This window comes from Rhinoderma darwinii, chromosome 4, assembly GCF_050947455.1.
Source record: "Rhinoderma darwinii isolate aRhiDar2 chromosome 4, aRhiDar2.hap1, whole genome shotgun sequence".
In the NCBI taxonomy this organism is placed as follows: Eukaryota; Metazoa; Chordata; class Amphibia; order Anura; family Rhinodermatidae; genus Rhinoderma; species Rhinoderma darwinii.
In genome coordinates this window covers 114,662,159-114,728,206 of record NC_134690.1, presented here as the reverse complement: position 1 = coordinate 114,728,206, position 66,048 = coordinate 114,662,159, and the positions used below count along the sequence as shown (strand labels likewise).

Below are 66,048 nucleotides of genomic sequence, written 5' to 3'. Positions count from 1 at the left end.
ACAGGGCATCCCTGTGATGCGATCGAGGGACATACCATAAATGGGCAGACAGCTCAGCGTCCATTGAAGGAGCCCAGGGCTGTCTGACCATATTTCCTGTTAGGGCATACTTCGGTATGTCCTAACAACTGCCTGTGTATTATCAGTACACAGGCTAATGTACTGGCATATAGATATATGCCAGTACATTAAGGTTTAAAAATGGGTTTCCATTGTAGAGCAGCTGTATACAACCCCAAGATCACCATGCACAATGCACATAGCATTCATCCCTCCAGAGAATACGTCTCCTATTTCACTATATGGCAGTTGAATGAATCTAGTTTTGGTGGATGGCAGGAGAACATTGCCTACCGGAATGCATAGAGCCTACTGTAAAATTTGGTACAGGAGGAATAATGGTAAGAGGCTGTTTTTAGGGTTTGGGCCAGGCTCCTTATTTACAGTGAAGGGTAATGTTAATTCGACAGCATGCAAAGTCATCTCAGACAATTGTATGATTCCAACCTTGTGGAGACCGTATGGGGAAGGCCCTTTCCTGTTCCAGTATGACTGCGCCCCTGTGCAAAAAATTGATCCGTTTAATGTGGAGGAAATTGAGTGGCCTTTGCAGAACCCTGACCTCAACCCTATCAAACACCTTTGGGGTGAATTAACACCGATTGTGAGCCAGACCTTCGTATCCAATATCCGTCCCCCACAAATGCTCTTTTGGCCAAATAGGCACAAATTCCCATAAATACTCTACCTAATCTTGTGAAAAGTCTTCCCAGAAGAATGGAGGCTGTTAAAGCTGCAAAAGGGGGCCCAACTCCATATTAAAGCTAATGATTTTGGAATGGGATGTCCAACAAGCTCATATAGGTATGATGGTCAGGTGTCCACATACTTTTGGCCATATAGTGTAAGTACACAAAAAAAATCTGCCCTCTGCACAGTAATCCCCTCAGATCCGCTCCCATCGAGGCTTGTGCATGCACATTACAATCTATTTGAGAAAAAAACAGTACCTTTCAACAGGATGCAAAAACATGGTGTGAATGGGGCACACCAAATTTTGCATGCATCCTGTTGAAAGGTTCAAGATTAGAAAATAAGGTACCTTCATAACAGGATACAACCAGATGTCTATCCTGTTGCATCCATCTGGATCCTGTTCATAAACAAGACAAAAAAAGAGGAGCTTGCATTATTTTTGTGTCCGGTGGCATCCTGTTTTAATAGTAAATTTGACCAAGCCTAAGTTTGATGTCCTGGTTGTACATGTGAACTGTAATGGGCACCCCAGAGGGTGAGTTCCCAGCGCACAAGTGCCCCAGAATGAACGGCTATAAGCATTAGTCATACTGGTATACGAGTAAGTTGTGACTTTATTGTACGTAATTGTAGTGAGCCTGGAATCCTCTTCAATTAAAAAGCAAATTCTAATATATCAACAGTAGATATTATAGGTATTAGCTCTCTAGTGTTCAGTTTTTTTTTCTTCCATATAAAAGAGGTCTATTTCTAAACCGCTTGATGTCCTTTAAAATGGTGTAATTGTAGGTCTGTAAACATGTAATTGTGTCCAGTCTCCCCCCCCCCCCCCATTTGGTCTTCAGATCTGTTTGCAGAGAGAAAAGCATGCTGTACGTGATCAACTTTGAGACTAGATATTCAAGAGAGGCCCATGCGTGGGGAGCCACATCCGTCAGACCAGGCTGAAAACATGCCGGCAGTAACTAGTGAAATTGTTCCATGTTGTTTTTCCTGCTCCTCAAACCTCGTCCTGATGAATACTGACCATATTATAGTAACAAAGTGCTCATTCATTAAACCCTTCATGAAGTTGATTCTTTCTTTCCTTTACACAGTTCCCATGATAAAATAATGTAAACCATTAAAGACACATATCTTTTCCCCCAATTATTCTCTGATAATTATTCCTACACTACATGTAATTACTGTCATTTATTCCGTTTACGCATTTAGAAATAGATTCAAGAAACTTTGCAGCAGCGAGATATCTGTAAAAAATATTAGTCCCTAAAATCCAGAATTCTCCTGTAAATATAGGGCTATTCAATTTGATAGTTATTCTTTTTCTGGGAAGCTGAGTGACAACCAATCTCCCAAACTCCTAAATGGCAAATATGGCTAGTGGCAATGTGACACATCACCAGCTGGGTAATTATCAAAAGTTGCAATGCAGGAGTCTGGGAAAGCTGGGTGGCAATGTCTATTGGCTTTGTTGTGGCATTCATTAGTAGTCACTGTAGGAAATTGAACATCAGTCTGACCAGTTTAAAGACGTTCTGCTTCCGATTTTTTATTTTATTTTAGCTTTTTGAGATACAGCTGCTCTTTATTCTGTATACAGAGCAGCTGTATTGTGCGCTAAGACCTGAATCAGTCAGGTCTGTGGGACTGACGGGTTCAGTATCAGCAGTCACTGAACTTATGAACTTAGATGTGATAGATTACAGGTGAATCGGAGACATGCAGGACACGCTGAAACTGAACCCATCAGTCCCGCTAACCTGACGGGTACAGGATTCAGCGTTAGATACAGCTGCTCTGTATACAGAATACAAAGCAGCTGTATCTCAAAAAGGAGATGGAATTTTTTATAAAAAAACTAATAAGTTGCACAAAACACACTGATTGACCTTTTTATTAAAAACATTTGCTTTCAGAGATTTACATAGCTTTTAATGTTTTTGAGCAAAGTATTATTGATCTATACACTGCAAGCCAATAACCGCTAAATCACAGTAATATTGTAATTGTAATAGCGTACAGACCCTGTATGCAATATATGAATTAGGCCTCTTGCATACGACCGTAGTTTTTTGTCCATATGATATACAATTTTGCGGATAGCACACAGACCCATTAATTTATATGGACCCACACACATGATGTTCACGGATCAGTGTGGGGGCTGCGAATCTGGGCCGCAACAACTCAGGATAAGTAATTTTATGGTCCAAATTTGCAGGCTTCACAAACTGACGACATTATTTTTTTTGTTTTTGTTTTGGATACGTTCATTCTGATGACACACGTATGCACAACGGAGGTTTTTTTGCAGAAAAATGGACCACAACGAATTTGTGGTTTTGCGGCCCCCAAAACCACTTAGGTCGTGCGCATTAGGCCTTATATTGTAACTGGTTTTTTTAGAGAAATAACATGTAAGAGCTATAAGGCTGCATGCCGATCTGTACGTATAGGAGTGTATGCATCATGAAATGATAGAAGATATGATAGTAATGATATTAGAAACTGACAGGACTGGAGAATGGTGAGTCACACACGTTGCAGGACATCAGAGCCCCAGGCTCTGGTATGACTCCGGCAGAGGCGGGCACAGGGGGTGACGAGCTGTGAGGTGATTGGATGGGAATTTAGCAGCATGCGTCCTGACTACTCAGCACAGCCTGCACACCAATGAGAAAACGCCGCCTCATCCGAGGCACTGCTCTAAGGCCCTGTTCACACAGAGGTTTTTTTACGAGTTTTTTGACGCGGAAACCGCACCGCAAAACTCCTCAAAAACCGCCCGAAAATGCCTCCCATTGATTTCAATGGGAGTTGGACGAGTTTTTTTACCGTGAGCAAAAAAACGCGTCGCGGTAAAAAGAAGCGTCATGACCCATCTTGAGGCGGTTTCCGCCTCCAAAACCCCATTTCAATCAGTCCGAAAGAGGAAAAAAACGCCTCGACGAGTGTTTTGACGAGTTTTTGTCAAACCACTGTGCAAAAACCGACTGGAGCAGTTTTTGCAGGAGGAATTTTCATCTTGCAAAAAAACTCAGTGTGAACACAGCCTAACTGTCACAGCTTTCAGAGGCTGAGCAGCGCCCCAGGGGCGGCGGCGTTACCGCGGCAGTGTGTGCAGGCTGCGCTGAGTAGTCAGGACTCATGCAGCTGAATTACTCCACCAATCAATTGTCATTTTTCATGCAGAGGGGAGAGAGGAGCTTTGCTTGACTTTCTCTCTCTCTCTCTGCCATCCGTCCCGTGCCCTCGCCACATACCAAAAAAAATGCTGGCTTTACTCATTAGTGCAGTGGGAGGAAGGGGAGAGCGTTGTACAAAAAAAAAATTATATATATATACTGTATATATATATATATATATATATATATATATATATATATATATATATATATATATATATATACTGTATATATATATATATATATATATATATATATATATATATTTATGGAATTTTTATTACTAGCCGCTGATGCCGCCCCCACAAGATGCCACCCTAGGCACTGGACTTCCAGTTCCTAGTGCTGTAATCTGTAGTGGAACATTACACAGCTTCTACTGGAGTCAATGGGCAGTCTATGTATTGCAGTGTACAGATATGCCGGATCCTCCAGATGAAAGACGCTCTCTATCTGCTTTCTGTTCTGGCTAAAATATGAGTCCTGAATGAGGGACCTCCATCTAGTAACTCAGAATTCCATAAGCGAATATTCGATAATTGGTATTCTAAACCAGACAACTCCTTTATTATGCTTTAAAATGTGCAAATAAAATGAATGAACAAAACTGACAGAAAAGCTTGTGAAATTAAAATATTCACTAATTTGTACAGAAAATAGCACTATCTTATATTAAAGTGCTTCCTGGGATCTGCACACCAACTTTCTGGGTATTTATCATAGAGTCTGCAATAAAATGTATATTCTTTTCCATCCTCTTCTAATGTGCTGGGCTGCACGGATGTTGCCTCGATTATAAACAGGTACTGTACATAAGGCTTTAGGAGCGCAGGCAATTTTTGGCTGGAGGTACACTTTAATACACATATCTACTACAGAATGATACAGAATTCTCAACAAATATGTTGTCATATTGATTGACAAAATAGTAGTAATTATATTATGGTCCACATCATAATATTAATAATAATAATAATAATAATAACAATAATAATATTAATAATAATAATAACAATAATAATAATAATAATAATAATAATCATAATAATAATAATAATAATTTAAGATCATGTAAAAATACTACAAATTATTTTGTGGTTATCATTTTAGTGGTTGAGATTCTACCAAGCTGAGAGATTTCATAGTTCTTCTGCGCAATAGTAGAGGGAAATTTGCAGGAGAAACAATCGAGAAGGAATGTTGCCATGACTACTATATTAGAAATGTCGTCTGTGGTTCTGTTAAATGGGTATCGTTTAGTTGGTTGTTTTCAGGCCCAGATGTTTATTCTAATAGTTTATAATCTGACACTTTTGAAATATCAATAATTTAAGCTTACGGATATCTAGGGGACAAGAAAGAGAAAATAATATTGCCGGAGAAGTGGCCAATATAAGCTCGATTTGCCAACACTAATGCCTTTAATTCTAAGGCTGGGTTCACACAGAGTTTTTTTGCAGGCGGAAAATCTGCAAAATTCAGTTTGGAAGTTTGAGGCAGATTTTCCTCTGCCTGCACGCCGATTTTCGCTGCGTTTTTCACCCGCGGCCATTGAGGCATAAAACGGTGCGAAATACGCTTTTTCTGCCTCCCATTGATGTAAATGGGAAGTCAGAGGCGTAAACGCCTGAAGATAGGGCATGTCCCTTCATTTTCCCACAAGCCGGTTTTTCCGCTCGCGGGAAAAAAACGCCTCCGCCTCCCATTGAAATCAATGGGAGGCATTTTCGGATGTTTTTCGGCTCGTTTTGTGGCGCGGTTTCCGCGTAAAAAAACTTGTAAAAAAAACTCTGTGTGAACCCAGCCTAAGAGATCACCCGATTTATTTCTGCTAAATTCTATAAAATAAAAAGCAAACATTACAGACAACAATAAATACCCTTTCCTTGCAATGTCCTTGTCTACGGTAGGTATATAAATAAACTCTCATTAGATCCAAAGGTTTTTCTGTAGTTTATTTAATTTCTCTACTAATAATCTAGTATTATACGTAGTTTGTTCGTGTCTTCTGTGTATTGGTAGAGCTTCTCACTGACTTTTGAAAAAGAACCGATCAATCTTTATTTTTTTTCCCCTATGAAATAAATGATGGGGGTTACATGTCCTCCAATGCTTTTGGCTCTTGTCTTTCAATTTTCTAAAGTGTTGTAAAGGGGAGCCCTGCTGCCGATGTCAATTATTATTGCAGAAGTGTCACACAGAGACGATACGTACTCTACTAGTCAGATGCAGCAAACCGCATGATAAATAACAGCTCTACTTGTCATATAAGTTTCTCCAAGTCCCATTTGCTTGATGCTGTCTCCTAGTTTCACCACATGATGTATATTCAACCCTGTCGCTTACACTTCGTGCACACGGTCATATTAGGCTGGATTCACACGAGCATGTTACGTCCGTAATGGACGGAACGTACTTCGGCCGCAAGTCCCGGACTGAACACCGTGCAGGGAGCCGGGCTCCTAGCATCATAGTTATGTACGACGCTAGGAGTCCCTGCCTCGCTGCAGGACAACTGTCCCGTACTGTAATCATGTTTTCAGCACAGGACAGGGGAGGCAGGGACTCCTGGCATCGTACATAACTATGATGCTAGGAGCCCGGCTCCCTGCAGTGTGTTCGGTCCGGGACTTGCGGCCGAAATACATTCCGTCCATTACGGACGTAACATGCTTGTGTGAACCCAGCTGTAACGACGGGGGTAGGGAAACGAACAAGTGAGCCCTAATCTACCCGCAACTCTGTCCCTGCCTACTTGCAACGACCCGCCCTAGGCGACGGGGTACAACTGGGCGGCGGTCCCTACGCTCAGTAAGTGCACGAGACAAACATACAAGGGAATACAAAGCAAAGGGAAAGGGGCAGTTGCCCACGGCAACACCGTGAGCAACCAGAGTGGTGAACGAGCCAAGTCAAACCAGGAGAGCACGAGGTACCAAACGCAGAGCAGGAGAGTAGTCAGTAAGCCAGGGTCAGTATGGAGCAGGATCAAATAGTAGGAGCTGTAGCTGGGCCAGGAAACCACACGGAAAGAATCACAATCAAGGAGGAACAGGAAAGGCAGGTATACATAGACAGAGGGCGGGAGCTAGCTGAGTCTGGCCCGGCTGCGATAGGCTCTCCCACTCCTAAGCCTGCCAGGCTGAGTGGTGGAAGCTGGAGTCAGTCTCAGAGACATAGACTCAGGTGAAGACTGATTATCTATGGGCGTTAACCCCGAAGCTGTGCCTGGCAGATCCTTTACAGTACCCCCCCTTTTATGAGGGGCCACCGGACCCTTTCTAAGTGGACCTGGTTTATTGGGGAAACGAAGGTGGAACTTCCTGACCAATACCCCAGTGTGAACATCCCGGGCAGGTACCCAAGTCCTCTCCTCAGGCCCGTATCCTCTCCAATGGACCAGGTACTGGAGGGAGCCTTGGACCATCTTGCTGTCCACAATCTTGGCCACCTCGAATTCCACCCCCTCAGGGGTGAGAACGGGAACAGGAGGTTTCCTCGAGGGAGCCAAGGACGGGGAGCAGCGTTTAAGGAGGGAGGCATGAAACACGTCGTGTATACGAAAAGATGGGGGTAACTCCAGCCGGAAGGAGACAGGATTGAGGACTTCAATGACCTTATACAGCCCAATAAACCGGGGAGCAAACTTCTTGGACGGGACCTTAAGACGCAAGTTCCTAGACGATAGCCACACCAGATCCCCGACCATAAACAAGGGGTTAGCAGAACGTTTTCTATCAGCCTGAGTTTTTTGTACGCTCTGTGACGCCTCTAGGTTCTTCTGAACCTGGGCCCAGACTGTGCACAGTTCCCGATGAACGACCTCTACCTCGGGATTGTTGGAACTACCAGGTGAAACGGAGGAGAACCGTGGATTAAACCCAAAATTACAGAAAAAGGGGGTGACCCCTGACGAGTTACTGACCCGGTTATTAAGGGAAAATTCAGCGAGGGGAATGAATGAGACCCAATCATATTGACAGTCAGAAATAAAACACCTTAAATATTGTTCTAGAGATTGATTAGTCCTCTCCGTTTGGCCATTGGTTTCAGGATGGAAGGCAGAGGAGAAGGACAGATCAATCTCCAACTTTTTACAGAAGGCTCTCCAAAATAAAGAAACAAATTGTACCCCTCTGTCCGAAACAATATTGACAGGGACCCCATGGAGACGCAGGATGTGTTTGACAAACAAGGTAGCTAACGTCTTGGCGTTGGGTAGTTTCTTGAGGGGCACAAAGTGGCACATCTTACTGAAGCGGTCTACTACCACCCACACCACCGACTTGCCTTGGGATGGAGGCAAATCGGTGATAAAATCCATGGAGATATGTGTCCAGGGTCTCTGGGGAATGGGCAACAAACGTAGTAAGCCCGCTGGTCGGGACCTGGGAGTTTTAGACCTAGCACAAACCTCACAAGCGGCGACGTAGGCCTTAACGTCTTTAGGCAACCCAGGCCACCAATAGTTTCTGGCAATGAGGTGTTTGGTACCCAGGATGCCTGGATGACCAGATAGTGCGGAGTCATGATTTTCCCTAAGTACCCTTAGCCGGTATTGCAGGGGAACAAACAGCTTGTCCTCAGGAAGGTTCCTGGGAGCTGAACCTTGATCAGCCGCAATTTCAGAGACTAAATCAGAATCAATAGAAGAAATGATTATACCGGGAGGCAAAATACAAGCAGGATCTTCCTCAGAAGGAGGGCTGGCCATGAAGCTACGCGACAGTGCATCGGCCTTAATATTTTTAGACCCAGCCCTATAGCTAACCAAAAAGTTGAATCTGGTAAAAAATAGCGCCCATCGAGCTTGTCTCGGGTTTAGCCTCCGGGCAGATTCTAGGAAAACCAGATTCTTGTGGTCGGTAAGGACCGTTACCTGGTGCCTAGCCCCCTCCAGGAAGTGGCGCCACTCTTCAAATGCCCATTTAATGGCTAAGAGTTCGCGGTTGCCAATATCATATTTACTCTCAGTGGGCGAAAACTTCCTGGAGAAGTAGGCACAGGGGCGGAGATGGGTGAGGGACCTGGTACCCTGGGACAAGACAGCCCCCACTCCTACCTCGGATGCGTCAACTTCCACGATAAATGGCTCCATTTGGTTGGGCTGAACCAGCACCGGGGCCGAGATAAAGCACTTCTTAAGGACCTCAAAAGCCTGGACAGCCTCAGGAGGCCAGTGGAGGAGATCAGCACCTTTGCGAGTGAGGTCCGTAAGAGGCTTAGCGATGACCGAGAAGTTAGCAATAAATCTCCTGTAATAATTAGCGAACCCCAAAAAACACTGTAACGCCTTCAGGGAGGCAGGTTGGACCCATTCCACCACAGCCTGAACCTTGGCGGGGTCCATGCGGAATTCATGAGGAGTGAGGATTTGACCCAAAAATGGTATCTCCTGTACCCCAAACACACATTTTCGGTTTTTGCAAACAGTTTGTTTTCCCGAAGGACCTGGAGCACCTTCCTGACATGCTCAATGTGGGAGGACCAGTACTTGGAAAACACCAGTATGTCATCAAGGTACACTACAAGAAATATCCCCAGGTAATCTCTCAAAATCTCATTTATGAAATTCTGGAAGACCGCCGGACAATTACACAACCCAAAGGGCATGACGAGGTATTCGAAATGACCTTCGGGCGTGTTAAACACAGTCTTCCACTCATCCCCCTCTTTGATGCGGATAAGATTATACGCCCCCCGTAGATCAAACTTAGAGAACCATTGGGCCCCCTGAACCTGATTAAAGAGATCAGGAATCAAAGGAAGGGGATACTGGTTCCTTACAGTGACCTTATTCAGGTTACGGTAGTCAATGCATGGCCTAAGACCACCATCCTTCTTCCCTACGAAGAAGAAGCCAGCACCTACCGGAGAAGTAGAGGGGCGAATGTAACCCTTGGCCAGGCATTCCTGGATATACTCTCTCATGGCTTCACGTTCGGGACAAGAAAGATTAAATATCCTACCCTTAGGAAGCTTAGCTCCTGGTACCAATTCGATAGCGCAATCGTATTCTCTATGAGGAGGTAACACTTCGGAGGCCTCCTTAGAGAAAACATCAGCGAAGTCCTGAACAAACTCAGGTAGCGTGTTCACCTCCTCAGGGGGAGAAATAGAATTAACAGAAAAACATGACGTCAAACATTCATTACCCCATTTGGTAAGCTCCCCAGTATTCCAGTCAAACGTGGGATTATGCAACTGCAACCAGGGAAGGCCTAAAACCAAATCGGACGATAATCCCTGCATCAACAGTACAGAGCACTGCTCCAAATGCATGGAGCCAACAAGGAGTTCAAAAACAGGGGTATGCTGTGTAAAATAACCATTAGCAAGAGGAGTGGAGTCGATTCCCACTACCGGGACAGGTTTAAGCAAATCAATCAAAGGCATAGCAAGAGACCTAGCAAATTCCACAGACATAATATTAGCAGAGGACCCTGAATCCACGAAGGCACTGCCGGTAGCAGACCTACCACCAAAAGAGACCTGAAAGGGAAGCAAGATCTTATTACGTTTCATATTTACGGGAAATACCTGTGCGCCCAAGTGACCTCCCCGATGATCACTTAGGCGCGGAAGTTCTCCGGCTGCATTCTTACGCTTAGGACAGTTGTTCACTTGATGCTTGTCATCCCCACAATAGAAGCAGGGACCATTTTTCCTGCGGAACTCTCTACGTTGACGGGGGGACACGGAGGCCCCGAGTTGCATAGGTACCTCTGAGTCTTCCGGGGAGGAACGAAGCAACGGAACCTCGGAAGGCATCATGGGGGAGTCGGAGGAGAAAACACATAAACGTTCACGTTGTCGTTCCCTGAGACGTCGGTCAAGTCGTACCGCTAAAGCCATAACCTGGTCTAGGGAGTCAGAAGAGGGATAGCTAACTAGCAGGTCTTTCAGGGCATTCGACAGACCCAACCTAAACTGGCACCTTAAGGCAGGGTCATTCCACCGAGAAGCTACGCACCACTTCCTAAAGTCAGAACAATACTCCTCAACAGGTCTCTTACCCTGACGTAAGGTCACCAGCTGACTCTCGGCAAAGGCAGTCCTGTCGGTCTCGTCATAAATGAGTCCGAGAGCAGAAAAGAAACAATCAACGGAGGAAAGTTCAGGGGCGTCAGGAGCCAAGGAGAAGGCCCACTCTTGGGGCCCTTCCTGGAGCCGGGACATAATTATACCCACCCGCTGGTTCTCAGAACCTGAGGAATGAGGCTTTAAGCGAAAGTAAAGCCTACCACTCTCCCGAAAGGAGAGAAAAGCCCCCCGGTCCCCTGAGAACCGGTCGGGCAACTTGAGGTGGGGTTCAAGAGGTGAGGTGAGGGGGACTACCATGGTAGCATCAGGCTGGTTGACCCTCTGAGCCAGGGCCTGGACCTGTAGGGAGAGACCCTGCATTTGCTGAGCCAGGGTCTCAAGGGGGTCCATAATAGTGACAGGGACCAGGGTAGACTAGGTATTGGCTTGTGATTATGTAACGACGGGGTTAGGGAAACGAACAATTGAGCCCTAATCTACCCGCCACTCTGTTCCTGCCTACTTGCAACGACCCGCCCTAGGCGACGGGGTACAACTGGGCGGCGGTCCCTACGCTCAGTAAGTGCACGAGACAAACATACAAGGGAATACAAAGCAAAGGGAAAGGGGCAGTTGCCCACGGCAACACCGTGAGCAACCAGAGTGGTGAACGAGCCAAGTCAAACCAGGAGAGCACGAGGTACCAAACGCAGAGCAGGAGAGTAGTCAGTAAGCCAGGGTCAGTATGGAGCAGGATCAAATAGTAGGAGCTGTAGCTGGGCCAGGAAACCACACGGAAAGAATCACAAGCAAGGAGGAACAGGAAAGGCAGGTATAAATAGACAGAGGGCGGGAGCTAGCTGAGTCTGGCCCGGCTGCGATAGGCTCTCCCACTCCTAAGCCTGCCAGCCTGAGTGGCGGAAGCTGGAGTCAGTCTCAGAGACATAGACTCAGGTGAAGACTGATTATCTATGGGCGTTAACCCCGAAGCTGTGCCTGGCAGATCCTTTACACCAGCCTTACAGCTCAGTAATATGCATGTAGCCTTGAGGCCCCATGCACACGTTCATAGTTTTTATCTTCAATTACTGATCCGAAATTGCTGATAAAATATTGACTAATTTATCGGCCACAGACACCTTCCTGTATATTTATGGGTGTGTGTCTGGGCCGTAGAAATTAACCGCAAAAAATAGGACATGTCCTATTTTCCGCATTTACGAACTGTTCTCCTATACTTATTACTGTGAGCACGGTCCGCAAATGATACTCCGCCATAAATACTACACGGACATGTGCATGGGGCCTACTGTACAACAGTATGCCTCCCAATAAATAATAAAAAATGCTGTACCGTATATGAATTGCTTTTCTCCCCTAGAATTACTTACATTGTTACATAATTACTTTATAAAGAGCAGCCTATAAAATTGCAGAATACATTAACAGTATCAGCTAAAGGTGGGCATAGACTTGTTGCTGGACCTTGCCATTTTTGTTGGGTCATAGTTACATAGTTATTACGGTTGAAAAAAGACACATGTCCATCAAGTTCAACCAAGGGGTGGGAAAAGGGAAGGGAAAAATTTACATATAACAGAATCTTATCTATGGGCAACACTTTTTTGGGTCTTACATTGCTTTCATACTTTATCCTACTCTTTTCTCCCCAATGACTCTATAGACAAAACGAAAACCGAACACGCACCCTGTGTCTGTGTTGTCAGCGATATGTCACGACAGTGAGTCTGCTCATTCTATACATGGCTTGAATAGTGCCTTAAAGAGGCTCTGTCACCACATTATAAGTGCCCTATCTCCTACATAATGGGATCAGCGCTGTAATGTAGGTGACAGCAGTGCTTTTTATTTAGAAAAATTATCTATTTTCACCAAGTTATGACCTATTTTAGATTTATTCTAATGACTTTCTTAATGCCCAACTGGGCGTGTTTTTACTTTTGACCAAATGGGCGTTGTACAGAGGAGTGTATGACGCTGACCAATCAGTGACCAATCAGCGTCATACACTTCTCTCCATTCATGTAATCAGCACATAGTGATCCTGCGTTGTTCACTATGTGCAGTCACATACACCCACATTAACGTTACTGAAGTGTCCTGACAGTGAATAGACATCACCTCCAGCCAGGACGCGACGTCTATTCACAATCCCGAAACTTCACTAACGTTTGTGTGGGACTTACAACACAGCACATCGAGATCACGCTGTGCTGTCATTTACAGCGTAGTCTCGCGAGATTACGCTTGCTGTGCTGTAAGTCCCACACAAATGTTACCAAAGGGTCGGGATTGTGAATAGACATCCCGTCCTGGCTGGAGGTGATGTCTATTCACTGTCAAGACACTTCAGTAACGTTAATGTGGGTGTATGTGACTGCACATAGTGAACAATGCAGGATCACTGTGTGCGGATTACATGAATGGAGAGAAGTGCATGACGCTGATTGGTCGGCGTCATACACGTCTCTCCACAATGGCATTAAGAAAATCATTAGCATAAAGCTAAAATCGCTAATAACTTGGTGAAAATAGAACGTTTTCTAAATAAAAACCACTGCTGTTACCTACATTACAGTGCCAATCACATTATGTACGAGATAGGGCACTTCTAATCTGGTGACAGAGCCTTATTAACACTATGGATACAGGTTCGCAGCACAATATATTGCTTTATATTTGGTACAAATTTGACAAGACTCTCAAAATTATACAATACGTTCCCCAGAACTTATAGAAGTCAATATTTTTCTGGTGTTGGTTTGGGACATATGCATGGCAAAGCTGGAGATTAGGGAGATGTCACTGTGTTATTCCAACAGCTCAGCTGTTAATATCTTCATTGATCTCATTATAAGTGAGCCAAGCAAACCATTGCTCTAAATTTACACAGTGGTTTAGCAATCTGTGTTAGGGTATGTTCACACGGCCAAATTTCAGACGTATACGAGGCGTATTATGCCTCGTTTTACGTCTGAAAATACGGCTCCAATACGTCTGCAAACATCTGCCCATTCATTTGAATGGGTTTGCCGACGTACTGTGCAGACGACCTGTTATTTACGCATCGTCGTTTGACAGCTGTCAAACGACGACGCGTAAAAATACAGCCTCGTCAAAAGAAGTGCAGGACACTTCTTTGGACGTTTTTGGAGCTGTTTTCTCATAGACTCCAATGAAAACAGCTCCAAAAACGGACGTAAAAAACGCCGCGAAAACGGCATGAAAACGCCGCGAAAAATGCGAGTTGGTAAAAAAACGTCTGAAAAGCAGGGTCTGTTTTCCCTTGAAAACAGCTCTGGATTTTCAGACGTTTTTGTTGACTACGTGTGAACATACCCTTATATGACGACTTGGACACACCATGTGCATTGAGGACAGCTGGGCTGTCAAGATAATACATGTGCACTCCAATCTCCCACTACCACTCTTTAGTAATGTTTCACCCTGTGCCTATGCAGAGGTTTCAAGTACGCTGGCCTTGGCATGCTGGCGTAACTATATAGACATTATGGTGTACGATCCTGCTTGTCACAAATAATGTGTCCCTACCAATTCTCACCAGAGCGGGAGTCATATCACATAATGAAATTCTCTGATCAAATATGATCTGTAATATCTGCAGGATTTGACTAAAACAAGACCTTCCGTTAAACATAATTTACTGCTACAGGAAACTGTAAATGTAGCCAAGGGCTGAGATATTTTACAGTATCAATCTTAGCAGCTGCCGCCTTCACAGCCTGGGAACAGTTGCAAAATAAATTGTAAAGACTTGTGCATTCTTGATATCGGAAGTTTTTTATATTAGTAATCCTTCGCATCAGCGGGCTACATGCTTTGTACTACTGTCAGAACAAGAACTATTATTCCACAAGTAGAACCAGCTTCCGAACCCTTTTTTGCTTACATCTCAACTCGTATATAGAAAATACTGCATCTTTTTCAACTTGGCATTCAAGAAACTAAGGCTTCACACAAAGTGGTTTCAGGCGTAATTCGGGCGTTTTACGCCTAGAGTTACGCCTGAAAAGGAGGCTCCATTACGCCTACAAACATCTGCCCATTGCTTGCAATGGGATTTACGATGTTCTGTTCCCACGAGCCTTTATTTTACGCGTCGCTGTCAAAATACGGCACGTAAAATGACGGCTCGTCAAAAGAAGTGCAGGACACTTTGTGGGACGTTTTTGGAGGCATTTTTCATTGACTCCATTGAAAAACAGCTCCAAAACCGGAAAAACACCGCGAAAAACGCGAATTGTTCTAAAAAAAAAAAAAAGTCAATCAGGAGCTGTTTTCACCTGAAAACTCCTCCGTATTTTCAGACGTTTTTGGTCACTACGTGTGAACACACCCTAACTGGAACTAAGTCGATCAGTCATCTTCATGTATGAAGTCCTTTAACCCTTTTTCTTCCGGAATAATTCTCACACTTTTGACGTACACAAATAAAATCTGAGTGATAAAATAATCAAAATGATTATACCCACATACCCGTACATGTTCTGAAAGTACACACCTGGCACAATGTTAAAATTCCACCCAGCATTTTACACCCATGCTGTGCCCCGAATATAAAGCTTTGATCCTGATATTATTTTAAAGCTAAAGGTTTTAATATCTTAAAATCTGGGCTTAATGTGATGCTAAGTTCTATCTCTTATGTTCTAGCCATGCCAAGTGTCTAAAGACATGAGGTATTACATGCGTCCTTGGCAAATATCTTTACCTCCTATACATGCAATAGATGTAACCTTTACAGCACCTGTTGCCACCCAGCTTTCTGCAGCTCCAGCATGGCATATGAATTTGCATTGCTAGGAAATATAACTCTGCATGACAATGCAGAGTTCTACACAATTTAGTGTCAGTGGAAAGTGCGTGTTTACACCTGTTTGTCTTCCATCCTTGTTTCGTCTAGGAACGAATGACAAATGAGTAAAAGACTGATGACCAGTGTCATATGTTGCATTAGTTTTTCCACCCATAGTCCCATTCATTTCAATGGATGGAAAAACACTAGTTTTTCCACCATTTAAGTCAAAGGGAGAGCGCTAGTTTTTCTGTTTGTTGTTTTTTACATTGAAATTATTGGATGGAAAAAAACTGATATCCTCCATATCCATTGTTTAAAGGGGAAATCCAGCCAAGAATGATCTGCTGACATGTCATAGATACGTGTCAGAAGAAGTCATTGGTGGAATTTGTGAGCTCAGACCCACAATGTTTTCCAGAACAAATGGACTTCAGCTCTCTACAAAGTGCCTGAACCCTGGTGCTCTGATGTTTAAAGTTAATGGAAATCTCTGACGCATTTAGAATTCCAGGTCAGAGGCCTCCAGCGAGGAAAATGTATGAGCAGTGCTAAATGGATTTGGTGCGCTATAGTTTTAGAAATTGGTGGCGGTCCAAACTCACAGACTTCAAATATTTATGACAGGTCAGGAGATGACTTTTGGGTGGATGTGCCCTTTAAATCAGTTGTACTCGCTATAACCATCATGCACACGATCGTAGCCATGTGCACGGCCGTGATTTTTGGGTCGGCCGGGGGTGGAGTGTCACATGGTCACGGCCATTATTTGCTATGAGCCTGGTCTATGAGCAGAACACGGCTGTAATAAGACTTGCCCGTTCTTTCTGCGGTCCAGGCTCCTGGGCCATGCACGGACAGTGGAAACCACGGTCGTGTGCATGAGCCCATAGGAATGAATGGGGCCGCAATTCTCCCGTGGATTTTTGGGGGAATTGCGGCCGCAAAAGCACGTTCGGGTGCATGGGGTCTAACTTCATTCAAATAAAAAAAAGAAAGGGGTGATAGATTGAACGATGGGCGTTGCTTTTGCCAGACTGGAAAATACTGCTTGTAATGTTTTCCTTTCCATTGTAAATGATGTCCATCACCATCAACAACTAGAAAATTGCTTCCCTAAAGTATCAATCTCCCAACAAGATACACCATTACCAGTTTCACCAGACTGGGGATACAATTTGTGCTGCACGTTTTGCTTCTCCTACGCATGTTAAAGAGTATGAAAATAAAAAAAGCAAAATGACGAAAAATCCTCAAGGCAATAACGTCATCTGTGTCATCTCCTGCCCCTCTGTACAATGCACCAGTACTGGAAATAGCTCTGCATTACCTCTAGCAAGTGTTTAGTAAGACTGAAGTCCGAATGTATCTTATTACTTTATAGAATTGTTAACACGTGTAGTCATTACTTCAGAGTCCGCAGAGCTGTCACGTTGGATTTCATACATTATTGATGGGGAACACTGTTCTAAGATAATGAAAACTGATGATATAGTTACATGTCGTTATCATGGTGGGATTTGTTCCAGGTTTTTTCTTTTTTGCTGTGAATTATCAGTGTCCTTGCCACATTTCTTCGCATGTTCCCTCCTTAGGTTAAATTAATGTGACATAAAATAGAAATATACAACACGAGGTTTCCTAAATGAACAGTCTCACAAATATTCCCGGTAGGAAGCCTCACTTATAATCCACAGACTGCTAAATCTTACCTATCTATTGATGTAGCAGAGCTGATTGTGGCTACAGACAATCCTACTATGTTATCTTAAATTAGATCATTATTACAAACAATGCAGCCTAAACGCTATACTACACCTGTATTTCTCTGTCTCTCTATCTATCTATCTATCTATCTATCTATCTATCTATCTATCTATCTATCTATCTATCTATCTATCTATCTATCTATCTATCTATCTATCTGTCTGTCTATCTATCTATCTATCTATCTATCTATCTATCTATCTATCTATCTATCTATCTATCTATCTATCTATCTATCTATCTATCTATCTATCTATCTATCTGTCTGTCTATCTCATATCTATCTATCTATCTATCTATCTATCTATCTATCTATCTATCTATCTATCTATCTATCTATCTATCTATCTATCTATCTATCTATCTATCTTCTATCTATCATCTATCTATCTATCTATCTATCTATCTATCTATCTATCTATCTATCTATCTATCTATCTATCTATCTATCTATCTATCTATCATCTATCATTACCGATCATTTCTCTATCACCTATAATCTATCTATCTATCTATCTATCTATCTATCTATCTATCTATCTATCTATCTATCTATCTATCTATCTATCTATCTATCTATCTATCTATCTATCTATCTATCTATCATCTATCATTACCGATCATTTCTCTATCACCTATATTCTATCTATCTATCTATCTATCTATCTATCTATCTATCTATCTATCTATCTATCTATCTATCTATCTATCTATCTATCTATCTATCTATCTATCTATCTATCTATCTATCTATCGCATATCTATCTATCTATCTATCTATCTATCTATCTATCTATCTATCTATCTATCTATCTATCTATCTATCTATCTATCTATCTATCTATCTATCTATCTATCTATCTATCTATCTAGCTATCATCTATCTCATGTTCTATCTATCTATCTATCTATCTATCTATCTATCTATCTATCTATCTATCTATCTATCTATCTATCTATCTATCTATCTATCTATCTATCTATCTATTTTTTTGATCAATCAATCTTTCTGTCTAATGTGGATGTCTATATATCTATTATATACTAGGTAAATGCATAAATAAATATGCATATATCTATATATTTGTACTTCACCCTTTGTATCCACTGTTTACTTAGAACATTACGCAGAACAGAGAGTGAGTCATTTTCTTAGAAATGTTACATGGTTTAAACCTAGACAGTTTTACGATAGTTGTGGGGCTGTATAGATGTTATGGAAGGCAGTATATATTTTTTTTCATAGCACTTATGAAACATTGCTTCCTGGAAAAATTCCAGTCTTGTCATTACTTGTATCGATGATGAAAACGTTACTCACTTTAGAGCTACCTAATGTTTGTGGAGTCGAAGGGCAAAACCATTGACACACCAAAGTAGAGACTTTACACCTTAAATTACGGTTCATGAGGAGGAAAGTAAAGCTCATCCATGATGCAGATACGTGTATCATATAGATATTGATATTCGTTGCTCTCTTATTTTGTAAACAATGCCAACATTGTCGTGGTAAGGGCCTGTTCACATCACCGTCGGGTTCCGTTTGGGGTTTCCGTTCATCCATTCCGCCATGGGAACAGATGAAAGGAAAGCCGAATGGAAACTATAGCTTCTGTTTGCATTACCATTGATTTCAATGGTAAAGTTTCTGTTTCAGTTGGTTTCCGTTTGTTTATGTTCTGTAAAGTTTCTGGTTTTTTAACGGAAAGAATAGCGTAGTCGACTACGCTATTGTTGCCGTGAAAAAAACTGAAACTTTACAGAACGGAAACAAACAGAAACCAACTGCAAGTCAACCTTGCAGTCTAAAGGGTCCAAGGCAACCAAAACTTCAATTCACCCTTTATGAGGAGAACTTTTCTGAAATCCTTTCTTATCATACAACTTCTCTCCTTCAGGACTTCTGGAGACATTCCGCTTACCATGGAAAACTTCCTTATGTTTTTTGGTTAAACCTTTATGACCTTAAGTGAAATCCCTTCTCTGCAGTGTCATCAATATTGATCTCCGCTACATACACAGTGTCACAAACCACGCTGTTACTCACCTCTTTACCCTTAAGCGGTCACGTCATGACGCTAGGCAGTCAGTGCACACCGATGCTGTCATAATTTAAATGGGTTGTCCGTGATGTGAATTTTTTTTTAGTAGGGGCTGCAAATTAAATAAATAAACCAAAAAAGCAATACTTACCTATCCTTTCTCCCGGTGATCCAGCGCTAAGGCTCCAGCGGCACTCCCGGTGCTTGTTTACATGTAACGTAGCATGTAACCGCTGCAGCCAATCACAGGACTCAGCGGAGCTCTGTGGTGACGAATCATATTTCTTGCCTAATGCCATTTTCAGTCTCTAAGAAAAAATGTTTCACTTCCCAGATAACCCCTGACATCCTTAATCAGTGCTATATCCTTGGGCTTGACCACACCCTAATTGCTACAGCTCAGATATAGTTAAACCTTGCTCCACCTTTATAACTCATCCTTCAGGCTACTTAAGGTACCCTTATCTACAGAGGGCACTGTGGCATTATCTACAGAGGGCACTGTGACACCATCTACAGAAGGCACTGTGGCACCATCTACAGAGGCTTCAGGGCCTCCTCCAGCAGAGAATTTCCCGGTACGAGCGTTGGCAAAGCTCTGGCCGGGAATGTGGTCCAGGGGGATCCCCTGATGCCACTGTACATATATGGACAGTGACTTCACTGCCTCCTCCAGCAGAGGAATCCCCGGGCAGAGCGTCGGCAATGTTTTGGCTGGGGATTCCACTCCTAGAGGGAGCCCCAATGGAGCTATCTACATGTGGGTGGGTGTGGCACTGTTTACATGTAGGTGTGTGTGGCACTATCTATGTGTGGGTGTGTGTGGCACCATCTTCAGAGAGCACTGTGTCAACATATACAGAGGACACTTTGGCACATCTACAGAGGGCAATGTGGCACCATCTACAGAGGGCACTGTGGCACCAGCTACAGAGGGCACTGAGGCACCACCTACAGATGGCACTGTGGCACCATTTACGGAGGGCACTGTGGCACCATCTACAGAGTGCACTGTGGCATTCTCTACAGAGGGCACTGTGGCATTATCTACAGAGGGCACTCTGACACCATCTACAGAGGGCACTGTGGCACCATCTACAGAGGGCACTGTGGTAGCATTTACAGAGGACACTGTGGCACTATCTACAGAGGGCACAGGCATTATCTACAGAGGGCATTGGCATTATCTACAGAGGGCACTGTGACACCTACAGAGGGCACTGTGGCACTGTCTACTGAGGGCACTGTAACACTATCTACAGGGTGTGTGGCACTATCTACAGAGGGCACTGTGGCATTATCTACAGAGTGCACTGTGGCATTATCTACAGAGGGCACTGTGGCATTATCTACGGGGCGTGTGGCACTGTCTGCAGAGGGTACTGTGGCAGTATCTAAAAATTGGCTGCCCAAACGTAACTGTTAAGGATCTGCCAGGCACAGCTTCTGTATCCACGCCCATAGGTAATCAGTCTGCACCTGCTTCTATGTCTGTGAGACTGACTCCATCTTCCACCACTCAGGATGGCAGGCTTAGGAGTGGGAGAGCCTATCACAGCCTGGCCAGACGGAGCTAGCTCCCGCCCTCTGTCTATTTATACCTGCCTTTCCTGTTCCTCCTTTACTTGTGATTCTTCTCTGCTGGTTTCCTGGCCCTGCTGCAGCTTCTGTACTATTTGACCCTGCTTCATATGACCCTGGCTTACTGACTACTCTTCTGCTCTGCGTTTGGCACCTCGTACTCTCCTGGTTTGACTCGGCTCGTTTACTACTCTTGTTGCTAACGGTGTTGCCGTGGCAACTGCCCTGTTTCCCTTTGTTCCTTGTCTGGTTGTCTGTCGTGCACTTACTGAGTGTAGGGACCGTCGCCCAGTTGTACCCTGTCGCCTAGGGCGGGTCGTTGCAAGTAGGCAGGGACTGAGTGGCGGGTAGATTAGGGCTCACTTGTCTGTTTCCCTATCCCTGTCATTACATAATCACAAGCCCATATACCTACTCTACCCTGGTCCCTCGCACCACTATGGACCCCCTTGAGACCCTGGTTCAGCAAATGCAGGGTCTCTCCCTACAGGTCCAGGCCCTGGCTCAGAGGGTCAACCAGCCTGATGCTACCATGGTAGTGCCCCTCACCTCACCTCTTGAACCCCACCTCAAGTTGCCTGACCGGTTCTCAGGGGACCGGAAGACTTTTCTCTCCTTTCTGGAGAGTTGTAGGCTCTATTTTCGTTTAAAGCCCCACTCCTCAGGTTATGAGAGCCAGCGGGTGGGTATAATTATGTCCCGGCTCCAGGAAGGGCCCCAAGAATGGGCCTTCTCCTTGGCTCCTGACGCCCCTGAACTTTCCTCCGTTGATCTTTTCTTTTCTGCTCTCGGACTCATTTATGATGAGACTGACAGGACTGCCTTTGCCGAGAGTCAGCTGGTGACCTTACGTCAGGGTAAGAGACCTGTTGAGGAGTATTGCTCTGACTTTAGGAAGTGGTGCGTAGCTTCTCGGTGGAATGACCCTGCCTTAAGGTGCCAGTTTAGGTTGGGTCTGTCGAACGCCCTGAAAGACCTGCTAGTTAGCTATCCCTCTACTGACTCCCTAGACCAGGTTATGGCTTTAGCGGTACGACTTGACCGACGTCTCAGGGAACGACAACGTGAACGTTTATGTGTTTTCTCCTCTGACTCCCCCATGATGCCTCCCGAGGTTCCGTTGCTTCGTTCTTCCACGGAAGACTCGGAGGTACCCATGCAACTCGGGGCCTCCCTGTCCCCCCAACAACGTAGAGAGTTTCGCAGGAAGAATGGTCTCTGCTTCTATTGTGGGGATGACAAGCATCAAGTGAACACCTGTCCTAGGCGTAAGAATAAGCAGCTGGAAAACTTCCGCGCCTAAGTGATCATCGGGGAGGTCACTTGGGCGCACAGGTATTTCCCGTAAATATGAAACGTAATAAAATCTTGCTTCCCTTTCAGGTCTCTTTTGGTGGTAGGTCTGCTACCGGCAGTGCCTTCGTGGATTCAGGGTCGTCTGCTAATATCATGTCTGTGGAATTTGCTATTTCTCTAGCTATGCCTTTGATTGATTTGCCTAAACCTGTCCCGGTAGTGGGTATCGACTCCACTCCTCTTGCTAATGGTTATTTTACACAGCATACCCCTGTTTTTGAACTCCTTGTTGGCTCCATGCATTTGGAGCAGTGCTCTGTACTGGTGATGCAGGGATTATCGTCCGATTTGGTTTTAGGCCTTCCCTGGTTGCAGTTGCATAATCCCACGTTTGACTGGAATACTGGGGATCTTACCAAATGGGGTAATGAATGCTTGACGTCATGTTTTTCTGTTAATTCTATTTCTCCCCCTGAGGAGGTGAACACACTACCTGAGTTTGTTCAGGACTTCGCTGATGTTTTCTCTAAGGAGGCCTCCGAAGTGTTACCTCCTCATAGAGAATACGATTGCGCTATCGATTTGGTACCAGGAGCTAAGCTCCCTAAGGGTAGGATATTTAATCTCTCTTGTCCCGAACGTGAAGCCATGAGAGAGTATATCCAGGAATGCCTGGCCAAGGGTTACATTCGCCCCTCTACTTCTCCGGTAGGTGCTGGCTTCTTCTTCGTAGGGAAGAAGGATGGTGGTCTTAGGCCATGCATTGACTACCGTAACTTGAATAAGGTCACTGTAAGGAACCAGTATCCCCTTCCTTTGACTCCTGATCTCTTTAATCAGGTTCAGGGGGCCCAATGGTTCTCTAAGTTTGATCTACGGGGGGCATATAACCTTATCCGCATCAAAAAGGGGGATGAGTGGAAGACTGCGTTTAACACGCCCGAAGGTCATTTCGAATACCTCGTCATGCCCTTTGGGTTGTGTAATGCTCCCGCGGTCTTCCAGAATTTCATAAATGAGATTTTAAGAGATTACCTGGGGGTATTTCTTGTAGTGTACCTTGATGACATACTTGTGTTTTCCAAGGACTGGTCCTCCCACATTGAGCATGTCAGGAAGGTGCTCCAGGTCCTTCGGGAAAACAAACTGTTTGCGAAGACCGAAAAATGTGTGTTTGGGGTGCAGGAGATACCATTTTTGGGTCAAATCCTCACTCCTCATGAATTCCGCATGGACCCCGCCAAGGTTCAGGCTGTGGCGGAATGGGTCCAACCTGCCTCCCTGAAGGCGTTACAGTGCTTCTTGGGGTTCGCTAATTATTACAGGAGATTTATTGCTAACTTCTCGGTCATCGCTAAGCCTCTTACGGACCTCACTCGCAAGGGTGCTGATCTCCTCCACTGGCCTCCTGAGGCTGTCCAGGCTTTTGGGGCCCTTAAGAAGTGCTTTATTTCGGCCCCAATGTTGGTTCAGACCAACCAAATGGAGCCATTTATCGTGGAGGTTGACGCGTCCGAGGTGGGAGTGGGGGCTGTCTTGTCCCAGGGTACCAGGTCCCTCACCCATCTCCGTCCCTGTGCCTACTTCTCCAGGAAGTTTTCGCCCACTGAGAGTGACTATGATATTGGCAACCGCGAACTCTTAGCCATTAAATGGGCATTTGAAGAGTGGCACCACTTCCTGGAGGGGGCTAGGCACCAGGTAGTGGTCCTTACCGACCACAAGAATCTGGTTTTCCTAGAATCTGCCCGGAGGCTAAACCCGAGACAAGCTCGATGGGCGTATTTTTTACCAGATTAAATTTTTTGGTTACCTATAGGGCTGGGTCTAAAAATATTAAGGCGATGCACTGTCGCGTAGCTTTATGGCCAGCCCTCCTTCTGAGGAAGATCCTGCTTGTATTTTGCCTCTAGGTATAATCATTTCCTCTATTGATTCTGATTTAGTTTCTGAAATTGCTGCTGATCAAGGTTCAGCTCCCGGGAACCTTCCTGAGAACAAGCTGTTTGTTCCCCTGCAATTCCGGCTAAGGGTACTTAGGGAAAATCATGTCTCCGCACTATCTGGTCATCCAGGCATCCTGGGTACCAAGCACCTCATTGCCAGAAACTATTGGTGGCCTGGGTTGCCTAAAGACGTTAAGGCCTACGTCGCCGCTTGTGAGGTTTGTGCTAGGTCCAAGACTCCCAGGTCCCGACCAGCAGGCTTACTACGTTCTTTGCCCATTCCCCAGAGACCTTGGACCCATATCTCCATGGATTTTATCACCGATTTGCCTCCATCTCAAGGCAAGTCGGTGGTGTGGGTTGTAGTAGACCGCTTCAGTAAGATGTGCCACTTTGTGCCCCTCAAAAAACTACCCAATGCTAAGACGTTAGCTACCTTGTTTGTCAAACACATCCTGCGTCTCCATGGGGTCCCTGTCAATATTGTTTCTGACAGAGGGGTACAATTTGTTTCTTTGTTTTGGAGAGCCTTCTGTAAAAAGTTGGAGATTGATCTGTCCTTCTCCTCTGCCTTCCATCCTGAAACTAATGGCCAAACCGAGACGACTAATCAGTCTCTAGAACAATATTTAAGGTGTTTTATCTCTGACTGTCAATATGATTGGGTCTCATTCATTGCCCTCGCCGAATTTTCCCTTAATAACCGGGTCAGTAACTCGTCAGGGGTCTCCCCCTTTTTCTGTAATTTTGGGTTTAATCCACGGTTCTCCTCCGTTTCACCTGGTAGTTCCAACAATCCCGAGGTAGAGGTCGTTCATCGGGAACTGTGCACAGTCTGGGCCCAGGTTCAGAGAACCTAGAGGCGTCCCAGAGCATACAAAAAACTCAGGCAGATAGAAGACGTTCTGCTAACCCCTTGTTTATGGTCGGGGATCTGGTGTGGCTATCGTCAAAGAACTTGCGCCTTAAAGTCCCGTCCAAGAAGTTTGCTCCCCGGTTTCATGCCTCCCTCCTTAAACGCTGCTCCCCGTCCTTGACTCCCTCGAGGAAACCTCCTGTCCCCGTTCTCACCCCTGAGGGGGTAGAATTCGAGGTGGCCAAGATTGTGGACAGCAAGATGGTCCAAGGCTCCCTCCAGTACCTGGTCCATTGGAGAGGATACGGGCCTGAGGAGAGGACTTGGGTACCCGCCCGGGATGTTCACGCTGGGGTATTGGTCAGGAGGTTCCACCTTCGTTTCCCCAATAAACCAGGTCCATCTAGAAAGGGTCCGGTGGCCCCTCATAAAAGGGGGGGGTACTGTTAAGGATCTGCCATTCACAGCTTCTGTATCCATGCCCATAGGTAATCAGTCTGCACCTGCTTCTATGTCTGTGAGAGTGACTCCATCTTCCACCACTCAGGATGGCAGGCTTAGGAGTGGGAGAGCCTATCACAGCCTTTCCAGACGGAGCTAGCTCCCGCCCTCTGTCTATTTATACCTGCCTTTCCTGTTCCTCCTTTGCTTGTGATTCTTCTCTGCTGGTTTCCTGGCCCTGCTGCAGCTTCTGTAATATTTGACCCTGCTTCATATGACCCTGGCTTACTGACTACTCTTCTGCTCTGCGTTTGGTACCTCGTACACTCCGGGTTTGACTCGGCTTGTTCACTACTCTCCTGCTCTGCGTTTGGCACCTCTTACTCTCCTGGTTTGACTCGGCTCGTTTACTTCTCTTGTTGCTCACGGTGTTGCCGTGGCAACTGCCCTGTTTCCCTTTGTTCTGTGTTTCCTTGTCTGGTTGTCTGTCGTGCACTTACTGAGTGTAGGGACCGTCGCCCAGTTGTACCCCGTCACCTAGGGCGGGTCGTTGCAAGTAGGCAGGGACTGAGTGGCGGGTAGATTAGGGCTCACTTGTCTGTTTCCCTATCCCTGTCATTACAGTAACATTCTTGTATCTGCCAAACGCTGCCAACTGAGCAGCCAGTCTGCATTTAGTGAGACTTAAACTAGAAAACTGGATTGTTAAAATAAGCACGTGGAGTAAACTTGCAAATTTCTGGTAAGTATAAACCGAACGGTATTATTATAGTAATGTATTATTATTATTATTATTATTATTATAATAATGTAGTATTGTTATAGTAATGTAGTATTATTATAGTAATATAGTATTGTTATAGTAATGTAGTATTATTATAGTAATATAGTATTATAGTAATGTATTATTGTTATAGTAGTGTAGCATTGTTATAGTAATATAGTATTATTATAGTAATATAGTATTGTTATAGTAATGTAGTATTATTATAGTAAAGTAGCATTATTATACTAATGTAGTATTATAGTAATGTAGTATTGTTATAGTAAGGTATTATTATTATAGTAATGTAGTATTGTTATAGTAAGGTATTATTATTATAATAGTAATGTAGTATTATTATAGTAATGTAGTATTGTTATAGTAGTTTAAATTACTAATTCATTAACAATATTTTGCATTGTATTAAATTTTAATGTAATGAGGCCAATCAGCTTCACATTTTTTGTATGTGCGGCCCATTTACCCAGCCGAGTTTGAGACCCCTGACCTAGACCCTAACTGAAGTAGCAGGAAAAGTGTGTTATGGTGTATAGGTGAATAGTGTGATCCAATTTAATTCTCTCTTTGGGATTTTGGGAACCAGGTTCATTACAAGTGTATGCTTTCTACTGCTTCTATGGGGAATACAGTGCCATATAAAGACAACATGTGGTGGAATACGGCGTGCCTATGCTCCATAATACAAGGCCTAAGCGATCAGATAACATTCAAGAGTTCAAAAGGGCTACACCTCTGACAGATGACAACAAGGTACATTTTCTCTATTTAACCCTTTCACGACCAAGGACGAAAGTGAACGTCCTGGTCGGCTGCTAGTTCCCGCACGAGGACGTTCATTTTCGTCAGTATTTAAAACTGTCACTCTGTGTAAACACAGAGTGATAGGAGCGCGCTGACAGCTGTTCTAGACAGCTGACATATCAGTCTCGCCGGACAGTGGACCATCGCTGCTGCTTTCGACAATTAACCCCTTAAGTGCGGCGACGGATTGCCGTCGCCGCATTTAAGTGGTTTGAAGCACATCTGCAGCCCCCACGAAGTGATCGTGGGGGCTACCGATGCTTGTCGAGGCAATCGGAGGTCAGATAATGACCTCCGGGTTGCCATGTACGGAAGCCTCGGAGGAGCAGCCTCCGGCCGGTCCTCCTCGGCTTCCTGTCAGAGTGACAGTTACGTCACAATGACAGTTGGAGTACATTACACTACGTGTGTAGTGTAATGTACTCTAGCAGCGATCAAAGCTGCAAGTCTAAGTGTCCCCTAGTGGGACAAGTGAAAAAAGTAAAAAAAACTAATAAAAATGTTTTAACCCTTTCAAGACCGAGTTCATTTTGACCTTCATGACCAGCCCCATTTTCTCAAATCTGACATGTGTCAATTTATGTGTTAATAACTCTGGAATGCTTTTGCCTATCCAAGCGATTCTGAGATTGTTTTCTCGTGACATATTGTTCTTTATGTTAGTGGAAAAATTTGGTCAATAAATTAATTGCTTATTTGTGAAAAACACCAAAATTTAGAGAAAATTTGCAAAAATTATGATTTTTCTCATTTTAAATGTATCTGCTTGTAAAACAGATAGTAATACCACACAAAATAGTTACTATTTTATATATTCCATATGTCTACTTTATATTTGCATAGTTTTTTGAAAATTACTTTATTTTTCTAGGACTTTACAACGTTTAGAACTTTAGCAGCAATTTCTCAAATTTCAAGAAAATGTCAAAAGGCTATTTTTACAGGGACCAGTTCAGTTCTGAAGTGGCTTTGAGGGCCTTATGTACTAGATAGACCCCATAAATCACCCCATATTAAAAACTGCACCCCTCAAAGTATTCAAAATAGCATTCAGAAAGTTTCTTAACCCATTAGGCGCTCCACAGGAATTAAAGCAATGTAGAGGTGAAATTTACAAATTTTATTTTTTTTGCTGAAATTCATTTGTAATACATTTTTTTCTGTAACACAGAACGTTTTACCCGAGAAATGCAACTCAATATTTACTGCCCAGATTCTGCAGTTTTTAGAAATATCCCACACGTGGCTCTAGTGTGATAATGAAACACAGGCCTCAGAAGCAAAGTAGCACCTGGTGGATTTTGGGGCCTCCTTTTTTTGGAATATATTTTAGGCACCATGTCAGGTTTGAAGAGGTCTTGTGGTACCTAAACAGTGGAAATCCCCCAAAAGTGAGACGGTTTTGGAAACTACACACCTCAAGGAATTTATCTAGGGGTACAGTTAGCATCTTGACCCCACAGGTATTTTGCTATATTTATTGGAGTTTGTCTGTGAAAGTGAAAATCTACTTTTTTTCTGAAAAAATATTTAAAAAAAATAATAATAAAAGGCTTATTATAGGAAAAAAAGCATTATTTTTTTTTTAACTTTTATAACTTGTTTTTACACTTTTATAAAACTTTTTTATTACTTTATTTTTTACTTTTTACTTGTTTTACTTGAAGACTGGCAGTAATGATCGCTGCTATAATACGTTACACTACCTAGGTAGTGTAACGTATTATAAACTGTCAGTGTGACGCTGAGAGTCACACTGACAGGAAGCTAATGAGAACCAGCATCCGGCTGGTTCTCATAGGCTGCTGTGCATAGCAGACCCGGGGGCTGTTATATGGCACCCGGTTCTGCCTTATAACCGACTGCAGCACCTGCAATCGGTCCCCGGGAAAGTTTGTTGTAGCAACAAACTTTCCAGTTTGTTATAGCAACAAACTTTCCAGTTCGTTGCTACAACACACTTTCCCTGCGATCACATGACCGGGACCTGAACTAATCAGGTCCCGATCATATCTCCGGGAACAGAGGCAGGGGTTAACAGCGCGATCCGGGTGTCAGCACTACTCTGAGACACCCGGATCTCGCTTTTAACACCCACCGTGAATTCACGTCGGCACTGCACAGATCCCAGCAAGTGCCGACGTGAATATACAGTGGGCGGTCGGGAAGCGGTTAAAAAAAGTGTAAAAATAAAAGTTATAAGTGATATAAACATGAACTGCTTTTTTTTCCTATAATAAGACTTTTATTATAGAAAAAAAATGAACACGTTAAAAAAGTACACATATTTTGTATCACCGCGTTCGTAACGAACCCAACTATAAAACTGTAATGTTATTTTTCCCGCACAATGAACACCCCAAAAAAAATCAATAAAAAACGACGACAGAATCACAATTTTTTTGGTCACCACTGCTCCCTAAATAAAGAATAAAAAGTGATCAAAAAGTCGCATGTACCCAAAAATAGTACCAATAAAAACAAGCCCTTACACCGCTTTTTTGACTAAAAAATAAAAAAATGATGTCTCTCAGAATATGGTGACACAGAATTTTTTTTTATTTTTATAAATAAGTCATTTTATTGTGCAAACGCTAAAAAAAAGGACCAAACCTATATACATATGGTATCGCCGTAATCGTACAAACACGCAGAATAAAGTAAAAATTTAATTTATAGCATACGGTGAGTGCCACAAAAAGAAAACCTAAAAAACTGTGTCAGAATTCCTGTATTTTGCTCAGGATTGCAAAAAAATTGAATAAAAAGTGATCAAAAAAAATCACACGTACCCCAAAATGGTACCAATGAAAACGACAGATTGTCCCGCAACAAATAAGCCCTCACAGGGCTCCGGTGGTGAAAAAATAAAAAAGTTCTGGCCTTCAGAATATAACGATGCAAAATGTGCAGAGTGTCCAAAAGTGGATAAGATCGGGCGCCATTTATCAGTGCGACACCGGGCACATATCTATGAAATATTATTTATTTACTCCATTATTATACCCTCTTATTATGTCCTGATGTACTCCGCACAGTTTACATATGCCCCCAAATTATAAACTGAAATACCAGCAAAACCCCAAACAAAACTACTACCAAGCAAAATCTGCGCTCCAAAAGCAAAATGGCGTCCCTCCTTTCTGATCCCTACAGTGTGCCCAAGCAGCAGTTTGCGCCCACACATATGGCATCGCCATACCCGAGAGAACCCGCTTAACGTTTTATGAGGTATTTGTCTTCTGTGGCACAAACTGGGCACAAAATATTATGCACTAAAATGGCATATCAGTGGAAAATTGCAATTTTCACTTTAAACCATCCGCTGTGCATTAACCCCTTTGCGCACTATGACTTAATTGCCCGTCATGGTGCGGCGGTTGATGTATGGAGCCGGCTCACGTGCTGAGCCCGCTCCATACGCTGCGGGTGTCGGCTGTGTATTACAGCAGGCCCCCTCGGTACTAAAGGACAGGTACAGCGATCGCTCTGTTACAGAAGCCTGTAAGAATAACAATATACTGCAATACATTAGTATTGCAGTGTATTGTACCAGTGATCCAATGATCGCTGGCTCAAGTCCCCTAAGGGGATTGATTAATAAAATGTGTAGAAGAATTATAGTTATTAGTAGTGAGAATTTTTTTTTTTTAAAGTTAAAAAAAAACCACCTTTTCGCATTTTTCTTCTAAAGTAATGTAAAAAAATGAACAAAATTGGTATCGCTACGTTCGTAAAAGTCAGAACTATTACAATATACCATTATTTAATTTGATAGGAGATAGGAAAAAAGAGACCAATGAAGGCGCTGCTAAACCAATGTAGGTTTTTATTGAAGTGTAGATAATAGGCTACGCGTTTCGACGCAGAAATTGCGTCTTCATCAGGCCATGACTTTTTTTCTCCCTATCTATTATTTAATTTGCACAGTGCACACCTTAAAAAAATGTACTAATTGAAACCGCCAAAATCGTTGTTTTTTTTTTTTGTCACCTTCGCTCTAAAAAAAAAATGTAATACAACTTTTGAATCACTTTTTATGTACCAAAAAATGGTACCAATAAAAACTGCAGCTCCTCCCGCAAGAAATAAGCCCTCACACCGCTCTATTGATGGAAAAATAAAAAAGTTATGGCTCTTGGAAAGCGGGGAGCGAAAATCTAAAATATGAAAGCAAAAAATGGATCAGTCCTGAAAGGGTTAATTCATTTCTAATGAAAAAACTTATGACCACATGTGGGGTATTTCCGTACTCGGTAGAAATTGCTTTATAAAAAATGGTTGTTTTTTTCCTCCTTTATCCCTTGTGAAAATGAGAAAATTCAACATTTTAGTGGAAAAAATTTTGATATTAATTTTGGCGCCCTAATTCTAATAAACTCTGCAAAAGACCCATGGGGTGTAAATACTCACTATACCCCTAGGAAAATTCCTTGAAGGTTTTTCCAAAATGGGGTCACTTTTGGTGGGTTTCCACTGTTTTGGTCCCTCCAGTGCATTGCAATTGCGACATGGCACCGAAAACCATTCCAGCAAAATCATAAATCCAAATGGCGCTCCTTCCCTTCTGAGCCCTGCTGTGGGTCCAAACAGCAGTTTATTACCACATATGGGCTATTGTCGTAATCGGGGAGACATTGCTTTACAAATGTTGGGGTGCATTTTCTTCGTTATTCCTTGTAAATAATAAAAATTTCTATGTTGTTTCAGAAAAAAAGTACATTTTAATTTTTACAGACTAATTCCAATATATTTAGCGAAAACCCTGTGTGCTCAAAATGCTAACTATACCCCTAGATAAATACCTTAAGGGGTCTAGTTTTCGAAATGGGGTCGTTTATGGGGAGTTTCTATCGTACTGGCAGCTCAAAGCTTCTCCAAATGTACAGTCAGGCCTAAAACATTTTCAAGCAAAATATGAGTGTACTTTTGAAAACAGGAGAAAGAGGGTGATAGATTTTGGGGTGTGTTTCTTCATTTTCATGTTCGCTTTACAAAGAAATCGGTCTTCAAACGAATACTTTTATGAAAAAAGTGAAATTATTATTTTTTTCACCTGATATGCATTAAATTTAGCAAAGAACTGTGGGGTCAAAATACTTACTATACACCTAAATAATTACGTTATGGGGTCTAGTTTTCTAAATGGGGTCGTTTATGGGGAGTTTCTTTCGTTCTGGCAGCTCAAAGCCTCTCCAAATGTACAGTGGGGCCTAAAACATTTTCAAGCAAAATATGAGTCCTGAAAGCCTCCGGGTGCTCCCTTCCTTTTGGGTCCTGCCATGTGTCCAGGCAGCGCATTAGGGCCACAATGTTGGTATTTTTGAAAACAGGAGAAACAGGGTGATAGATTTTGTGGTGTGTTTCTTCATTCTCATGATCGCTTTACACAGAAATTGGTCTTCAAACTGATACTTTTATGAATAAAAGGGAATTTTTTTTTTTTTTCACCTGCTATGTATTAAATTTAGCAAAAAACTGTGGGGTCAAAATACGTACTATACCCCTAGGTAAATACCTTAAGGGGTCTAGTTTTCTAAATGGGGTCATTTGTGGGGGTTTCCATCACTCTGAGACCTATGAGCCTCTGAAAACCTGGCTTGGTGCAGGAAAACAAAATGTACTTCAAAATTTATAAAATTATTATTCAATTTGTAAGTCCTCTAAATTGCTGAAAATGTATTTTATTTTTTCAAAAGTGCTGCCAAAATAGATTAAAGAGATAGAAATATATATTTAATTAAAAAAATTGTACAGTATGTGTGTACATATCTGACATATTGCAGTTAAAAATAGGGAAAAATGGTTATTTTTACAAAATTTCTTCCATTTTTCTATTTTTTAATTAATTTCCGCAAATTGTATCAGTCTACTTTTACCACTAAAATAAAGTACAACATGTGACGAAAAAACAATGTCAGAATTACTTGGATATTCAAAACTTTCACAGAGTTATTCTCTGATAAAGTCAGACATACCAGATTTGACAAATCTGGCTTGGTCATTAAAGGGAATGTGTTGCCAGCAAAACATTATTTTTTTTTTTTTAGTTAAACAATTAGTGTATAGGTGATTAAACATTGTTCTAATTTTTTTTTTTTTCACGAGTCAGGAAATATTATAAATTGGATTCAATTGGATTCTAATTTATAATATTTCCCATTGCTGGTCACTAGATGTAGCCATTCCCAAAATTGCAGCATTGCATGTGGTAAAGCAACCACATTGCTTTATGCTGCAAAATTGGGTAAAAAGCCCTCACTCTAGTGAGCTCTCAGCATCCCCCCCTCCTTTATCCTGGCTAGTGCCGGGATAAACGAGGGGATTGAACGGTCTAACCTCCTACACTGTGTGTCGCCATTTTTTGAGCTAACACACAGTGTAGTAGGTTTACATACAGTAGTAAACACACACAAACACGAACATACATAGAAATCTCTTACCTGCTCCTGCCGCCGTGGCTCCCTCCGGCCCGTCCGCTCCGTCTGCTGCCGCTGGTCTAAGTGCACAAGTCCGGAAGCCGCGACCGGAAGTAGTAATCTTACTGTCCGGCCGCGACTTCCGGTCCACAGGAAAATGGCGCCGGACGGCGCGCATTTCAAATTGGACTGTGTGGGAGCAGCGCATGCGCCGTTCCCACACAGACGGCGTACACAGAAGTGGATGGAACGGGCCTCGTTCGCAGTCCCTATGGGACTGTAGCTGCCGTATTCCATGTCTGTATGTGTCGTTAATCGACACATACAGAAATGGAAAAAAAAATGGCAGCCCCCATAGGGAAGAAAAAGTGTAAAAATAAGAAAAAATAACACACAAACACACAAATTAATCCAAACGTTTTTAATAAAGCACTAACATCTTTAACATATTAAAAAAATTTTTGTGGTAACACTGTTCCTTTAAAGAGGCTCTGTCACCAGATTTTGCAACCCCTATCTGCTATTGCAGCAGATAGGCGCTGCAATGTAGATAAGAGTAACGTTTTTATTTTAAAAAAACGAGCATTTTTGGCCAAGTTATGACCATTTTTGTATTTATGCAAATGAGGCTTGCTAAAGTCCAGCTGGACGTGTTTAAAGTAAAAGTCCAACTGGGCGTGTATTATGTGTGTACATCGGGGTGTGTTTACTTCTTTTACTAGCTGGGCGTTCTGACGAGAAGTATCATCCACTTCTCTTCAGAACGCCCAGCTTCTGGCAGTGCAGACACACAGCGTGTTCTCGAGAGATCACGCTGTGTCGTCACTCACTTCCTGCCCCAGGTCCTGCATCGTGTCAGACGAGCGAGGACACATCGGCACCAGAGGCTACATTTGATTCTGCAGCAGCATCGGCGTTTGCAGGTAAGTCGATGTAGCTACTTACCTGCAAACGCTGATGCTGCTGCAGAATCAACTATAGCCTCTGGTGCCGATGTGGCCGACACGATGCAGGACCTGGGGCAGGAAGTGAGTGACGTCACAGCGTGATCTCTCGAGAACACGATGTGTGTCTGTGCACTGCCAGAAGCTGGGTGTTAACGAACAGAAGTGGATGATGCTGATTCGTCAGCATCATACACTCCCATTCCTAACGCCCAGCTAGTAAAAGAAGTAAAAACGCCCCGATGTACACACATAATACACGCCCAGTTGTACTTTTACTGTAAACACGCCCAGTTGTACTTTTGCAAGCCTCATTTGCATAAATACAAAAATGGTCATAACTTGGCCAAAAATGCTCGTTTTTTAAAAATAAAACCATTACTGTAATCTACATTGCAGCGCCGATCTGCTGCAATAGCAGATAGGGGTTGCAAAATCTGGTGACAGAGCCTCTTTAAGGTACAAACATGCCCGGTCATTAAGGGGTTAATTGAATGCATCCTTATCCATCTATTTAACACTTACAGCTAGGATACATTTTATTTTTGTTCTACAATGTCCTTCTCTATCCCCAGTACGATATATCTTCTGAATGGCTAACTAACCATGGAACTCACATTGTTCAATTTGCTCAGAAATTTTCTTCCTTGCCTTTTTATTTTGCATGTAACCATTCTTCTGCATAGCAACATTGTCTACCCCATAATTTCTTTTTTCTTTGTATTAAAAAGAAAAAGTTGAATAAAAATCACAGTCAACAAATCCAAATATAGTAGAGGGCGTATAATATATACATGTTTTATAAAATTGGGAACATTTTATTAGTGATTCCATAAATACATGACATACTTGACCTGGACTATTGTAAAAAATAGAAACCGTTGAAAAATGAGAAGTAATGAAACTCTTTTACACTACTGAATATCCTTAGAATTACAGTAATACATTGAAATATTTGACATTCTTATTTGAACTATCTCTCCTAGAAGTAATTTTCAAACGCGGAATGGAAAAGAAACCTCTGTTTACGGGACTTCATAACTCCATTTTTCCAGATGTGAGTGAGGTACATAGGTTTATACCCTTGTGTAAGCTAAATATTTGCCGTAAACAGCTGTATCCAAAAGCAGGTATTTGTTTTAGGTGGGATTAACTGTTCCTGCAGCTGATCCTCTTCCAGGTAGTGCCAGAGGCTGGTTGCTGGGGCACGAGCAGTTGTTGCTGGGTAAATCTATTTTGGTAGTAATATGTCAGCAGTCACACACAAGCAAGTACCCTACATGCAGTAAATAACTGCCTCACCTGCACTTCTCCTGATTTCTAAGGGCGGGTTCACACGTGGCGGAATTTCACTTAAATTCCGCTGCGGACACTCCGCAGCGTTAATCCGCAGCGGTGCCGTTTGTCCATTGACTTACACTTTAATTTAGCAGTGTTCGTTTAGACGAGGCGTAAAATTCCGCTGCGGAGCATAGGCTGCGGAGCGGAATTTGGTGTCCGCAGCATGCTCTGTCTGTTGCGGAGCAGTGGCGGACTCATGGCGGAATTTCTCCATTGACTTCAATGGAGAGTCAAAATTCCGCAATGAAGTCCGCAGATCTTATGTGTGCTGCGGAGCGTATTGTTTTTACTACCATGACATTTCTTCATTCTGGCTGGACCTATGTATTTCTAGGTCTACAGCCAGACTGAGGAAGTCAATGGGGCTCCCGTAATGACGGGAGCGTTGCTAGGAGACGTCTGTAAATAGTCACTGTCCAGGGTGCTGAAAGAGTTAAGCGATCGGCAGTAACTGTTTCTGCACCCGGGACAGTGACTACCGATCTCAATATACATGTATCTGTAAAAAACATATAAGTTCATACTTACCGAGAACTCCCTGCTTCTGTCTCCAGTCCAGCCTCCCAGGATGACGTTTCAGTCTAAGTGACGGCTGCAGCCAATCACAGGCCAAGCACAGGCTGCAGCGGTCACATGGACTGGTGCGTCATCCAGGGAGGTCGGGCTGGATGCCGAAAGAAGGACGCGTCACCAAGACAACGGCCGGTAAGTATGAAATTCTTTTACTTTCCCTAGGGAAAGTGCTGTCCCTTCTCTCTATCCTGCACTGATAGGGAGAAGGGAAGCACTTTTCCCGCAGTCCGCAGCAGCTAGTCCGCATCAATTTTCTGCACATTTTGTGCAGATCCGCAGCAGAATCTGCAACGCAGATTCTGTGCGGCATTGATGCGGACAGTTGCGGAGGAAATCCGCCACGTGTGGTCATGCCCTAACTGTAAAGCAAGGATAGTTTACATAGAAGCATGTTCAGACAATGCTTAGTGTATTGGATGTTTGAGAGTCCTCGTCCTAATGGTAAGGGTATGTGCACACGTAGTGACCAAAAACGTCTGAAAATACAGAGCTGTTTTCAAGGGAAAACAGCCCCTGCTTTTCAGACGTTTTTTGAGCAACTCGCGTTTTTCGCTGCATTTTTCGCGGCGTTTTCGCAGCGTTTTTTACGTCCGTTTTTGGAGCTGTTTTCATTGGAGTCTATGAGAAAACAGCTCCAAAAAGTCCAAAGAAGTGTCCTGCACTTCTTTTTACGAGGCGTAATTTTACGCGTCGTAATTGCCGTACGACGCGTAAAATTACGCGTCGTGGGAACAATACAGCGTTATACCCATAGAAAGTAATGGGCAGATGTTTGACAACGTATTTGAGACGTATTTTCAGACGTAAAACGAGGCAAAAAACGCCTCGTATACGTCTGAAAATAGGTCGTGTGAACCCAGCCTAACCGTTATGGCATTGTTTGCCAGGGTTGTTTTAGTAGGCATGTAAATAAACAGACAGCTTCTCCGAACAGTAAGTTTATATTGAAGAAGTTTACACAACGCGCAGGGTAAATATAAGCTACTCCATGGAGTCTATAGCATACAGGAAGTTTATTCTTTTAGATTGGCTTATCTTTCCTAGTATTATCTGTAGCTTCCATAAGAGATTCAAGAAGAGAGAATGTTTCATTTTCTAGCTTAAAAGAAAAACATCAGCACTGGCATAACAATAAAAGAGCACAAAAATGAAAGCTTCCCAAGTAGATGCTGATGGAGCCTTGTCTATGTCTTGTTTAATATACAGTAACTCCTGTTTGTGTTGTTATTATTATATGGGCCAAAATTATAATACTGAAAGATGGTTCAAAGATGACAACAACCATGGGTAGCCATCACATCTCCTGCTGGGGTTGTCACCTGTACACATTGTCTTATTTCTGTTTAGAATGCAGCTTAGCCAGGCAGCAGAGCTCTTACCTTACTTTCCGTACTCCTGAACTCTCTGCTTTACTTTAAACGGGATGTTCATGAGCGGACAACTGATGACCTATCCACAGGATAGGTCATCGGTATATGATCGATGGGGGTCCGGCACCCGGACCCAGCACCAATCAGCTGCTCTGGCTGCCTCCGGGCACCACACGTCCATGCCGGATGCAGATGGCTCCGGTCACGGAATAGCAGCCGAGCTGCAGTATTGCAACTCTGCTCCTATTCAAGTGAAGAGGAGCAGAGCTGCAGAATTGCTTCTATGTAGTAGTCGGAGCCATCTGCTTCTGACTCAAACTACTGCATACCCTTCAAAACATCCAGCGCCCAAAGGCAGTCGGAGCAGCTGCTCGGTTATGGGTCCGGGTGTCGGACCCGCACAGATTATATACTGATGACCTATCTTGTGGATAGGTCATCAGTTGTCTGGTCGTGGACAACTCCTTTAAGGGTACGTTCACACGCTGCAGTTTTGTTGGAGAAATTTCTGCAACTGAAAATCAGTTCCATCCAATTGAATGAGGTTATCTTCTGCAGCAGTTATATGGATTTTTGCAAGTCCCATTCAGATGGATGAAAATGCTTTTCAGTCGCAGAAATTTATGTGTATCTGACGGCTGGGACCCTTACCGATCACCAGTACAGGGGTCCGTTTCCCCAGCACAAAACCTGCTGCTATGAATGGACCGCAGGTTGGGCATACACCCTTCCGCTCCATTCAAAGTCTATGGTACTGACCTGGAAACTGCCGGCTTACCTTCTTCCCATAGTACCTCCTGCTGCCATCTCTATCACAAGTAAGCGACGCACCCAGCCATCCACATGACATAACATAGAACGTGATTCATTAGACAAGGCCACTTTCTTCCATTGCTTTATCGTCCAGTTCCGACAGGGTTGCCAACCGTCCGCAAAAATGGGTGTAGCGTCCGGCAGAAAAAAGCACCGTCCGAGATTTTTCTGCAGTCTCCCGGAACTTTGCACTGCGCATCTGCCAAAATGTCAAAAGTGATCCTCCGCAGCACCGCTTCGCATTATGACCACCTTCTACTCCTGACGGTGAGTCATGTCAGGCATAGTGGAGAGTGGTAGCGATTGGCTACCGCTCTCCGCACTAAGTACAAGGGAAGGGTGGAGAAGGTTGTGCGGCGCTACTTATAAGGGAAGGGGGGCTGTGTGTGGCTATCTACAAGGGGGCTGTGTGTGGCTATCTACAAGGTGGGGCTGTGTGTGGCTATCTACAAGGGTGGGCTGTGTGTGGCTATTTGCAAAGGGGGCTGTATGTGGCTATCTACAAGGGGGCTGTGTGTGGTGCTATCTACAAGGGGGGAGCTGTGTGGCTATCTACAAGGCGGGCTGTGTGTGGTGTTATCTGCAGGGGGCACAGTTACTGAGGGGGCACTTTTATTGTGTCGAGCACTGAGGGATCATTATTACCATCTGGGGCACTGTGGATTACGAGTTTGTTTAGAGGATGGGGTATAGGTGGGGAGGGTGCTGGAAAAGTGAGAAACCAACATGTCTGTGTGTCAAATTCTGCAGAGATAAGTGATGGCTGGAATATGTCGTCACAGTGGTCTGGGCTGGATTGAGTAAAAAAGAGAAAGTGAACGACTCTAATCAGAGAAAACATCAAGCGGGGCTGTGATTTGTGAGTCACTCTTAGCACACTGCACACTGAACAGGCAACGATTTTATAATGTGTCCGTAAAAATTTTGGTCTGTCCGTGAATTTTAGCTCAGGTGTCCAGAAATTTCTGAAGTGGAGGTTGGCAACCCTGAGTTCAGATGCTCACATGCCCATTGTAGATTTTTTTGGCAGTTGCAGGGGTCACCTGGGGGCACTCAGATATGATGAACCAAATGTAACTGTGTTCTGGTACCTTTCCATCATAGCCAGTGTTAACTTTTTCAGCAGTTTGTGCTACAGTATCTCTTCTGTGGGATTGGACCAGAGGGGATAGCCTTCGCTCCAATGAGTGCATCAAGGAGCCTTGGCCATCCATGACCCTGTTGGTGTTTTGCCAGTTGTCATTCTTTGGACTACTTCTGGTAGATACTAACCAATGAATACCGGGAACACCCCACAAGATCTGCTATTTGGGATATGATCTGACCCAGTCATCTAGTTGTCACAATATGACCCTTGTTTAAAGTTGCTCAGATCCTTACGCTTATCTATTTTCAACCTATCAGCTTTAAGAATTGACTGTTCAGTTGCTGCCTAATATATCCCACCCCTTGATAGGTGACATTGTAATGAGATAATCAATGTTAATCACTTCACCTGTCAGTGCTTTTAATGTTATAGCTGAGCAGTGTAATTTGTACACGTAGCCTCTATGGAGAACACAGTGGTTAAGTACTACAGAGCTGTAGGCATTCCCTGTGCTGCTGTATTGGGGTTACCATACAGCAACATATTATGGAAATCATTTTTTTTTCTAAAGGAGAACACCTCCATAATACGACATTCAATAGAACACGACACAGAAAAAGCTTCTTATGTCTCTGTATGAAATCGGTGGTATCAGAGGTACAGTAAGGCCCTAAGACTTCTATGGGTACCACTTTTCAGTTCTGTACAATTTGGAGATTGTAATGAGGCATAATATGGCCGTATGATTAAGGCCTTAAAAATACAACAGGGCTACTGAAAAAAATCGGTAGTATGCTAATAATAATAGCCACAAGATATCTACCACCAATAATGTCCAGAACAAGATCTTATAATACATTCCTGCCTAAATATATTGAAATAAAAGTAAAAATTAAGTGGATAGTAGGCAGGGTCGTAGCGAAAGACTCATGGGTCCCGGTGCAAAACTTCTTCATGGCCCCCCCAACTTCTCTTCACAGTCATTGGCCGTGGCCCACCCATAACTTTCAGCTGCATCACTGGGTCTAAGTGATGCATCGATGCAGCACTAACAGCCAGGGACTTTGCTAGGGTCTTAAAACATCAGGTGCACAAACCCCAACACATATGTTTGTCCCCCCCAAATCTTTATCTATCTATCTATCTATCTATCTATCTATCTATCTATCTATCTATCTATCTATCTATCTATCTATCTATCTATCTGTATATCTATCTATCTGTAATGACGGGGGTGGGGAGACAGACAAGTGAGCCCTAATCTACCCGCCACTCAGTCCCTGCCTACTTGCAACGACCCGCCCTAGGCGACGGGGTACAACTGGGCGGCGGTCCCTACGCTCAATAAGTGCACGACAGACAAACAGACAAGGGGAGAAAGGGGCAGTTGCCCACGGCAACACTGTGAGCAACAAGAGAAGTGAACAAGCCAAGTCAAACCAGGAGAGTACGAGGTGCCAAACGCAGAGCAGGAGAGTAGTGAACAAGCCGAGTCAAACCAGGAGTGTACGAGGTACCAAACGCAGAGCAGGAGAGTAGTCAGCAAGCCGGGGTCAATATGAAGCAGGGTCAATAGTACAAGAAGCTGCAGCAGGGCCAGGAAACCAAATTAGAAGAAATCACAAGCAAGGAGGAACAGGAAAGGCAGGTATAAATAGACAGAGGGCGGGAGCTAGCTCCGTCTGGCCAGGCTGTGATAGGTTCTCCCACTCCTAAGCCTGCCACCCTGAGTGGTGGAAGATGGAGTCAGTCTCACAGACATAGAAGCAGGTGCAGACTGATTATCTATGGGCGTTAAATATTTGGATGGGTATTACCCCCGTACAATTTATATATAATATATGTCGGAGTAACTCACACTAGGTGTACACCACCGATTGTCAATGTATGATTGAAGGAACAGGGGGAGTAGGAAAAGTAGTGTTTTTCATAGATATAAAAAATAAAAATACTTTATTATTAAATTGTTATTAAAAACAATGTTGGATGTAATTTACGTTGCGCCAAAGTCCCCTAGATTGGCACAATATGACAAATTATGTCTAAATTAAATTGCTCCAATTCTATAGTAGTATATTGATTTATATAGACGACTGACCTCTCAGTGTTGGTGAGAAAACAGTCAATTGCAAGCAAAAAATTATTAATAAGGTTCCTCCAACGGGCTGTAGATAAAGCCCAGCGATGGGGAAACCCCTACATCAATCTTGCTGCAATGGGTTCCATTTACATGCATATAACTGCATAAATTGCATGCACAAATATCCTGTGAGCAGACACGACACAGCAGAGTCGAAACTGCTGCGTGCCAGCAACTACACAGGAGTAGGAAAGGAACAAGCCACAACAAGTGACAGCACTGTTGAATTGCCTAGATAGTGACCTGTGAATGATGTATCAGCAAATACTCTGCCCTGTCAGGCAGTCAATGACTTGCGAATCACAGCTTGTGTGTTATCATGTATGTGTATCTCGGCATAGCAGAGTTGAAACTGCTATGCTGTGACAGCTCTGCAAGGGGGAGTAACAGATCGGCCGTGCTCCCGGACGGGCGGCCACACAGGCAGTGTGCCTGAACAACGAGCTCCAGTGCCTTGCAGGGGTGAGTACTCTGCCTGTCAGGCAGTTAGTATACTGAAGCACAGTTTCTTTATTATTTATTATGTAAGTTGAGCTACCAGGTCATTCACACACACGTGGTGAGGGCTGGGGGAAGGAGAGCCGCTATCAGCTGTCTGTGTACGGACTTTACTCAGACACAGCTCGGCTCCGTTCCCCTGTGCAGAGCAAACTAAGTCAGCTGCCCAGCGTGCAGCCTCGGCAGGCCATTGTCCCTATCCCTAACTAAAGCAGATATTCTGCAGGGTAGATGGTGAATAGAACTGCTAGTAGGCAGTACGGAGCAATATTAAGCATCCAACATTGACAGTGGTATTTAAAAGAACACCCTATGGGCGTTAACCCCGAAGCTGTGCCTGGCAGATCCTTTACAGTACCCCCCTTTTATGAGGGGCCACCAGACCCTTTCTAAGTGGACCTGGTTTACTGGGGAAACGAAGGTGAAACCTCCTGACCAATATCCCAGCGTGAACATCCCGAGCAGGTACCCAAGTCCTCTCCTCAGGCCCTTATCCTCTCCAATGGGCCAGGTACTGGAGGGAGCCTTGGACCATCCTGCTGTCCACAATCTTGGCCACCTCGAATTCTGCCCCCTCAGGGGTGAGAACAGGGACCGGAGGTTTCCTCGAGGGAGCCAAGGACGTGGAGCAGCGTTTAAGGAGGGAGGCATGGAACACGTCGTGTACTCGAAAAGATGGGGCAACTCCAGTCGGAAGGAGACAGGATTGAGGACTTCAATTACCTTGTACGGCCCTATAAACCGGGGAGCAAACTTCTTGGACGGGACCTTAAGGTGTAAATTTTTAGACGATAGCCACACCAGATCCCCGACCATAAACAAGGGGTTAGCAGAACGTTTTCAATCTGCCTGAGTTTTTTGTATGCTCTGGGACACCTCTAGGTTCTTCTGAACCTGAGCACAGACTGTGCACAGTTCCCGATGAACGACCTCTACCTCGGGATTGTTGGAACTACCAGGTGAAACGGAAGAGGACCGTGGATTAAACCCAAAATTACAGAAAAAGGGGGAGACCCCTGACGAGTTACTGACCCGGTTATTAAGGGAGAATTCGGCGAGGGGAATGAATGAGACCCAATCATATTGACAGTCAGAGATAAAACACCTTAAATATTGTTCTAGAGACTGATTAGTCCTCTCAGTTTGGCCATTAGTTTCAGGATGGAAGGCAGAGGAGAAGGACAGATCAATCTCCAACTTTTTACAGAAGGCACTCCAAAACAATGAAACAAATTGTACCCCTCTATCAGAAACAATATTGACAGTGACCCCATGGAGACGCAGCATGTGTTTGACAAACAAGGTAGCTAACGTCTTAGCATTGGGTAGTTTCTTGAGGGGCACAAAATGGCACATCTTACTGAAGCGGTCTACTACAACCCACACCACTGACTTGCCTTGAGATGGAGGCAAATCGGTGATAAAATCCATGGAGATATGGGTCCAAGGTCTCTGGGGAATGGACAAAGAACATAGCAAGCCCGCTGGTCGGGACCTGGGAGTCTTGGACCTAGAACAAACTTCACAAGCGGCGACGTAGGCCTTAACGTCTTTAGGCAACCCAGGCCACAAATATTTTCTGGCAATGAGGTGCTTGGTACCCAGGATGCCTGGATGGCCAGATAGTGCAGAGTCATGATTTTCCCTAAGTACCCTTAGCCGGAATTGCAGGGGAACAAACAGCTTGTCCTCAGGAAGGTTCCCGGGAGCTGAACCTTGATCAGCCGCAATTTCAGAGACTAAATCAGAATCAATAGCGGAAATGATTATACCTGGAGGCAAAATACAAGCAGGATCTTCCTCCGAAGGAGGGCTGGCCATGAAGCTACGTGACAGTGCATCAGCCTTAACATTTTTAGACCCAGCCCTATAAATAACCACAAAGTTGAATCTGGTAAAAAATAACGCCCAACGAGCTTGTCTCGGGTTTAGCCTCCGGGCAGATTCTAGGAAAACCAGATTCTTGTGGTCGGTAAGGACCGTTACCTGGTGCCAAGCCCCCTCCAGGAAGTGGTGCCACTCTTCAAATGCCTATTTAATGGCTAAGAGTTCGCGGTTGCCAATATCATAGTTACTCTCAGTGGGTGAAAACTTCCTGGAGAAGTAGGCACAGAGACGGAGATGGGTGAGGGACCTGGTACCCTGGGACAAGACAGCCCCCACTCCCACCTCGGACGCATCAACCTCCACGATAAATGGCTCCATTTAGTTGGGCTGAACCAGCACCGGGGCCGAGATAAAGCACTTCTTAAGGACCTCAAAAGCCTGGACAGCCTCAGGAGGCCAGTGGAGGAGATCAGCACCTTTGCGAGTGAGATCCGTAAGAGGCTTAGCAATGACCGAGAAGTTATCAATAAACCTCCTGTAATAATTAGCGAACCCCAGGAAGCACTGTAACGCCTTCAGGGAGGCAGGTTGGACCCATTCCGCCACAGCCTGGACCTTGGCAGGGTTCATGCGGAATTCATGAGGAGTGAGGATTTGGCCCAAAAATGGTATCTCCTGCACCCCAAACACACATTTTTCGGTCTTCGCAAACAGTTTGTTTTCTCGAAGGACCTGGAGCACCTTCCTGACATGCTCAATGTGGAAGGACCAGTCCTTGGAAAACACAAGTATGTCATCAAGGTACACTACAAGAAATACCCCCAGGTAGTCTCTTAAAATCTCATTTATGAAATTCTGGAAGACCGCGGGAGCATTACACAACCCAAAGGGCATGACGAGGTATTCAAAATGACCTTCAGGCATGTTAAATGCAGTCTTCCACTCATCCCCCTCTTTGATGCGGAGACGGTTATAAGCCCCCCGTAGATCAAACTTAGAGAACCATTGGGCCCCCTGAACCTGATTAAAGAGATCAGGAGTCAGAGGAAGTGGATACTGGTTCCTTACAGTGACCTTATTCAAGCTTCGGTAGTCAATGCATGGCCTAAGACCACCATCCTTCTTCCCTACGAAGAAGAAGCCAGCACCTACCGGAGAAGTAGAGGGGCGAATGTAACCCTTGGCCAGGCATTCCTGGATATACTCTCTCATGGCTTCACGTTCGGGACAAGAGAGATTAAATATCCTACCCTTAGGGAGCTTAGCTCCTGGTACCAAATTGATTGCGCAATCATATTCTCTATGAGGAGGTAACACTTCGGAGGCCTCCTTAGAGAAAACATCGGCGAACTCCTGAACAAACTCAGGTAGCGTGTTCACCTCCTCAGGGGGAGAAATAGAATTAACAGAAAAACATGACGTCAAGCATTCATTACCCCACTTGGTAAGGTCCCCAGAATTCCAGTCAAACGTGGGATTATGCAACTGCAACCAGGGAAGGCCTAAAACCAAATCGGACGATAATCCCTGCATTAACAGTACAGAGCACTGCTCCAAATGCATGGAGCCAACAAGGAGTTCAAAAACAGGGGTATGCTGTGTAAAATAACCATTAGCAAGAGGAGTGGAGTCGATACCCACTACCGGGACAGGTTTAGGCAAATTAATCAAAGGCATAGCTAGAGACATAGCAAATTCCACAGACATGATATTAGCAGAAGACCCTGAATCCACGAAGGCACTGCCGGTAGCAGACCTATCACCAAAAGAGACCTGAAAGTGAAGCAAGATTTTATTACGTTTCATATTTACGGGAAATACCTGTGCGCCCAAGTGACCTCCCCGATGATCACTTAGGCGCGGAAGTTCTCCGGCTGCATTCTTACGCTTAGGACAGTTGTTCACTTGATGCTTGTCTTCCCCACAGTAGAAGCAGAGACCCTTCTTCCTGCGGAAATCTCTACGTTGTTGGGGGGACACGGAGGCCCTGAGTTGCTTAGGTACCTCTGAGTCTTCCGGGGAGGAACGAAGCAACGGAACCTCGGGAGGCATCATGGGGGAGTCAGAGGAGAAAACATCAAGACGTTCAAGTCGTCGTTCCCTGAGACGTCGGTCAAGTCGTACCGCTAAAGCCATAACCTGGTCTAGGGAGTCAGAACAGGGATAACTAACTAGCAGGTCTTTCAGGGCGTTCGACAGACCCAACCTAAACTGGCACCTTAAGGCAGGGTCATTCCACCGAGAAGCTACGCACCACTTCCTAAAGTCAGAGCAATACTCCTCAACAGGTCTCTTACCCTGACGTAAGGTCACCAGCTGACTCTCGGCAAAAGCATTCTTGTCAGTCTCGTCATAGATGAGTCCGAGAGCAGAAAAGAAAAGATCAACGGAGGAAAGTTCAGGGGCGTCAGGAGCCAAGGAGAAGGCCCATTCTTGGGGCCCTTCCTGGAGCCGGGACATAATTATACCCACCCGCTGGCTCTCAGAACCTGAGGAGTGGGGCTTTAAACGAAAATAGAGCCTACAACTCTCCCGAAAGGAGATAAAAGTCTTCCGGTCCCCTGAGAACCGGTCGGCCAACTTGATGTGGGGTTCAAGAGGTGAGGTGAGGGGGACTACCATGGTAGCATCAGGCTGGTTGACCCTCTGAGCCAGGGCCTGGACCTGTAGGGAGAGACCCTGGATTTGCTGAGCCAGGGTCTCAAGGGGGTCCATAGTGGTGTCAGGGACCAGGGTAGACTAGGTATGGGCTTGTGATTATGTAATGACGGGGGTGGGGAGACAGACAAGTGAGCCCTAATCTACCCGCCACTCAGTCCCTGCCTACTTGCAACGACCCGCCCTAGGCGACGGGGTGCAACTGGGCAACGGTCCCTACGCTCAATAAGTGCACGACAGACAAACATACAAGGGTACACAGAGCTAGGGGGAGAAAGGGGCAGTTGCCCACGGCAACACCGTGAGCAACAAGAGAAGTGAACAAGCCGAGTCAAACCAGGAGAGTACGAGGTGCTAAACGCAGAGCAGGAGAGTAGTGAACAAGCCGAGTCAAACCAGGAGTGTACGAGGTACCAAACGCAGAGCAGGAGAGTAGTCAGCAAGCGGGGGTCAATATGAAGCAAGGACAATAGTACAAGAAGCTGCAGCAGGGCCAGGAAACCAAATGAGAAGAAATCACAAGCAAGGAGGAAAAGGAAAGGCAGGTATAAATAGACAGAGGGCGGGAGCCAGCTCCGTCTGGCCAGGCTGTGATAGGTTCTCTCACTCCTAAGCCTGCCACCCTGAGTGGTGGAAGATGGAGTCAGTCTCACAGACATAGAAGCAGGTGCAGAGTGATTATCTATGGGCGTTAACCCCGAAGCTGTGCCTGGCAGATCCTTTACACTATCTATCTATCTATCTATCTATCTATCTATCTATCTATCTATCTATCTATCTATCTATCTATCTATCTATCTATCTATCTATCTATCTATCTATCTATCTATGACTCCTATAGTGACGTCACTGAATCAGATTAAACACATTGGCTCAGCAGACATTATCACACCTGATAGTATTAGATACACTAGCTCAGCAGACAGTAGTACACAATAGGCTTAGATACATCGACTCAGCAGACAGTATTACACATGATAGGTTTAGAAACATTAGCTCAGCAGACAGTATTACACATGATAGGCTTTGATACAGGGCCTTAGCAAGCAGTATCAAACATGATAGGCCTATACACCAGGTCCCCAGCAGTCAGTAACACACATAGATATATTGCCCCAGCAAAAAGTTAAACAAATGATAGGCTTAGATACATGGCCACAGTTTACTACGTAGGCCCCAGTTACTACAGTAACTTTGGGCAGGTGTTGTGCAAGGGGACCTTGGGCACACTTGGCTTCAGGGCCCGGGCGCAACAGCAACTGCTGCGACCCCTATAGTTACTGAGGGGACTGTACGCCACTGATAGTAGGATATATTAGTGATAGTCCTCAGTAATGTGTAATATATTTGTAGGAATCCTCTGAACAATGTAATATTCTAGTGATAATGCCCAGGTTTATAGACAGTAATAAATTTATATGAAATGGGATTTTGTCAATTTGTACTGATTATAAATATATTGATAATAATGTATAACACATAACCTGCTCTATATTTCTCATTATTTTTACCATGTTTCCACTGATACAGCTGCAATATTTACTTTTCTTGATGCACTTGTTAAATTGTAAATGAACACAGACAGATTCAGTAGAAATTTGACATACTGGAAATATTTAGAAAGCCAATTTATCTTTACCACTGTTTCCGGGGCTGCCCCTTTATCCCCCAGTTCTGGAATATAGTTGAAACCTTTTCACTACAACACTTAGTAATTTTGTAAAGCTCTCTCCTGCTTGGACATTTTTTGGTATTTTGGATACAGACGCTCCTCCATGCGCTTCCAATGCAAAAAAAAATGCATTTTATCATTTCTAGTGCAGCCAGTAAGATCATCCTACAAGACTGGCTTTCGCCTCAGGCCCCACCCTTAAAATTGTTTTTGGAAAAACTTTCCCATATTTTCAGGATGGACTGGGTATAAAGAAATAAAAGTTAAAAAAATGATTTTCCTTATGGGAAACATTTATTGACACGCTCCCGCCCAGGATCAAACAAAAACGACTTTCAATATACCACATGGTATCTTGACCAATCAGTAGCTGGCGCTCCACCAATCACCTTATGATAAACGGTTTTGTAATCACCTAAACTACGCTACTCTGATGAATGAGCCTTTTCGCTCACCTGTAAGTGCCTCGCGTGTCTTCCTTCATGTGCTAAACCTTCTTTCCCTCGCTCCCCTATGGTTGATATACAGTATATCTAAATGGTACACAGTACTCTTCTCTGTACTGTTTATATTGTGAGTATACATACATTATTCTGATTTACCATTGTACCGCTCATGTTTGGACTTATCCGTTATGATGCTCTTACTGTTTGAGATATTTTGACTGAGTATCTGATGTGTAAGTGTTCGACATCAATATCGATTTATGTCTTACCTACCCTTTCTGCTCCCCTTCCCTTCCCTCTTCCGTACCCTCGTTATATTAAAAGCTTTGTTAAAATTAAATAAAAACATTTTGGAAAAAAAAATCAAAAATAAAGCCAATTTTGTAGGTGTTATAAATTATAATGTACTGTCCCGCAGACCAACGGCTTCTCGAATCCCTTAACTGACCTGTGACTTGCTGTTGAGATTCTACTGGAAATTAAGGGATTACCGACTGAAATGATCTTACACCATGTGTCTCATTGACATCAACGGTCACTAAGCCTGTCATGTGTATCTAGCCTTTCACTATATGTCTCTGCCTATATCCCAGAACTACTCATTATAGTATCTTTCATTTCTTCTACTGATTATTTGTTAGGTTTACTTTTATGCTTGATTTATATGAATCGTCATACTCAGTACATCATTTACTGAAATATACTTTTAGGCAGCCCTTCAGAAGTAGGGTAGTATGAAATTCATGTACAAGATAGTTACATACATACATAGTTAGTACGGCTGAAAAAAGACACATGTCCATCAAGTTCAACCAAGGGAAGGGAAAAGGGAAGGAAACATTTCTACACATAGGAGCTAATATTTTTTTGTTCTAGGAAATTATCTAACCCTTTTTTAAAGCCATCTACTGTCCCTGCTGTGACCAGCTCCTGCGGTAGGCTATTCCATAGATTCACAGTTCTCACGGTAAAGAAGCCTTGTCGCCTCTGCAGCTTGAACCTTTTTTTCTCCACACGGAGGGAGTGCCCCCTTGTTTTTTGAGGGGGTTTTACAAAGATCAGGATTTCACCATATTTTTTGTATGTGCCATTAATATATTTATATAAGTTAATCATGTCCCCCCTTAGTCGTCTTTTTTCAAGGCTAAATAGGTTTAATTCTTTCAATCTTTCCTCATAACTTAAATTCTCCATGCCCCTAATTAGATTCGTTGCTCTTCTTTGTATTTTTTCCAACTCCAGGGCATCCTTTCTATGAACTGGAGCCCAGAACTGAACTGCATATTCTAGATGAGGCCTCACTAATGCTTTGTAAAGTGGTAATATTACATCCCTGTCCCGTGAGTCCATGCCTCTTTTAATACACGACAATATCCTGCTGGCCTTTGAAGCAGCTGATTGACACTGCATGCTGTTATTGAGTTTATGATTTACAAGTACACCCAGATCCTTCTCAACAAGTGAATCCACCAGTGTAGCTCCCCCTAGGACATATGATGCATGCAGGTTGTTGGTACCCAGATGCATAACTTTACATTTATCTACATTAAACTTCATTTGCCAAGTGGACGCCCAAACACTTAGTTTGTTTAAATCTGCCTGCAATTCATGAACATCTTCCATAGACTGAACTATATTACATAGCTTGGTGTCATCTGCAAAAATAGAAATAGTGCTATTAATCCCATCTTCTATATCATTAATAAATAAGTTGAATAATAGTGGTCCCAGCACTGAACCCTGGGGTACACCACTTATAACTGGGGACCATTCAGAGTAGGAATCATTGACCACAACCCTCTGGATACGGTCCTTGAGCCAATTCTCAATCCGATTACAAACTATATTTTCTAAACCTATAGTCCTTAATTTACCCATTAGGCATCTATGAGGGACAGTGTCAAATGCCTTTGCAAAGTCCAAAAACACTAAATCCACAGCGGCCCCTCTGTCTAGACTTCTGCTCACCGCTTCATAAAAACAGATTAGGTTAGTTTGACAACTTCTGTCCTTAGTAAAACCGTGCTGGCTGTCACTTATAATGCTATTTATTGTCACATAATCCTGTATATAGTCCCTCAATAGCCCCTCAAACATTTTCCCCACGATGGCTGTTAAGCTTACTGGTCTATAATTACCCGGGGAAGACCTAGCGCCCTTTTTGAAAATAGGCACCACATTTGCGCTGCGCCAGTCCCTTGGCACTATACCAGTCACTAGAGATTCTCTGAATATTATGAAAAGGGGGACAGAAATAACTGAACTAAGCTCTTTAAGAATTCTAGGGTGTAACCCATCTGGTCCCGGGGCCTTGTGCACATTTATTTTATTTAATTTAGCTTGGACCATATCTACATTCATCCAATTCAGTATATCAACTGATATATTAACAGCACTGTCACCGGCTACATCAGCTGCTCTTTCTTCTGTTGTATATACAGAGCTAAAGAACCCATTTAGTAACTCTGCCTTCTCTTGATCCCCTGTGATCAACTCCCCATTACCATTATCTAGGGGTCCTACATGTTCAGACCTTGGCTTTTTAGGATTTATATACTTGAAGAATTTTTTTGGATTTGTTTTACTATCCTTGGCCACCTGCCTTTCAGGTGGCCAAATATAAATAATTTTATAAGTTATTATACTTTTATATGTTCACACAAAATTGTATTCATTAAATGGATATTTTTCTCTAACTTTTCCCTAAAACAGTTCTCCATTTTAATACATTGATTAAATAATGCTGCCTTATTCTTTTTCTGTTCTCAGCGTCCAGCAATACATGAACTGGTCTCATTGGCCAGTTGTTGAGTGATCAATATCACAGGGAGATTTTCAACCACCTACCAATAAATTTGCCAAAGGACGGACCACTCCATAAGACAGAACTCAGGTGAATCATCCAGTGTATTACCCTATCCAAAGTGGTTTTCCGAAACGTTTACATTGGTTGCCTATCCTTACAATGTTTGATTGTTGTGAGTGCGACCTCCAGTATCTCTTAGCACAATGAAGGGGTAACATCGCTCCAGAGATTGCCACGTCCCTGGTACTGCAGCTTTTCCTATTCTGTTCAATTCCATTGAATTCAAGTTGCAGTACCCTGTACTACTTCCGTAACACAGCATCAGATACAGCATGCCATGATTTATTTTCTGTTAGAATCTGACAGATAAAACCTCTGCAATCCTTCATATGAAATCGGAGGCAAACAAAAAACAGCCTCTGAATGCAGGCGTTTTTGGAGCTGAATTCAAAAGCGTTTTTGGTGTTTGCATACAATGTGTATTTGATATATATGGATTTTGAAGCGTATTTTTGTTGTGGGAATAGAAAATCGCCTCAAGAAGTGACATGCTATTTACTAGAGAAACGCAACTCAATATTTATTGCCCAGATTCTGCAGTTTTTAGAAATATTCCACACGTTGCTCTAGTGTGCTAATGGACTGAAGCACTGGCCTCAGAAGCAAAGGAGCCCCTAGTGGATTTTGGGTCCTTTTTTATTAGATTAGATTTTAGGCACCATGTCAGGTTTGAAGAGGTCTTGTGATGCCAAAACAAACGAAACACCCCAAAAAAGTCCCTATTTTGGAAACTATACCCCTCAAGGAATTTAACTAGGGGTGTAATGAGCATTTTGACCCCACAGGTGTTTCATAGATTTTATTAGAATTTGGACGTGAAAATATATTTTTTTTAATTTTTCCAATAAGACGTTTTAGCTAAAAAAAAACAATTTCCACAAGGAATAAAGAAGAAAAAGCCCGCCAACATTTGTAAAGCAACTTCTCCAGAGTATGTAAATACCCCAGATGTGGTCATAAACTGCTGTTTCGGCACACGGCAGGGCTTAAAATAGAAAGCGCCACATTTGGCTTTTGGAGTGCATATTTTGCTGTTTTGGTTTCTTGGCACCATGTCGCTTTTACAAAGCCCCTGTGGGACCAAAACAGTGAAAACTCCTCAAAAGTGACCCCATTTGGAAAACTACACCCATTAGGCCCGGGTGGGTACACCTATTACCCACCCGGGCAGGGCCTAATGGGCAGAGAGCAAGAGGCCATTGTTAGGCTTCCTGTAGCCATAGTAGCCGTTGGCAGCCCTGTGATGGCATCACAGGGCTGTCAATTTCCTACAAACCACCAAGATACAGCTATCGCTTTCGATCGCTGCATCTAAGGATTTAATGGCAGGGATCGAAGCTAGCTCTGGTCCCTGCCAGTACAGCAGGGTGCCAGCTGTAACATATTTTTAGGTCCCGCCTCCGGCTCAGCTCCTGAGACCGCACTATCACCGTAACATAAATGTACTGCGCTTTGCAGGAACACCTTATATATACGGCGGATGTAGGGAATGGGTTAATGAACAATTGTGTAACTGTGCATGTAACATTTAAACTAACAGTATGATGTAAACATGTTTATACAGTTAGGTCCAGAATTATTTGGACAGTGACACAAGTTTTGGCATTTTAGCTGTTTTCCAAAACATATTGAATATACAGTTATATAATCAATATGGGCTTAAAGTGCAAACTTTTAGCTTTAATTTGATGGTATTCACATCCTAATTTGAGGAAGGGTTTAGGAATTACAGCTCTTTAATATGTAGCTGCCTCTTTTTCAAGGGACCAAAGGTAATTGGACAATTATCTCAAAAGCTATTTAATGGGCTGCATGGGCTATTCCCTTGTTAATCCATTATCAATTAATCTGGTAAAAGTTTAGGAGTTGATTCCAGGTGTGGCATTTGCATTTGGAAGCTGTTGCTGTGAACCCACAACATGAGGTCAAAGGAGATCTCAATGCAAGTGAAACGGACCATCGTTAGGCTTAAAGAGGCTCTGTCACCAGATTTTGCAGCCCCTATCTGCTATTGCAGCAGATAGGCGCTGCAATGTAGATTACAGTAACGTTTTTATTTTTAAAAAACGAGCATTTTTGGCCAAGTTATGACAATTTTCGTATTTATGCAAATGAGGCTTGCAAAAGTACAACTGGGCGTGTTGAAAAGTAAAAGTACAACTGGGCGTGTATTATGTGCGTACATCGGGGCGTGTTTACTACTATTACTAGCTGGGCGTTGTGTATAGAAGTGTCATCCACTTCTCTTCACAACGCCCAGCTTCTGGCAGTGCAGCACTGTGACGTCACTCACAGGTCCTGCATCGTGTCGGCACCAGAGGCTACACTTGATTCTGCAGCAGCATCAGCATTTGCAGGTAAGTAGCTACATCGACTTACCTGCAAACACCGATGCTGCTGCAGAATCATCTGTAGCCTCTGGTGCCGACACGATGCAGGACCTGTGAGTGACGTCACAGATCTGCACTGCCAGAAGCTGGGCGTTGTGAAGAGAAGTGGATGATACTTCTATACACAACGCCCAGCTAGTAAAAGTAGTAAACACGCCCCGATGTACGCACATAATACACGCCCAGTTGTACGTTTACTTTTCAACACGCCCAGTTGTACTTTTGCAAGCCTCATTTGCATAAATACGAAAATGGTCATAACTTGGCCAAAAATGCTCGTTTTTTAAAAATAAAAACGTTACTGTAATCTACATTGCAGCGCCGATCTGCTGCAATAGCAGATAGGGGTTGCAAAATCTGGTGACAGAGCCTCTTTAAATAAAAAATGAAGAAATCCATTAGAGAGATAGCACAAATGTTAGGAGTGGCCAAATCAACAGTTTGGTACATTCTTGAAAAAAAAGAGCGCACTAGTGATCTTGTGATCTCCAAAAGGCCTGGACGTCCACGGAAGACAACAGTGGTGGATGATTGCAGAATTCTTTCCATGGTGAAGAAAACCCCTTCACAACATCTACCCAAGTGAAGAACACTCTCCTGGAAGTAGGTGTATCTGTATCTAAGTCTATTATAAAGAGAAGACTTCATGGGAGCAAATATAGAGGCTTCACCACAAGATGCAAACCATTAATCAGCCTCAAAAATAGAAAGGCCAGATTAGACTTTGCCAAACAACATCTAAAGAAGCCAGCCCAGTTCTGGAACAGCATTCTTTGGACATATGAAACTAAGATAAACCTGTACCAGAATGATGGGAGGAAGAAAGTATGGAGAAGGCTTGGAATGGCTCATGATACAAAGCCCACCACATCCTCTGTAAAACATGGTGGAAGTAGTGTGATGGCATGGGCATGCATGGCTCCCAAAGGCACTGGGTCACTAGTTCTTATTGATGATGTGACTGAAGACAGAAGCATCCGGATGAATTATGAAGTGTTCAGGGATATACTTTCTGCTCAAATTCAACCAAATGCATCAAGGTTGATTGGACGTCGCCTCACAGTACAGATGGACAATGACCCAAAACATACTGTGAAAGCAACCCAGGAGTTTATTAAGGCAAAGAAGTGGAATATTCTGCAATGGCCAAGTCAATCTCAACCCGATCAAGCATGCATTTCACTTGCTTAAGACAAAACTTAAGGCAGAAAGACCCACAAACAAGCAACAACTGAAGACAACTGTTAGGAAAACACCTGTTCCCTTAAGGTCGCTATGACAACCTTTCTATCTTCTGGGCAGTTCTTCTTTTACCTTGAACCTATCTCTCTTCTCTGTCCTTCTGCCAATCAGCTGTGGGGTTGTAGTTATACCTGTATTTTCCCACCTGCCTTTGCTTGTGAATTTTCCTATCTCCCGATTCCTGATCAAGCTCCTGATTGCTCCTGCACTTCTGTTTTCTGGACCTGGTGTATACTGACCTCGGCTTGTGTCTCGTTAAACCTCTGCTTACCGATTTTGATTATCCGCTGCCTACTGGTTTTGACCGTGGCTTGTCTGATTACCCCTACTCTGTTTCTGGACTTTCAGTTAACCTATTGTCTGTCTGGTTTCCAGCTCAGGTTTCCCTGCATTTCACCTCTTTTCCTAAACTACACTCTGTTCTGGGAGTTCTAAGCAGCAAAGTGCATCCCACCTTGCGGTCGGCTCTGGCGAACACCTTAGAGTGATTACAGATTTGAGGTTGCAGGTTTACGTGCATGCTCTTTCCCGGCAGACTCCAGCAGCCTTGAGGTATCGCTCCACTTGCAATTCCATAACAACAGCTGCCGTAAAGGCCTGGTAAAGCATCACAAAGGAGGAAACCCAGCGTTTGGTGATGTCCATAGGTTCCAGACTTCAGGCAATCATTATTTATGGTAATGTAGATTTGTCCAATTACTTTTGAGCCCCTGAAATGAGGAGGTTGTGTCGAAAAATGGTTGCAATTCCTAAACGTTTCACAGGATATTTTTGTTCAACCTCTTGAATTAAACCTGATATTCTACACTTCAATTGCATCTCAGTTGTTTAATTTCAAATCCAATGTGGTGGCAGCAGAGCCCGAATCATGAAGATTGTGTCACTGTCCAAATAATTCTGGACCTAACTGTATGTCCATTGTGTCTGTAATTTTACTTAATAATAACATTAAAAATTATAAACAGTGGAGCCTTACAGATTTCTATGTGTTCTGTATTACAACTTTGTGCAAATCGGATCTTATATGGAGCTGTAATATAGCTGTGCGCATGAGCCCGAACAGTCACACCCAAGTCAGTCCAACTAACAACAAGGCTTTCAGACAATTCTAACATTGAACCCGGCTCTAGTGTTACTCCTTCTAGCCTTTATTGGACAGTATGAACTTTAATGTTTGATCTTTACTTTTCACAGACCCTTGAACTTGCTAGAGTACAGTGATGTAGCTGCATTGTACTTCTCCCTTCAAAGATTTACTTCATCTTGGAAAATGTTTACCCAGTGCCACTTTGCTGCAAGAAAACGAAATCCTCAGTCACATCCCATTCACTTGAGTGAGCTATAAGGTGATTTATGGAGGCATAAAGTATGTCTTACAATCTAAAGCTGCTTAGCAACATGGCCCCAAGCCTTCTGTCACAAGACTTTACCTTAGAGTGTTTAAAGGGGACTCATATTTTAGATAGAATGGAAAAACTTTTTTGCATATAGTAATTTAATTATTAGATGTGTAAGGCTAAGTAACACTATATATTCGTATTATGATCCACCATCTTTGGTGTGTCAAGCAACAGCTGCCATTTAGAATACCACCATCCTTGACAGTAGCCATTGCTTGATCCTTACTAATCACAGTGTTATATATCTGAAAATGAGCTAATGATCAGTGGCCGAGTGTTCACCAGGGCTCTTTCTTCACATCTCTAGGCCTGGCTCCAGGTTGGAAATAAATGAATGGATTCAGAAGTACTACGGGTTGTATTTTCAAAGACTGGATAAATAGCTGGCGTATCTCATTTCAGAGCACACTAAAGAGGCTGGAGCTGCTTCAAAGGACTTTTAAGCATCTATGACTTTATTGCACAATGCTAATGATCCAAGGAGTGGCACCTCTTGTTTTATGTCTATTTTACAGCAGTATTAGGTAGCCTTCTCCTCATGATTCTCTGCTAATCTTCTCCATATGATTATTAATTAACAAGTATATGTTGACAGGACAGAGGCTTATCATTTCATTATCTATAAATCAACAACATACTGAAGATCATGTCATGTTAACCTATGTGTGCATCTGCCATGTTAAATGTGTTGATGTGTGTTTCATAGTCATACCTTAACACGATAGAGTCACAGTGTTAATAGGGATGCCACACTCTAATAAAAAAGAGGTGAAGCTTATATGGGATCTTATGTATGTGAAGTATAGGACTACATCAGGAAGAAAGCTTCTGTCCTGTTTTTTGCTGAGGGTCAATAGATTATATCATAATCATATGGACACATTGGAGCAGATTTACAACTCCAAATTGACCAGAAATTCGCACTCATCGAGGGGGAGTGGTTTAGAAGAAAAGAGGGCATGGTCTAACAGAAAGGGGTTGTGGTTTAAAATGAACCAATGTGCTCAATTTCAGCAAAAAAAAACTGGCATAAACTAAGCCAACCAAAAGGTGGTATAAGGAAAAGAAAAATGTCTAAACTGTCTGGCAGGATGCGCCAAATTTTCATGCAGCATTAGTAAAGAGAAGTGTATAACGCTGACCAATCAGCATCATACACTGCGATTCATTTATGTTCAGCTGTACTCACAGCACAGTGTGATCTTGCGAGATCACGCTGTGCTGTTACTTACTCTCACATTAACTTTACCGGAGTGTCGGGAGAATGAAAAGACATCGCCTCCTGGCTGGAGGCGATGTCTTTTTATTCCACCGACACTTTGGTAAAGTTACTGTGGGAGTAAGTGACAGCAAAACGTCATCTTACGAGATCACGCTGTACTGTGGATTAAGCTGGACATGAATGAATCGAAGTGTATGACTCTGATTGGTCAGCATCATACACTTCTCCTTACTACGCCCACTTGGTGAAAAGTAAAAAAACGCCCACTTGGGCATTTAGAACAAATTTGCATAACATTTAAAATGCTCATAACTTTGTCAAAAATAAACGTTTATTTAAAAAAAACAACACATTACTTATCTACATTAAAGCGGCTATTAGATTAGGTAGAAGATAGGGCAGTTATAAACTGGTGACAGAGCCTCTTTAAGTTATCCGAGTGGATATCAGAGAATAATGAACTCTAGCACTCTAGCTCTTGTAGACTTGGGCTCCCAAAGCCTCAATATCCTTCAATTAGATTGAAACTTAAATTACCCTGGACTGTGACAAGGGTGGCACACATTTTCTGGTTAAGTATATGTCTAGGTTATTAAAAAATATAAACATATCAAAAATTCGTAGCACTTTTCTGTGCCCATGAGTTGTATGTCCACCCCCATACTTGCTCAATTTACCTCCACCTGCCTTTCTTAGCTATTGAAATAACTAGATGAGTTTGTTGACTTTTGAGATTCATAAAAGGTATACAATCCATCTCTTTCTTCCTACTTCATAAGGATCCCTTCTGGCATTAGTTAAATTAGTTATATGCTTCCTGCCAGATATGATATAGTCAACATATATAGTAATTGCAACACAATGATCCAGGAAATCACATACTGTACCTCAAGTGTTCAATATTTGTTCAACAATTAAAAGGTGTATTCAAAGTCTTTCTAAAATGAAACTAGATTATTAGTGCACAAAAAACAAATACCGCAAGCTGTACAGAACGTACAGTGCGTTCTAGAGAACTTCTGTACAATAGTATAGGATCTAAAACTGTTAGCTTTAAGTGCTGCTCTGTACACATAAACTTCTTATTGTTCAATTGTTCACCCGATATGCTGACTTCTCAAAGTATTTCTCTATATTTTTTCAGTGGGAAAAAATGATGATTGGTAAAAAATTAAAATAAATATATATTATTACATAAAAAATAAATGTCCCTCCCTTTTAGAATCAGAACTGTAATTGGTTGGCCAGTTTATCTGTGATTCACGTTTTTTATTCTCATGTCTTTCTTTTCTGTTAAACCGTACCTCCAGTGATCCACGTATAAACCTCTAAGGATGTACACGTCAATGTGTACATTTAAGTTCCTAATCTAGAATTAAAAAATGCTATATGCAGTTTATTACCTTAGTTCGCTTGCAAGCTCAAACTCCATTTATTACTGCAGCCATTCATTTTACCTTTTTAAGTGTATTCACATGTGCAGGTTTTGATCAGGTTATGATCAGGTTTTTTGATGCAAGCAGCCACTGCAGTGTTAGTCGCTAGGCGAATTCACACGAAAGTTTTTTTTTAGCTCTGTGTAGCATCCTAGTCTAATCTGGCCGTAATATTGTTCGTATACTGGCCCTATAATAATAAATGTTTCTATTCACATGAACGTTTTTAGGCACGGACACATTCATACACTGATGCCGTAAGAATAAAAACGCAGCATGCATCATTGGATGTTGATTTGCGGCCGAGAAATCCTCATAGAGGTCAACAGAGCCCCAAAATAATCATATTCGGAATATAGAACCATCCGTAATTGGATCTGTATTAGCTCCGTATTACGGTTGGGACAACAGAGGATTTTTTTTTTGATGATTTCTTTGAATATGTACGGATGTAAAACATTGACTCAATATGGATCCAAAACGGATCTAACACACATCTAATATGGACAGACGGCTATAATGCGGACATGCTTACAGAATTGCATATGGATGAAAATATGCCCATTTACAGCTACGTTTTAAGGACATAATACAGCCATTATTTTATATGGTAGCGTGAATAATGGCTTATTTACACGACCGTAAAAAATAACAGATACAATACAGAAGGTGTAACGTCTATGGCCGGGGGTCGTCGTTCAGACTTACCCCTTGACGATCCTGGCCATGGACATCTCTCTTCACGGCGTCAGCTCCCTCCAGGCAGACGCCGGCACTGTCTTCCAGGTCTTCGGACTGATTCCCGCAGGGCGCACGCGCCCGCGCGTGCACGGCCTTAAAGGGCCAGGGCGCGTCCAGCTGGCACCCATCAATTATCAGCCCAAATGGCTGCTAGACTATAATAAGGGGCTCTGCCCACTGGTTCCTTGCCTGAATGTTTTTGTATACCTAAGTTTGTCTTGCAAACGGTCTCCCAGTGTTTTCCAGTTCTCAGTGTTATCCGTTCCTGCTGCCTGTACCCTGTATCCCGTGCTATCGTATCTACAAGTGAAAGTCAAGTCGTGTCTCCCGCTGCATCCGCAGTGCCACCTGCTGGGAAAGTCAAGTCGCGTCTTCCCGCTGCATCTGCGATGTCACCTGCTGTGAAAGTCAAGTCGTGCTCCCGCTACTGTCTACATTGCCTCAGGTACCCATTCTGAACTATAGACATTGTTTTGTACCTTGTTGGCCAGCTGCTGCCCTGCTACGTGGTACGGCCCAGTGACAGAAGGTTTCTCGGATCTATGTAACGAATGCGTTTAGTTTGGGTCTACATTGACTGATGGTGCATGCTGCATTTTTATTTTTCAAAATCTTAGTATTTATGTGTCCGTGCATAAAAATGTTCATGTAAATAGAACCATTTCTTCTTCTTATTATTATTATTATTATTATTATTATTATAGGATCAGTGTACAGACAGTATTGTGGATGGATTAGACTAGGATACGACACAGAGATAAATAAAAACATTCACGTGAATTAGGCCCTAGAGGGGAGAGATAAGGAACTGCAAATGTAATGTGAGCTAGCAGGATTGTAGAAACAGTGACCGGTGACCGGGCTGCAGCTTAACTGTATCTATAACAGAAGGGGTCTTTGCACTTCTCTCCTCTACTCGTCTAACCACCTGTCCTCTCGATCCCATTCCATCACATCTTGTCTGTACTGTGTCACCTGTTGTCAGTTCCTACTTGACCAAAAATGTAAACCTCTCTCAACAGGAACTTCTTCTTTGATTATTAAGCATTCTCTGTCATCCCTATGCTCAAGAAACCCACTCTTAACCCATCCTCCAGTGCTGACTATCACCCTGTTTCTAACCTTCCCTTTGCTTCCAAACATCTAAATATTCTGGTGTATACTTGTCTGATCAATTACCTCTCTACTAACTCTCTGATGGACCACTCACAATCTGTTTTCTGAGCTATACATTGTAGTGAAACTGCATTAACCACAGTATCTAATGATCTCGTGTCAGCCAAATCCAATGGTCATCAATCCCTTTGTATTCTTTTAGGTCTATCTGCCTCATTTGACATGGTAGATCAAAAAATATTCCTTCACATTCTCCACGCTCTACGCTTAAAGGACACTGTCTTGTCCTGGTTTTCCTACTATCTCTCTGACCGATCTTACATTGTGTCTTTTGCTGACTCTACTTTCTCTCTATTTTCTCTCTCTGTCGGGCGGGGGATGTGTGGGGGGGGGGGGGGTTCTCCAAGGTTCAGTGTTGGTTCTCCTTCTATTTTCTCTCTACACAATTCCAGTTGGGCAGACTATCTGAAGGTTTGGTTTCCACTAACATCTCTTTTTTTAAATGTGTTTTCTTGAAGAATTAACAAATGGTACAAATGCTATCCAGCACACACAGTACATCATAATAAAGCAAATATCATGAAATACATTGGAGACGAGAAAGAAGCATAGAACATCACAATATATATGTAATAAGGTAGCAGAATTTTATATTCACATACATATTCACAACATAGTTATAGTCATTCCCAATTAACACACTTTGAGATCCCATCATCTTAATATTAGAGATGTGTTATCTGGTTAGTGACCTACTAAGGTTCTCACACCTTGTGGGAATCTTGCACTCATCTCTGTTTACCAACCCACTTGTGCCTTTCACTCAGCCAATGTCCTACAACTCTCATCCTCCCTTATTATATCCTATCACTCCCATCTGCTAGACATCACCAGTGCCCTGGACCATCAGGTTTGCTCTTAACATTCCCAGTTTTAAGCGTGCTTTGAAAACGAAATTCTTTAAGGAGACTTGTGTCACATACCCATAGTCCATGGCCCATACACAACCAGAAGTGGTCATAAATATCTCCACTTCCCTCTGCTATGTCCTTAACTACGAACCCTTGTATTGCATTCTTCACTTAAATCCGTGTTGGTTCAATTACTGGCTGTGTCAGGGGTTCATCCAGCTTTATTAATATTCCCGTTGCAAACACAAGGGGCTGATCCTATGGAAAAAATCAGCAGCCTTGTACCTATTGTGTCACTTTTCCCATTCCATTTAGATTGTAAGTTTGTATGGCCATGGACTTCTCTCCTTCTGTCTCACTGGTATTCACTTGCTTTGATTACATGTCATTTTACTTGTCTGTTTCTTCCCTCATTGCTGCTGAATATGTATATATTATATATATATATATATATGTAATGAGAAAAAGAGTAAAGCAGCACAGCAACAGCAGTGGGTGCAGGCCTCCTAGGTTGAGGAACCCTTGTTAATGAAATCCCAAAAAATGAAGAGGCAGCACTCCAAGGAGATTGGTGAAAAAAAGTGGTGTGTTTATTCACCCCAGGCAGGCAACGTTTCGATCCGTCTCTATGGGATCCTTGTCAAGCGTTGCCTGCCTGGGGTGAATAAACACACCACTTTTTTTCACCAATTTCCTTGGAGTGCTGCCTCTTCATTTTTTCGGATTTTTTTGTTTTTTTTTGGATTTTTGGGGATTTTATATATATGTATATATATATATATATATATATATATATATATACAGAAAATTCTTATTATGATTAGTAATAATAATAAAAAACGTTGATTTCCTATAAGTTTATGGTATAAAAATATAGTGGAGGTATAGAAAATGGAATTATGCATATTATGGACACATCTTTGGTTGTGAGCAGCACTATTTGTAGAGTGATCGTCCCTAATCCAGCTTGAAATAGCTGCTAAATGAGTAACTAGTGTGAAGCTACCATGCAAAATGGTTTGAGAAATGACCTCCTAGATAGCATAAGACCTTATAAATATTGATGGCTTCATGGCTTACTTCACACCAGTCTTAATAAAGGAGATGGTTGGCGTTATTTATGGCAAATTTATTAAATGGCGCATGCCTCTTAATAAGTTTGTCACATTTTGCACTGTCTGAGGGGCACAAAAAAAATCTACACCTGCTGGGTGCTTTTTACTTAATAAATTTGACTTAGGATGCAGTCACATATTTGCTTTGTATTTCCACAGCATAAATATATGCTGCGAAAAACGTTACGATGCATGCATATGGGAAGAATTTGCTGCAACGCAAGAACTAGAGAAATCTGGGTTGAAAAATATTTTTCCCATAGGCATACACTGTAGTTTTCTGCACCGTATGTTTACAAAACAAGTACGTTATGTGTGACTGCACCCAATAATGACGTTTCCTTGGAGACCACATCCACTTTACTTGTCATTTCCCAAATTTGGTGTGATGAAGTAAGTCGCAATTCTCACTGAAAATTTGTCACACGTTGCGATTTGCGACTTTTTTGTCACAGTTTGTAATAAACTGCATGATAAATGCGGGACTGTGCATAATTTGAACACGTAGCATCACAAATGGCTTACTCCTTTTGACATACAACTAAATGTGCTTTGTTGGCCCCAAAATGTCGTAGATCTTTATTTACTCTTTGCATACGTTACCCACACATACGCTGTGTTGAATCCTTGGGGATGTGTATATACTGCATTTCCTGTTCCACCTCAAAGTAGTTCATTTATGGAACTTCATTATGGAATCCGTTTTTTTTTTTTTTTTTTAAATCTGGACTGTGTTTATATTTTAAGAGACCCAACAGGACTGTAAAGTGGTGCACATACTGTACCCTATTATTGTTGTTTCCCATAAACCACAGCAGACACTGCTCATAAGAGAGTGGCCTGGTGCTTTGTGCTAAAAATGTTGAGAAAACTTCACTAGACTGTTATAGATATAGTCAAGACTAAGACGAGAGGGAAAAGCACATTAGACAAAGAAGTCTAATACTAGTAAAGTGTTCTGAATTCATTATTATTCGATCTTTAGAAATAAGTTTCTATTTTTTAATATCATTTTAATTAAGTTATTTTGTATATAAGTCTCGGAGAGGTAAGTCACAAAGAAGTTGAGGCCCCACAGGTTGGATAACAGTGGGTTTACATGAGACAAATGAGTAGTTTTGCAAGTCAAGGTATCAGATCTTCCACCAGAATCCCACTGCTGAATTCTTCAATATTGGGCAGGTGACCGAAAGGTACAAGGAACATTTGAATCATCACCACACAAAGGGGCAATAGCATGATCTTGTAAATGTACGAATTTTGTCCTATAGAATTTGAATAATATTTGTCCATGAATAACCTGTTCAATCATGGCGTCTCCATTACCTAAATTAGGAAGCTATTAAATCAAAACTGATCCTGGCTTCCATGATATCTAATAGATTTTCCACTGCAGTTTAGTAAATAAAAGCTGTTGTCTGATTGGTTATTATGGGCAATAAGATCAACTGGCTCTGAGGCAGTAGTATATAGCATTCTAGCCTACTATTCAAGGCACTTGCTGCTTATATATTTATATTGACCCAGTTGAAGGATGTATGCAGTGAGCTCCCCATTGTGGCGGCTGCAGGCAGTCCCAATTCTATCATTTAATTCTATGTGAAAGGAAGCACTATTTATTGGGGCACTCTATTCTGGACACTGCTATCAGAGTGGTTTATTGGGGATCAGTCTGCTGGCACTGTTAGTTGGAGCACCCTGGGGCACTTTTTATGGGGGTACTCTGCTTGTTTTATTTTGGGGGGTTGATCGTCTGGAAATGTAAATGGAGTCAATTTGTTGGTGCTTTTAATGGAGGCACTTTGGCTGTTGTTATGGGGAAATGACTGGTACACAGAACAAAAATTTCTGCCACGCCACATCTTTAGTCTCCCTGCAAATTATTCTTAAAAGTAGGCAAGCATGACATAAAGCCATAGGGTAGCAAGCAAATAGGGTAAGAACATTTTTAAAAACTGTATTGATCTACACATCAACTGCTCACTCATAAAGGGAGATAGTCAAATACTAGAAATATATTAAAGAGTTTGGTTTTTCTTCAGTTGAGGATGAGGAATCATTTCTAAATTCATCAATTTAAAAAATCAGACAGCTGGTAATACAAATAAGGCTCCTCGTATATCACGTTCGAGAAATCCACTCTGCCGTATGTCTTTTTAGATCAAAAGAAGAATCTGATTATGGCAAGAGAAAGTGGAAACATTTTTGAACATTTCATTAGGGAAGATTTCCACTTTCCCTTGTGCCGTGAGAACTTAAAGAGGCTCTGTCACCAGATTTTGCAACCCCTATCTGCTATTGCAGCAGATAGGCGCTGCAATGTAGATTACAGTAACGTTTTTATTTTTAAAAAACGAGCATTTTTGGCCAAGTTATGACCATTTTTGTAATTATGCAAATGAGGCTTGCAAAAGTCCAAGTGGGTGTGTTTAAAAGTAAAAGTCCAAGTGGGTGTGTATTATGTGCGTACATCGGGGCGTTTTTAATACTTTTACTAGCTGGG

At 42.9% G+C, this 66,048-nt stretch overlaps 1 long non-coding RNA gene across 1 annotated transcript; it reads left to right on the top strand.

Annotated features, from left to right (window-relative positions):
* Positions 1-27,105: 27,105 nt before the first annotated feature.
* On the top strand, positions 27,106-58,128 carry LOC142760822 (uncharacterized). Its single transcript, XR_012883417.1, has 5 exons — positions 27,106-27,267; positions 35,668-35,738; positions 51,876-51,999; positions 56,799-56,950; positions 57,312-58,128. It is a non-coding gene; the product is annotated as an uncharacterized LOC142760822 (long non-coding RNA).
* The last annotated feature ends 7,920 nt before the right edge of the window (positions 58,129-66,048 follow it).